A 72,089-nucleotide genomic window follows, 5' to 3' on the forward strand; every position below is an offset into this window, starting at 1 on the left:
GTCGAACGAAAGTAGCCCAGAGGTAATAATCCCTGGCAATCGCTAACTCCTCCTGGGGGAACCCTAGGCACTCCCATGACTAGGAACATTTAATCCCTCCAGCTGTGCCCTGGGACTACCCCCACAGGATAGTGTCCAGAGGGCCTCCTGATCAGATGCTGAACTACCTCAACTGGCCCATTTCAAGATAAAGAAGCATCTTCGCTTCCTGAGGAGCTTTGTATTTGAATGATCTGTGAAACTTTGGGAGCCAAAGAAAAAGGATTTTGCATACGTCTGAGTTGATATGAAAACGTTTAGCAAGGACACTTGAAATAAATACATTTGAAGATGTCACCCAGTGATAATGCATTCTAGATATAGGCTGTGGCCAATAATGTGATTCAAACACAAGACATGGTGAGTGGTGAGTTATGTATGGACACCTCAAAACAGGTCTACATAGAGAATTATAAACAGCATTAAGGGGCCTAAGATTAGAGTAAGCAGCAAAGTTCCACAGTTGTTCAACAACTTACTGTCTGATGAAGGCCTCTCAACATATGGTTGAATGATTGTATTTAAAAATATTCATAATTCAAGTTAATGCACTGCTGGTGATTACAGTTTTTTACGATCGCTATGACACCTTTTTCAATACTTTTAACAACTTTCCTAAACTCTTAACATAGTTAACACAACATCTGTCTGTATAGGCTATACAATTAACACATTTGTTGTTGCTGTGACACAAAATGCATACAGTTAACACAAATTTAAAATGCTTGAACTTCTTTTACACACAAGCTCCACCAAGACCAAAACAATGGATTTTTACTGACCAATTTGTAAATGCTTTCACCCTGTATGTCAGAACAGATAACATCATGTTCTAAACCTAACGTATAGGCTAAAGTCAAAGTGAACAGCTGCTCATATTGCAAATTGAAACACATATATATCCCCTGGATTTTATATAGAAACAGCTGATTGAAGTTATGCAAATAGATCAATTACAGCTGATTCCCTTCTAGGAAACACACTCAGGTGTTGAGGTTCTTTCAATCGCATAACCATATGGTAGTACAGTAAAAGAGGACCTTTGAACAATATACTGTAGATGAACACAGAAAATAAGAAAAATGCCTTCACGAGGGAGAGGAAGAGGAGTACCAGGACAATTCTGTCTCCTTTTTTTCATAAACCGTACATTCTATAAAACAATTCATTAATTTTTTGTATTGAATCTCTGCAGCAAAAGAAACTAAATGGTGGCCGGGTTGGGTCAGTGGGTAGAGCAGGTGCACATATACTTGGAGGTTTATGTTTCGCCGCAGAGGTCAAGGGTTCAAATTTGACTTGTGACGATTTCCTGCATGTCTTCCCCCTATCTCTCCCCTTTCTCAACTAGCTGTCCTGTCAAATGAAGGCGGAAAAGCCCAAAAAATAATCTTTAAAAAAAAAAAAAAATGTGGATGTGTGAGAGGCTTCAAGAGGAACTGCAGTGCAAAACACAATCTATAATCAATACAATATACTATTGTCTGTTGTATAAGGGCAGACCTGACACATATCAAATACTGTAGTTTCTGTAATTCCATGTGATGTTAGTGTTTTGTATGATATTGTTCTATGATTGACTAAATGTTCCTGTTACAATGTGATAGTGTTTTGAAAGAATTATTTGATTTTGAGACATGTTTGCAATGTTTTGGTAGACATAGTGTATTGTATTAGTGTATTATTGTACTTTGAAAATTAGTGTTGGAGTTTAGTTTTCAATGTGTGATTTTGAGCATGAAATTAACTGTTTCGCCAATTGTGTGTTGTAGGTGTGTTGGTGTGTTAAGAGTTTAGGAAAGTTGTTAAAAGTATTGAAAAAATTGTAATAGCGATTGTAAAAAACTGTAATAGGACATGAGGATAAAGTGAACCTGGAGAAATGTGAGGTAAATACAAAGACGCATATTTTCCACGTTCTCCAAATGCATGGAGACAGCGTTTACACAGAAAAGGGATCAAAGTCCTTTTTATTTGGACAATTTAATCATTATGGCTCCTTCCCAGGAGAGGGCTGCGCTCCACACAATGGAGTTCGCACAGCACCTACAGTCACTGAGCTTTGCCATAAACTGGCAAAAGAGCTCACTGGTCCCCTCACAGACAACCACTATGGGAGCCAAACTGTCAGCACCAAGGCTGGACGCACTAAGCTCTCTGTTGTCACACATCACGCCTCACACGACAGTGTCGGCACTGTCTGTGATGCGTCTCCTAGGCATGATGTCTGCGAGTCACGTAGTGGTTCCTCTGGGTCTCCTCCACATGAGAAAGATTCAGAGATGGTCTGGTTGAATGCACCTAGACACAAGGCACAAGCGGCGTATGCTGACCATCCCTCTCTACAGACCTGGCATATTGGGAAAACCCCAGGACCCTGTCATCCGGTTTTCCCCTGGGGAGAGTGACATCACACACATTACAGTGTACACAGTCTCTCACCAGTTGGGGAGGCATGTGCGAATCGCAGGTGGTAGGGGGCAAATGGCCAGTTTCCCCTCTTCCCCACATAAACTGCCTGGAGCTGTCCACGGTGCTGAAAGTGTTGCAACATTTTGCCCAAGTGGTGGCAGAGAGGCATGTAATTGTCAGAACGGACAACATGACTGCGGCAACGTACATAAACCATCAGGGTGGTGTGCGCTCGGCTCAGCTGTTGGAGATAGCCGGGAGCCTTCTACTGTGGGCAAACAGTCCCCTGCTGTCACTCAGAGCAGTGTACATCCTGGGGGTTTTGAACCGCACAGCAGACTTGATGTCAAGGGGGGCCCCCTCTCACAGCGAATGGAAATTGAATCCACTCTCGTGCAGAGGCTATGGAGCAGGTTCAGGACAACGAAGGTGGATCTGTTCACCTCAAGAGAAAATACACAGTGCACACTGGTTTTTCTACAGAGAACACACAGAACAACCCACCTCTCGGGGTCGACGTCTTTTCTCAACGACCATGGCCCAGGGCTCTCCGATACGCTTTTCCCCCGGTCCCTCTGATTCTTCGCCTCCTGGCACGCATCCAGGAGGAGAGCCTATCGGTCATTATGGTGGCACCGGAATGCATGAGCGCATCCTGGTTCCTACTACTGGCGGGGCCACCATGACATCTGCCATGGCAAGGGGACGCACTGTTGCAGATAATTGGTGCGATATTCCACCCCCCGGTGATAAGCCAGTGGCTATAGGCCTGGCCGCTGAGCGAGAGTGCTTGGAGAGGCTATGCTTGCCCCCTGCCATTGTGCACACTATACGGGGCTCTTTCCAGCGCTGGTGTTAATTACCTCCAAACATTGGTGGATAATGATTTGGCTCTGTCTACAGTTAAAGCCTACTTAGCGGCCTTTTCGTCCTGCCAAGAGGGCTATGGAGAAAGGTCAGTTGTTGCGCACCCTTTTTTTTGTTGAAGAGACGGAAACCTGCTGTGCGCTCTCTCACACCTCAATGGGTTTTAGCCCTGGTGCTCCGAGCTTTGGGGAATCCTCCTTTCGAGCCTCTGGCGCAAGACCCTCTCAGGACACTGTCAAGGACAACAGCGCTCCTCATCGGCTTTGATGTCGGCTAAGAAGGGGAGTGATTTATGTGCGCTGCCGGTTTCATCGTCCTGCCTCTCCATTAAAGGGGATGGGAGCGCGGCCACTTTACAGCCAAATCCAGCGTTACACCAAATGTTTTAACAATCCTTTTCGGGCAAGGGAGTTTTTCCCTCCACCTCATAACAGACTTGCCCGGTGCGCACATTATTCCAGTATGTTTTAGGCATGGCAGACATCAGACGAACACAGCAGCTGTTCGCTCACTACAGAGAACGCCCACAGAGTGCGGCTCTTTCATAGCAGCGTCTATAGGTCTATAGCGCGGAGGGAGTGGAACCCCCCCCCCAGAACATTCGGGCACACTCCACGAGAGTGCTGCCAGCGTCCACGGCCTCCTCAGAGGCAGTGGCCGACGTTTGCACAGCAGCTTCCTGGGCATCATCCGTTTTTATCTGCGCGGTGCGTCTGAGTTCTCCATGACTCATGCAGTTTTACGCGCACTTGACGGCAGATGATGCGCTGTCAGGTTTACACTTGTAAATATCTTGTTAAACTCTAAATATAGCACAGTTATTAATGGGCCTGTTGGGTTCACTGCAGTCTTGCATTGCCAGACCTTCCTCAAAAGTGCTGCAGAGGAAGATCTGTCTAGTCCACACAGCTTTCTGGGAAAGGTAAACAACATGCTCTGGTTCTGCATTTGAGAAAATATTTTGGTGGAACATGTTCACTTAGGGAGATGAGTTCTGGAATTAAAATGGCTGTCAAGCGTGTGATGAGAATTTTAGAGAAGAGAAGGGGTGTAGTGTCTGTACATTTACACTCTCCCCCGCCGGTCTAGGCGAATGCGAATAACTATAAGCTTTATCAAAGAGGAGAGTTTTAAGTTTACTCTTAAATGTGGTGACGGTGTCTGCCTCCCGAACCCAGATTTTTGAGCTGTGATATACATTTTTGTTGTTTTGGCCTTTGCCCACCCTGAACTCAATTCTTAGCTCCATCTATTTTAAAGAACATTGTAAATAAAAAACTGTGGCAGCTTGGGACCTGGCAAAGATAGATCTTTTTCATGTTGTGTCTCGGCTACCCCAACTTTATTGCATTAATTATTATCGCTACATTACTGTGTAAGCAGCATGTATTTAAATGTAGCGGGTTAAGGAGGTGCTAATTTATCTTACTTTATTGTAGTGTAATCTATAACAATCAATCATACAGTTTTTCTGTAAAATCATAATCTGCAAAGTAACAATTAGCTATAGCTGTCACATCACGGTAATAGCGTAAAAAGTACAATAGTTGCCTCTGGAATGGTGTGGAGCAGAGGAATAAAGTATCCTTTGACAGTAAGACTCAAGTGAAATACTTTAAATTGTCGAAGAGTACAGTACTTTCGTAACTATAATTGCATTCCACTACTTTCAATAATAAACCTAAAAAACTGTGGGTTGTTTCTAAATGATTACAATAACCTCACTCCACACTGTCGACAATATGAATGTAGTTGAGGGTGGTTGATTTGATTGAAGACAGTTTGTTGGCCTGTGTGTGCTAATGCATTATAACTACAATACAAGTGTGTATCTGTGCATACAGCATCGCTGTGCCTGTGAGAATGAATATGTGCATGTTTACATCTGTGTGATTGAACCCGTCTCGCTCTGATTGGACTTCACTTTCTGACTGAGAGCCTCTCCATGACTCTGTGCAGTCACTCGTGCACCCCACTCTGCCTCTGTGCACTCTGCAGTTAAATCAGCTGTGAGTGCCAGAGTACAAGAGCACAGTAAAACCATCAGCCAAGTGAGGTTCAACATTTCATATCCAACACTCCACTCCAGAGGAGGGCCGCTCATGTCTGCCAGTGTACTGACACCACCCTTATTCCACCATAAAAACCCATTTAATTGAATCACCCGGCAAATTTAATAATCCTCAGAGGATAATCTGCCAGCTCGCTGTTTGGTCGGCGATTTCCTCTTGCTCCATCAGCTTTGATTCTGAATTTAATGGAGTGTTCTTTGAGCTACTCTGCTTTTGTTATTGTCAGACGCTTTGTAGTGACTTATTGCTCTTTGATATGAAATCGAGCGAGCTCTTCATCAATACATTTCTGACTAAACCTCAGTTTGGAAGAAAAGACACTTCTTCACTTTGGCTTTCATCAAAAGCAACAACAAAGATGTGATACTGAGATGTCAAATTACTAGGGGTGTGACGAGACACTCAGCTCATGAGACAATATATGAGATTAGGTTCCCCTAACCCTAACCCTACGGTTCCCAAAATGCTTTGAGTGAAGTAAGAAGTATTGTGTTTCCATGGAGTCACTTAGTTAGCTGTAGGCAAGCCAATCACATTCGTCCAGTATGTGCATCTGCCCCAAGAAAGTTCTTAAAGCTTACTCTGGCCGCTGCACTTTGGCTCACAGAGCACGGAGTCCGTCTTCCTGACTCCCCCAATTCATTAAAATAATTCACTGATACAGCTCTTTAAGACATTTTATTTTTATTGGACTCATTTGCTCACATAATACAAAGAGTTCTTAGTAAGTGGATCTTCAGTAGAAATTGTTATCAAGCAATCCCAATAGGACATATAATATAGTACCATTCATCTTAACAGCAGTTTATTTATTTCTATAATATATACACCAATATATGAAGATTAGTCCAAGAAAGATATGTTTATGGCAAAATACTGGTAGTAGCAAGTGTAATTCTGAGAGCAGAGAGAAGTTAGACTGCTGGAAATACACATACAGGTGCTGGTCATATAATTAGAATATCATGAAAAAGTTGATTTATTTCAGGAATTTCATTCAAAAAGTGAAACACAGACTGATATATTTCAAGTGTTTATTTCTTTTACTTTTGATGATTAGAACTGACAACTAATGAAAACCCCAAATTCAGTATCTCAGAAAATTAGAATATTGTGAAAAGGTTCAATATTGAAGACACCTGGTGCCACACTCTAATCAGCTAATTAACTCAAAACACCTGCAAAGGCCTTTAAATGGTCTCTCAGTCTAGTTCTGTAGGCCACACAATCATGGGGAAGACTACTGACTTGACAGCTGTCCAAAAGACGACCATTGACACCTTGCACAAGGAGGACAAGACACAAAAGGTCATTGCTAAAGAGGCTGGCTGTTCACAGAGCTCTGTGTCCAAGCACATTAATAGAGAGGCGAAGGGAAGGAAAAGATGTGGTAGAAAAAAGTGTACAAGCAATAGGGATAACTGCACCCTGGAGAGGATTGTGAAACAAAACCCATTCAAAAATGTGGGGGAGATTCACAAAGAGTGGACTGCAGCTGGAGTTAGTGCTTCAAGAACCACTACGCACAGACGTATGCAAGACATGGGTTTCAGCTGTCGCATTCCTTGTGTCAAGCCACTCCTGAACAAGACACAGCGTCAGAAGTGTCTCGCCTGGGCTAAAGACAAAAAGGACTGGACTGCTGCTGAGTGGTCCAAAGTTATGTTCTCTAATGAAAGTAAATTTTGCATTTCCTTTGGAAATCAAGGTCCCAGAGTCTGGAGGAAGAGAGGAGAGGCACAGAATCCACGTTGCTTGAAGTCTAGTGTAAAGTTTCCACAATCAGTGATGGTTTGGGGTGCCATGTCATCTGCTGGTGTTGGTCCACTGTGTTTTCTGAGGTCCAAGGTCAACACAGCTGTCTACCAGGAAGTTTTAGAGCACTTCATGCTTCCTGCTGCTGACCAACTTTATGGAGATGCATAGGACTTGGCACCTGCACACAGTGCCAAAGCTACCAGTACCTGGTTTAAGGACCATGGTATCCCTGTTCTTAATGGGCCAGCAAACTCGCCTGACCTTAACCCTATAGAAAATCTATGGGGTATTGTGAAGAAGAAGATGCGATACGCCAGACCCAACAATGCAGAAAAGCTGAAGGCCACTATCAGAGCAACCTGGGGTCTCATAACACCTGAGCAGTGCCACAGACTGATCCACTCCATGCCACGCCGCATTGCTGCAGTAATTCAGGCAAAAGGAGCCCCAACTAAGTATTGAGTGCTGTACATGCTCATACTTTTCATGTTCATACTTTTCAGTTGGCCAACATTTCTAAAAATCCTTTTTTTGTATTGGTCTTAAGTAATATTCAAATTGAGATACTGAATTTGGGGTTTTCATTAGTTGTCAGTTATAATCATCAAAATCAAAAGGAAAAACACTTGAACTATATCAGTCTGTGTGGAATGAATGTATACATTATACAAGTTTCACTTTTTGAATGGAATTACTGAAATAAATCAACGTTTTCATGATATTGTAATTATATGACCAGCACCTGTATACACAGAGACATCACCAGAATTGCCCTCAGGCCCATAATCCAGCAACAGCGCAAACAGAGAAATCCACTAAATCCATCTTGCCATCTTGACTGTCATTTCCGTGAATGAAGTGTTTCCGAGGAGAGAGGAGGCACAGAGACAAAGCTATTTTCTCTCACCGGGTTGCCTGTAAATTTCCTGAGTTATGTTCCCCTCTTTGCCGGAGCTTTCTCCGCTGTAAGACAAAAAGCTAATCAAAGGCTCCTGCCTTCGGGGCAGGTAACCCTGGCATGAACTAAAAGAGAGCAATATCATTCCATCACTCAGTGTGCCACATGCTTGCTCACTCCCCTCTTTCTTTCCCTTGCTCTGAGAAAACATTAGTTCTTGTTATATGGGAATCAGAGGTAAATTTCCTTTTTAATGGCCCATTAACACGCAGTTTCTCTCATTTTTTTTTCTCCCAGCTTGCTAACTTGTACTTTCCGTCAGGATTTAGGTCGAGGAACATATTTGATTTCTTCTTCAGGAGCTCTGCTGTAACGTTTAGTCTTGTGTAAGGTTTGGTCTTTTGTGGTCTCAAAAGCAACACCAGCAAAGAAAACATATAAAGTTGTTATGAAGGTGGTGCTACGGTTCATTAAAACCAGTAGCGTACATCCTCAGGAGAACATGAATGTGCTCAGCAAATTTCATTGATCATGATATGCAGATCTCGTGTATGGTTTTTCAGATTTGGCCTGAGGTTGTCAGCAACATGGCAGTGTCCAAATTGGAATTGTTCATCTGTAAAGTCCTCAAACGTCAAGACAAATGTGTCATTGCATTCCATATTGACCCATATGAGCGTTGCCTGAACATCAGGTCATTGTCTCTCAGTGCTTTCCAAGACCAACACTCTCTTCTTTCTTACATTTATTTTAGGGCTGCCAAAATTCGATTATAATGAGTTTACACACATTTTTGACGCACAGTCTGTGATGTGGGCATCGGGCTGCTCTGTAGTTCGGGAAATCAGGAAGCGATGCAGCAGTAACGTTGTAGGTGGCTAGCAGAAACAAAGCTCCTGGAGCAGGGGTCTTTTAAATGGCAAGTTGAGTTTCAAAGCTTTCCAGATGGTTCTCTTGCCAAATCTAAAGTTATTTGCATGTACTGTCCATGTAAACTGAGTTACCACTGGAGTATGTCCAGTCTCAAATACCACTTGCTGGCCAAGCATACGGCTGATGCTGAAAACCCTCCAACCCGACCCCGCTGGATAGTCTCCGTTGCAAACGTCCGTTTTGGTAAATGTTTTTTGCCTTTGTGGTGTTTCCATGTTCATTTTGTCAGGAAAAAAAGGAAGGAGGTTGGAGTGCTCAGACTCTGCTGAATACAATAGCAGAACAACTGTTTAATCCAGATACATTGAAGTATAAGATAAAGCTTCCACTGCCAATACCAACAGACAACTCAAAATGTTTTAGTCCAATTTTAGTCAAAGTCTTTACATTTTTGTCAACTTTTAATCATTACTTTTACTAAAAATGTTTTCTCTGAATTTTGACAGCTGTTTATTTTTTATACCTCCTCTCAGATTATATTGAACATTTTCAGTTAATCTAGTCCAAATCCAATAATTTCAAACTGTTTTCACTCAAGATTTGATCAGATATAAATAATCATCATCTGAAGACAAACATAGGTGCCTACTGACACTTTACCTCTTCAACTGACTTTGGCTGTTTAGATAACAGACACTTGACTGTCCTGCTGTTATTACAGACAGATGTGAACTAACCACAGACACTCAGATGTGCTGCTGTTATTACAGACGTGAACTAACCACAGACACTCAGATGTGCTGCTGTTATTACAAACGTGAACTAACCACAGACACTCACATGTGGTGCTTTTATACAACAGAACGAGACTGTGACGTATTGTCTACGATCTAACGCTGAGTTGAGGAAGAACAGGGTATAGCGGGGGTTGATTGTGGCTGATGACAAGCAGCTGGACATCTGACTCCCACACACCTGGCTCCACCCCTGCAATTCAGACACAAAGAGAGACAAAGAGAGAGAGAAAACGGAGCACTGCTACTCAGGGGCAACGGGCCTAAGTGGTTTCAGATCCTTCCGGCCCACGCTAAACCCTGGTTGAAGGATTATGAGTGCCGCTTTGCAGTTACTCTGACCGTGCATTCATGGACATCGGAAAAACATTTTTCCGAGTGACAACGTCATCATTCACGCCCCTTCCTGTGGGAAACTCGGACCAGATTTTGCTAACGGAGTTTCCCAGTTGGTGATGCGTTGTTGACAAGTGATGTTTGATGTAGGCGAATTTGGTTCACTGAACATATTTCAATGACAAACGTATTTATTGTGGACAAATGCCTTTGCTGAGAAACATACACAGACATAACATGTTTTAAATTATTCATAAATAGGCCTATGTAAAAAAAAAAAAAAACCTTATCCGTGTCCTTTCCTGTTCGTTGTCCTGCAGATAACACAAACACCTGACAATGTGCTGTTTGTATGCTCGCATAAGAAAACAGCAGCAAATTATTGTGGCCTCCATGTTTTCACACACCTGATGCTCTAGGCTACGGCCAACAGTTGGTGGCAGTCATGCAACAAGTTGTTATGCCAAACGCCAATATAACAGAAGAACAACGTAATCACGGGGGCGGTCCCTGTCATTCCGAGGTGGCATGAACGCGCCATTAGTCCTGAGCGGAGGATGAGGGTGTGGTTGTGCATTCAGCGGCAGGGATGGCTCCTGAGCAGTGCCAGGTGAGGTGATTGACACAGCTGGTGCTCATTGGATAATTATACTCTCCCGTGTGCTGGAACCTTGATGTCTGAAAAACACAAAAGACAGACACAATATAATTTACTATTGATCAGAGAGTACTCGCGGTGGCAGCGAGTCCTGCTATAGTAGTCATTTAAACAGGCGTTCGAAATAGTCACTTGCTGTGACCACCGCTGGTTGTAAAGTTATTTTAAGGTAAAACAGTTACATAATGTTGCTTTGAATCATGGATTGAATTGCACAGGTAACTTTATTTGTGTTATAGGTTTGTATCTGTTGCCAGAAGTTATCTAGTGGAAGGAGTTGAAAGGTTTTACCAAAAGTCTATTTATCACCAGTCTTTCAGATGAGATATCAGACTTTGATTTCATATTTCCTCACATACAGCCTTCCTATTGATTAATGAATGTACACTTGCAGTCCCAAAAAACAATATTTCAAATTCAACACCAGAAAACTTTAGTTTTGGAGTTTTGTGCTCCAGACATCAGACCTTATTTAGTGACACTCTACACCAATTGGATGATGCACAACTGGGCTCATTTGTAGTTTAAATAAATAACACAATTTGTGATCATGCAATCATGAGAATTTCGTACATGGTTAGCCTACTTATGTTTTTTGTCTTTTTTTCTGAAAGCTGTGCTAACTAATCCATTGGAAATGATGTAAATACTGTCACCTCTCACCATGGATTAAAAAAACCTTTTTAAAGCTATTTATTCTCTAAATATAGACTTTAGATTCGGGGTGTTGTGCACATGCCCTGCTCATCACCCTGTTACATCAATCCCCCCTTTCCCTCCTCCTCACATCCCCTCTGTCCCCCTCCTTTCCCCCAATTCACAAATTAAAATCCCGCTGGCTGTTCTACAGCCTTCCCAAATGGGTTGGAGGTGACAAGTAGCCTCCATCAAGCCGACACTCACCCCTCCCCTATCTCCACACACACGTGTGTGTGTGTGTGTGTGTGTGTGTGTGTGTGTGTGTGTGTGTGAAACCTGGTGTTAAACCGACAGTAAGCCCTTCTTCTTTGCTGGTATGCTACCGTCGGCAGCTCAGCCTCAGTGGACCTCACCCCACCACAACCCTGCCTGGGGCTAATCCTGGGAAACACACACACACACACACACACACACACACACACACAGCACACACAATGGCTTCCTCCTTGTCTTTCTCATTTTTTTGTCACCACACCTGCACACACACACACTTGCAGTCACACTCTGTCTCACTTGACACTCATTTTACCTTTGCCTCCCTCCCAACAGACACACACTTAAACACATATACAGATATGTATGTGTGTGTGTGCGCGCGTACACACATACATACACACACAGTCATTTCCACCATCTCAACACACAAACACACACTGAGAATCCTCAGGGAAGGTGTGTGGCATTGATGACAGTGTTAATTCTGTGTGACACTAGCCCAGACTGCTATAATACATTACTGTGTGTGTGTGTGTGTGTGTGTGTGTGTGTGTTTTTGAGGCTCTGCCTTGTGTTTCCACTGTGTTATACAAACCAGAATGTTTTGGATATAAATCATAGAAAAGCTGTCATCATTTTTATGACCAGAGCTGCCGGTCCCGCTCTCTCTGCTCAGATACTGTCAAAAAATGAATTAGAAGACGAGGAAGTGACGACGAAGAAACTGAGGGGCAGAAAATCTGTGAAAATAAGGTGGTGCAGTGTTTTGGGCTACTAGGTGGATGGAAAAGCTTCCTACTGGAAAGGTTACATTATTTTGAAAAAACCAACGGCACCTAGAAGTTAATGGGAAATGTAATGAGCGTATTTCTCAACACTCCCCACGAACAATCGAGAGTTTACACAGACAAACTATTGCAGTATGCCCAGTGCAGCAATGTTGTGACCCAATACTAAAGATTTATTTCTGTACTGAGAATACTTGTAAGTATACTGTTTTACATTGTGGCTCCATGTAAAAAAAAAGTCATCTGAAGATCATGAGGAAATGATCTGATATCTAAAGAGACAGGAGCATATATGCAAGCAACAATATGCTTTATTTTATAGATTTACTTTTTTCTTTCCTTATTTATTATGTGTCTTTTTGTGAAGAGTTGTTATTGAGTGGAGTCTCCTTACAACAACCTGTAAAGCTGCCTCTACAGTTCCTGTCCCTATAGCTATGTAGAAAAAGGGATGTGACTGTATCTCCAACCAGGGAAACAAGTGTCCGACTTTACTAAGTAACAGTCTGAAAATATATCCACGAAGTTCCTCTATTGCTCCGGTGCCGCAGGAAATTCCACCGGATGTCCGCCACCTTCCTCTTTCTTTGTGTTGGCGTTCTAAACTCCAGTGGATTTATGAGGACTATGGTTAGCTGCTCCTAAGATCTCTGCAGGGTAAATCCAGACAGCTAGCTAGACTATCTGTCCAATCTGAGTTTTATACAAGTTCCACCAAAACAAGTTCCTTCCCAAGGCTATGTTGCAGAAGCACTGTGGCTCCGTCCATTGCTTAGCATCGCCCAAGACGATTGTGATTGGTTTAAAGAAATGTCAATAAACCAGAGCATGTTTTTCTCCCATCCAGGAATGCTCTGTGGACTAGCCAGACCTTCCTCCGCAGCGCTGTGGAGGAACGTCTGGCAATGCGAGACACAAAACCATTGTATTGTTTGAAAATGAGAACACTAAGTTGCTTTGTCACTAGACAGTCGTCACAACAAACATTTAGTCAAACACCTTTTTGCAATGCATTTATTTAAGGTGAATGGAAATGGTTCGAGGGGAGAAGACCATAAAAGTCCACAGTTCAAATCCAGCCAGGGACCTTTGTTTCATTCAATGTATCTCAGATGTTTTTTCCACAGTGTAGACACACCCCTGAAAGTGGATGTAGATGGAGACTAATGCCCTCCATTGAAAACCACAGACCTCTGCATCATGCACACAGACAGTTTCCACTCCCTACAGCAGCATCACATGCATTTCCCTAAACCCATAGAGCTCCCACTTCCAATCTCCAAATCTCACTCAAATATATGGCTGCATTTTTTTTTTTTGTGTTTGATCTGCGAAGAGCAGAGGACGTGTATCCTCTTAGGGCCCCTCAGTCATTCCTTTTTATTTCCTTCGTCTTCCTTTTACAAATCAATATGTCACTAATGGTTTTCAAAATCAAATACTAACCTTTTAGCCATGAAAAGGGGCTATTTCTTTTTAGAAAAGGACAGCGAGACAGAGGGGAGACATTCACTCACACACTCTTACAGAGACACACACACGCACGCACGCACACACACACACACACACAATGATCACTGGAGTCACACAGATAAAAGGACAGTGCTTGACTTTTATTAAGATTCAGCCAGTCAGTGTCATTCAACTCTGAAATAATGGATATCATGCATTTGTAGCTGTTTTTTTTTAATCCATGTGCCCTTTTTATATTTATGTTCCATAGCAGCACTCAACCATGCTTTTCATTCACCAACACACCCCTATTATTCCTCGACAACACACTGAGGTAAACAATTACAGATTATGAATACAAAATACTCTATAATTGCAGCCGTGCTTGGTGGATTTTATCAGCCTCATATTGCAGTACAAGTTGAACGGTTTAACCTATTGTTAAAAGTACTTCATTACCTACAAATCATTTAACATAATGTTTGTACAAGCAACCTTTTTCAATCTGGAAGTATAGATTTTGAGGGAAATGCCACTACCACCACTGGGATTTCATTTGTCTTCAATATCTCTGTTCAAAATATGTACCCACCAACGTTGTTCAGTTGGGTGTTCAGTTACTAGACGTCCATGCCAACTAAAGCCAGTACACATTTTTTGATAATGCAATTTATTTTTGATAGGTCCCCTAAAACCCCACACGTGGAAATTACAAATCATTCTGTTCAGTTAAAAGATTTGTAGTAACTGACTGTGTAATTACATTGGGTTTTTTGTCAACTGAGCAATTACATCGTTATTCAAACACACACCAGTAAACAGTCACATCACACACAGCAGAATATTCCACTTGTCTTTAATACTGTGCATATATCATCAAAAGTCAAAATCTGGAAATACAGCCGTTAAGCCCTTGCGCAATTGCTACACTTAATGTCCTCGTTATCGGTCCAAACTTTAATACTGTTCGTGACAAAACCTGCATGAAGAAAAGTGTGTTTGCTTTTTAGACTTTTGTCTTCAAATTGTATCTCGGGGGGATACCACTAGTTGATGCTGTGATTTTGGCTAGGTGTTAACAATCACAAATTGTTGTAAACATATAAATACTGTGCCATGCGTAATGCTGCATGATGGCACTACTGGCCCTGCAGGAGGACTACGCCAATGGAAGAATCAGGAGAGAAAGAGACTTCAGCGACCATGACGATGACTGGCTTCCCTAAAGCTGTGCTCTTGGATCTATGTATTGAATTGGGTCCAGTAGAGAGGGCAACCCACCGGAACCGTGCCATCCCGGTCCAAATACAGGTCCTTGCCACACTGGACAACTAAGTGTTTTATATCAATATTATATATAATCTTAAACTTTATCACTAAGGCTTATTTGGATATAATATATAGTTCTGTCAAATCTTATCATATAGGTCTGGTATTTCGCAACCATCCAGAGTGCGGTAACGCCTGCCGTTATGGACGGTATTATTAATATAGGTAGTCTATAGATCAGGATTCCCTACACTATGCGAGAACAGGCCTAAATTATAATTAAATTTGCAGCAATTCCTGAGCGTCTGAGAAATGTATTGCTTTTTCCCCGCCAGTCGTCATGATTCGGCGTAACGAAAAAACAACTGCCAGGGTCACTAACATACTGATCAGCATTCATGAGGTGCTTTGCGTTGACTATTTATGGTTAAAAATGGGTGTGTACAGGGCGGGATAAGAGGTGTATTCACGTACGCACACTTGTGGGTAATCTGTGATTTATAAAGGGAACATTGCACGGTTTTATAAATCAGATTTTTTTTGGCGTACACCATTTTTGGCTTTTGGGTATATGTACACTTTTAGTAAGGCTCCTATGCACAGTTTTATAAATGAGACCCCTGAGCTTTCATCTTAAAGAAGCACCACCCTGTCACTAATCAACTTCTATAGAAATGGCGTCACCATTCCTGCAGAATCCAGTTAATTTGTGTGGTATAATTGTAAGAGGTGCTCTTCGGAGGGAGAGAGTGTTTGGAGGCAGAGTAGATCCGCTGGCTGTTTTTGACGATGTTCTCCATGAGTGCAACTGACCCCCAGCTGAGGGATATGTTATATACATATGCCAACTTGTTGAGGCATAGTAATGTCTCCCAGCGAAGCCATCGCATTGCGTCCTTTTGTCACAGGAACCTACTTGCATTCAGTTGGTGATACATAAATTCTGGGTAAGAACACTTTTGTTGCTCTCACTGAAGTACTTAATATGTTTCTAGTGTTCTCTAGACATTTACCCACGCTGGCTATAAAGAAGCCTTCTATAAATCATACATTATTGGACACTATATTATTAATCAGTATGAAAGTTGCATATAAAATATGGTGTGATTCCTTCAGGATCCCCTAGGGTGATAGGTGCTATAGATTTCACCCATATACCAATTAGTGGAGCCTTACGAGGGGCAGGAGGGCGAGTGTGTTAACCTTTACAGCATCAATGTTCAGGTTATGTATTTGTACACATTTTTTTGTACAGCACAGTGGGTTCCCTCTAAAAAGCTTTCACTGGTGCCTTTGTTTCAGTGCTTCCATTGTGAAATTAAACTAAAATGCCTTTGCAGACGACTTGTGGCCACCAATTACTTGGCACAAGTTTGGATGCAAGGTGGCCTGGCACTGTTCATGACTCATTCCTGGAGTTATCTCTGAGTCACCGGTTTGAACGAGGTAGGCTTTTGCAAATATACCCAATTAATTATATTACTTGTTTAATTGTGACACTAACAAAGTCATTTCCCTCTCCCTCTATTAACAGGGCAATTCGATGTACTTCTGCTGGGGGACAGGGGATATGACCCCTTATGCTGACCCACAGACCCCGGCACAAAGGCACTTCAATGTGGCCTTCTGGAAATGCTGGGTCAGGATTGAGGTGACATTTGGGGTCATCAAATCCCCATTCAACTGTCTCTGTGGTCTGAGGGTCTCTGCCGAGCGGGCTTGCAACATCACATCCCTGTGTTGCTCCATAACATTGTGAGCATCAGGAAAGAGAGGCCCCTCATGTGCCGCTGGTGGCCCCCGACATCGTAGACCCTTGGTCACCCCACTGGCCCAGCCATCAGACAGGCCATCACAGAACAATATTCCTGTAAAAAAGAAGATTTAACCTAACACGGAATGTATTTCACACGTTTTCTTTGTCTTATTTCTTGCATTGTCATTTTTACATGCATGATTGTCTACATATTTTATGAGCATTATTAGAGATAAGATTGTTATTGCCAATGGCAGCTTCTGTGTAGTTGGTGTGCACATGACAATAAAGAACTTGGAACTTGAAACTCTTATTATATTATGTGCCTTAAGAGATAAGAAAAAGCCATTAGTATACAATGACAATCATGCTTAACCAAAATAAACAAGTGTAATTTACTGCAATACCTTCTTCTCATGCTCCAGTTAGTAACCTCCAGTTTAAGTTTCTTTATCTGTAGTCCCTTTCTAATGATATCAAGCTGAAACAAGTTTGCTTTAATTTTTAAAGAATTATACAAAAGAAAAACTTTTATAGTAATTTTCACCATCTCCCACAATTTCATCGCAACAAAAGTACTAAAGACATTACTTTTAATAACTTTTATCGCAATTTTTTACAAAAGCAGCTGCAAAATCAGGCATTTAGGGCCGCAACTATCCAAAAAACAGTCTCCGAAATCCTGGAGGGACTGACTAGTACATACCACTTTGGATGATGTTTTTATACTTCCTAATTTGCTGCCAATTTTCCCTAACAGTGCTCGTACTGCAGCAAATACAATGCCAATTAGAAAATGAATTAGTCTACAGATAATATTCAGTCAGTAAAATTAATTTCGCTTTGATCTGGCCAAAAACTGAATTGATTCCTACGTCTCCATTACTGGACAGTGTCAGACCAAAACGCAGTTCTTGACTATGTTTCCATTTGCTGTCTCAAGTTTACATTTAAAGAGCTGTAGAATGAGCAGTTGTCACATTAGAAATAAACAGTAGGCATTTAGAGTGGTAAAATAAATAGGCCTGTATTAAGTTACGCATTTACACCATCAGCAACGTTCTGCAGCATTCCTCCCTTGCCTTAGTCACAGCAACAGTGTTGCTTTTTGCCGTAATGATTTTAAAAAAATGTTCATATAAATAGTTCCATAATAACAACCTGATCCTTCTGGCTGAATAAGCAATACGTCTGTGGTAGAGTCAAATGATGCATCAAACGCGCTTTTTATTGGGACGTGCACAGAGCCTTATGGAGTAAACCTGTGTTAACAAACAGTTATTCACCAGCATCGTGGTACTAATTAGCTCTGATTATGCTTTCCAGGTTTGTCAAGCCAACTCAGGCAAAGACAGTCTGACTGTTGAACATGCCACGCCCCTCTGGGATGGAGGAGGGTCCAGCTGCAGCTTGGGCGTTCCTGTCATTACACAAGAACACCCATTGGGCGTTCCTGATAGCATTTCATCGACCAATCGTGAAGAGTTTCGCAAGGCATACTGGGTATGATGTCATTTCCCTTTCCATATTGGCAATTTTACCGGGAGAAGAAGATGAAGAAAATGTAGTCAAGTGGTCACTCAATGAGAGATTATGTCAGTAAGTAGGCTATTGTTTATTTCGACAATATTGATTAGGAAGTATTCTCATTTATATCACTGATATAGCTGTGTCGTCTTAATCTTATACGGTATCCGAATCCGATTTTAATAATCGCGACAAACGCATGGTTCGGTAGCATACTATCTCGTCTTAGCCATAGCTAATTGCCATAGCAGCTAGCCAGAAGACAGCAACGTGTTAGACTGTTTGTGGCTAGAAGCTAGAGTTTGTCAATTATTTTACTGTGTAGTTAACAATGCCACAGTACATTGTTAAGTTGGATGTTAGCGTGGGCGCGTTGCCTCGTTTTGGTGGTAGGTAACTTTGTGTAACAGTCTTCTAGAGGTACAGAATTTATAAATGCACATTGTTTACTAACTTCGTTTTCACGTAGTTAGTTTTTTAACGGAGTTTTAGCTTTCTTACGTGAGGATTCATTGGATTCAACGCAGCAGGTAGTAGCTAGTGCTAGGAGGGGGAAATAAGTAAGTTGAGCTTGACTAATGTTTTCTATCTCTAATCTATAGCTACATCTGTCAATTTTGCCGAGCGGCCACAAGCCCCAGGCCACAAGATGCTTTGAGGAAGGATGTAAATTTCTTCACTGCCCATTTTGCCCACTTTAAAAGGGTAGCTACTCAAAAGTGGAAACCCATTTACAGTCACATCTGAAAACAGTGGTACAGCATGGAGGTATGTTTACTGATTGCTAATTCATTTGTTTCGATTAATAACCTTTGTGTTGATGATATGAAGAGCTATGAAGAGAAGTGAGGACACTAACCGTGGTCAAGAAGGTACTTGTGTTTGGACCAGTTATTAAAGCCTGCTTTGTTTTTTACCTTCCTTTGAGAGTTTGTGATGTATACCTGCAAATGGGGCTGCAGAAAGGAGTCCCAGTACCACTGCTGTGCTTGTATTCTAATGTTTCAAAGAAAAAAACAACTGCTTAGACACCTAAGCATATGCCACCCTCAGCCAGCTGAAGGCCAACCCTACCCTCAGCCAGCTGAAGGCCAACCCCACCCTGAGCCAGCTGAAGGCCAACTCCACCCTGAGCCAGCAGAAGGCCCACTGCACTCTTTTTCACCTCAAGCCTTAGAAGGCCAACTGAACCCTATGGAGGCCTTGGTAGAAGCCCAGCTTCACCCTGTGGAGGCTATGGTAGAGCTTCAGCAACCAAAAAAAGCAGTTGGCCTACGTTCAAGGGTCAGAAAGGTTAAGTGCTCAAAGTGTGAGTTAGTGCTGAATAAAAAAAATGTAAAGCAGCATATGAGACGTCACCACTCAACTGTCAAGGAGGACATTACAGCCGACCGTCATCTGGCATGTCAGCCAATAGAGATTGAAAGGGGAATATTTGCTGTTGTAAAGTCCTTCAGCAGCAATAGTGCACCCATCCATTTACAGAAGCGGACGTCGGGGGCAAGCCATCAAATTCGTTGTGAGCTGGATGCCTGTGTGCGCAACAGTGAGGTGATGCACAGGAGTGGGTTTATATCCTTTGATTGTGCCCATCTGCAGTCCCTGCAATACTGCCCACCACCCCTCAGTCCTCAGACAGGACTAAGGGAGGATGTTCTGAGGGACATTGTCAGTAGCAGGTGGTTCAGTGAGGAGCGGAAAATGGCATGTCTTCTGAAAAAAGCAGCGGCTTACGCTGAAGGGATCCCCTTCAGTGTTGAGGTTGAGGTGGGAAGCTCTTCTTCAAGAAGACATGTTTCAGTTTATGAGGCAAATCTGTCTTACTATAACAGGTTTGGCAGGTTGATGGTCATGTTTGACACAGCAAATAACATGTGGCATTGCCATTGTGTTAAAGCCAAACAGGCCTGTGTCCACAAGGCTATTGCGAAATGGCACTTTTTCCAGACAAGAAAGGAGCTCTTCACTGGAGATGAGCGCGAGGATACTCAAGAGAGTCAGGGCTCTGAAGACAAGGTGGAAACTGTCACCTCAAGCAATTTGCAGTATCCCCCTCGGGATCAGGACTTGGGGAGAATTGTTAGGTACATTCACAACAAGAAAAGGCTTCCTGCAGACTTGCCTGAAAAGATGTATGGGTTGACAAGTGAGACAGAAGTGCTAAAACATCTGATACCCAAAGAATGTGTTTGTCCCAAATGTCCTGGTGATCTTCCCCTTGGTGAACCCCTGATCATCAGTAGATCAGCAAAAATCATCACTGTCAAGGGAATCGAGGGTCTGTGTCACGTTAAAACTAAAATTGACAGTTATTCTTCCTTTTCCAATTTGTATATATCACTAAATGCCAATGATCTACTTATGCATTTCAGGTGTGACAACTTATGGGAAAAAATGCAGTAGATGTGGAATGATGGTGTGATACCAGGAATGGGAGGATGGCTTACATAACTTTAATGACAAAGTCATTCTAATCCTCCATTTTTGCCTGTATCTTCGGAACTGCCTCCAGGTCAAATGCTAAAGAATTTAACACGTGAATTGTTTTTTAAATGTGATCATACTGCATGTTCAATGCGTAACTCTGATATTCCACATCTTTATGCACAGTAGGCCATTAATTAAGCAATTACAACTCAGGTGCAGGATGAGGTTTCTAAGCTGACAGTCATGACATTAGGCCATTAAATACATCATTAGAACTTTCCCTGTTGCACACTTGCATGGAATTACATTTTCTAATTTGTTATTGATGTTCTATTTCAGACTCACACAGCTCTGAGTCAAGCCATCGAGACATGGGAGCTGACGTTGGGACAGCAGTACCCAAACAAAAATAGCCTAATACATGGATACCTACATTTTGAAGCACTGACGGACCATGATTATAACTTCTCCTGTGTCCGCTGTGGACATCCCCCTCTTGTGGTGGTCATGGATCTCCATAAGAGCTGTGTCTTCAGCTTGGCAGGTACAATACAGGTTTTATTTGCATGGTTAACCCCTCCACCCCTCCAGGTGGTCTAACTACAGTATATTGATATTTCTTTTTATTTTAGTCAGTGAACTAGAGGATCCACCAGATGGATTTGATGGGGAGGTGGACATTGATAAGTTCTGTGACTCTCTATGTTTACAGAGGATTGCACATGGGTTTGTTCCAAGTAAGTTACTTTTTATATACAGTGGGGCAAAAAAGTATTTAGTCAGCCACTAATTGTGCAAGTTCTCCCACTTAAAAAGATGAGAGAGGCCTGTAATTTTCATCATAGGTACACTTAAACTATGAGAGACAAAATGAGAAAAAGAAATCCAGAAAATCACATTGTAGAATTTTTAATGAATTTATTTGCAAATTATGGTGGAAAATAAGTATTTGGTCAATAACAAAAGTTCATCTCAATACTTTGTTATATACCCTTTGTTGGCAATGACAGAGGTCAAACGTTTTCTGTAAGTCTTCATAAGGTTTTCACACACTGTTGCTGGTATTTTGGCCCATTCCTCCATGCAGATCTCCTCTAGAGCAGTGATGTTTTCGGGCTGTCGCTGGGCAACATGGACTTTCAACTCCCTCCAAAGATTTTCTATGGGGTTGAGATCTGGAGACCGGCTAGGCCACTCCAGGACCTTGAAATGCTTCTTACGAAGTCACTCCTTCGTTGCCCGATCAGTGTGTTTGGGATCATTGTCGTGCTGAAAGACCCCAGCCATGTTTCATCTTCAATGCCCTTGCTGATGGAAGGAGGTTTTCACTCAAAATCTCACGATACATGGCCCCGTCATTCTTTCCTTTACACGGATCAGTTGTCCTGGTCCCTTTGCAGAAAAACAGCCCCAAAGCATGATATTTCCACCCCCATGCTTCACAGTAGGTATGGTGTTCTTTGGATGCAACTCAGCATTCTTTCCCCTCCAAACACAACGAGTTGAGTTTTTACCAAAAAGTTCTATTTTGGTTTCATCTGACCATATGACATTCTCCTAATCCTCTTCTGGATCATCCAAATGCTCTCTAGCAAACTCCAGACGGGCCTGGGCATGTATTGGCTTAAACAGGGGGACACGTCTGGCACTGCAGGATTTGAGTCCCTGGCGGCGTAGTGTGTTACTGATGGTAGCCTTTGTTACTTTGGTCCCAGCTCTCTGCAGGTCATTCACTAGGTCCTCCGTGTGGTTCTGAGATTTTTGCTCACCGTTCTTGTGATTTTTTTGACCCCACGGGGTGAGATCTTGCGTGGAGCCCCGGATTGAGTGAGATTATTAGTGGTCTTGTATGTCTTCCATTTCCTTATAATTGCTCCCACAGTTGATTTCTTCACACCAAGCTGCTTACCTATTGCAGATTCAGTCTTCCCAGCCTGGTGCAGGTCTACAATTTTGTTTCTGGTGTCTGTTAACAGCTCTTTGGTCTTGGCCATAGTGGAGTTTGGAGTGTGACTGTTGAGGTTGTGGACAGGTGTCTTTTATACTGATAAGTTCAAACAGGTGCCATTAATACAGGTAACGAGTGGAGGAGGAGCCTCTTAAAGAAGAAGTTACAGGTCTGTGAGAGCCAGAAATCTTGCTTGTTTGTAGGTGACCAAATACTTATTTTCCTGAGGAATTTGCAAATAAAACCATTAAAAATCCTACATTGCTAATCTACAATGTGATTTTCTGGATTTTTTTTTCTCATTTTGTCTCTCATAGTTGAAGTGTAACTATGATGAAAATTACAGGCCTCTCTCATCTTTTTAAGTGGGAGAACTTGCACAATTGGTGGCTGACTAAATACTTTTTTGCCCCACTGTATGTTTGTTTCTCATGTTGCCCAGAGACATTTAATTCCTTTGCAACCTTTTTGCCCTGTCTTTCTCACTCCACTTTATAAATACAAAGTTAATTTTGAGCCATCAATGCAGACTATTTTTCTTTCAGGTGATCAACAAAATCCTTTTGCCGTTAAACCTTCGTACCACCACTGGGCCCCATGGATTGGACCTCACACCCGCAAATCCAACAAGGTGCTCAATACGGAGCATAAAAAGGTCCACACATCAAGGCACCAAAAAGAACAGACAGAGATTGACGTAACAGAGGACAGGCTACTGGATGAAGTATCCAATTTGAAGGTAAACGCGTATGTGTTTTTTTGTTGTTTATTCTATAGAATCAGTATAGCTAGTATAAATGTATTAACAGTGTACACCTTTATTTTGGTAATCTATTACAGGTCCATGCCATCTGAAAGTTCTGCAGGGAGTGCGGAATTGATTCACAAGGTTCCAAAATGGAATTGGTTCTACGGCTGAGAGAAGAAATGAAAACCCGAAGCAAATTTGATAAAATCTTTCAAAAGGTTTGGGGAGCATCTGGTAAGTAAAAAAAAAAAAATGTCAACAATGTTGATCTTTTCTCCTTAGATGACTGCTGGTAATTTAGTTTGACTTCCTTGAACACTTGTTCTCTTCAGGTGGCTGGGCTGTTGTTATGTGCCCCTATGGACAGGTTGTCCCGCTGAAATTTAACATTAGGGCAGAAAGTCCAAGGGACTTCACTGATTTATTGTTATCTTGGAAGCACATGACCAACATATGCATATATGACTTTGCCAGAGGTCTGGCGGTGCATGCTAACCTTAGAGAGCCCGAGACAATGCCTTTCAGCCCTCATGAGGGTAGGCTGTTGGACCCCAGCCATGTCACGGTCCGTTGACCGTGACCCTGGCCTTCCCTCATAGTGTGTGTGTGTGTGAATGTACATTTTGTGTTTTTTTTTTCCTTTTGGTGTGTTTTGGTTTGGCCTCCCTCTGTGTTTTTCCTCTCCCTCATGCTCTAGAGGTCACAGGTGGGCGTGGTCATGGGAGCTTCCACTGTAACACCTGAGGCTCATCACACCACTCAGCACTCCTGTTCCTGATCATCTATCAACTCCCGATATAAGCCAGGCCAACCTTCCAGTCTCTGCCGGATCGTTGAATCAACCAGTATCATAACACACCAGCCAACCTAGTAACCTTCACTTTTGAGAATTACCTTTTGCTAACCTGTCTTTGTCCTGTCTCACCTCAGCCAACCACCTCGCCCTGTGCCGGAAACCTGACTAACCTACCTGCACCGCTAGACCCAGACTTCTAGAGCCCGGACCCCATTCCCTCTCTCTTACTCATCCTACCACCTGCCTTCCGGACCACATTCTGCCTTTTCTGTTCAATAAAATCACCTTTTATTGCAACTGCCTCTGGTCTGCGTCTGAGTTCTGGTCACCGGTCCTGACAAGCCATGAAAACTTACAGTACGCATCCAATGGTGGTATGGTCAATTTACCATGGCTTAACACTAGGAAAAATGTGCTGGACCCGGGTGGACATCCAATGACTGGGTCAGCAGACCACTATTGTCTCTATGACACATTCCTTGAGGGAAACACTAAAGACCCTAAAGATATCCTCCGGAGGATAAAGATGGTACCTGAACTGGCAGGGAGAATTAACAGCCAGGTTGCAGAACAACTCTTCTCAACCATGGAAAAGAAACAACTATTACATGAATATGCTCTCGCCATCTGCTCATGTTCATGAGCATGGTCAGGCAGAATTCTGTGCCTCTCAGCCAGCAGAGGTAAGACCAGATCCAGTTGTCGCCTCCCCCTCTCAGCCAGCAGAAATGGAGTTTAGCTCTGAACCAGATCTTTCACCACCCTCTAAACGTAAGGCCATTTTATGCATTGTATTAGTGATTGTGTATATGTATCCAATAACACATTTCCTGTCATTTTTGTCTCATCTCTTCATTTTGAATTAGGCTCAAGGTTAGAGTTGCTCTCCTCAGCTGTTGACCGTACTAATCCCAATTTTACGGTTACTGATTGGAAACGAGAACCAAACACAAAACTTTGTGAATTAGTTAGTTAGGACTATGTACTGGATACTAAGGGGGACCCTAAGGAGAAAATTGTCCATGCCCACAACTAGAGATGTTCCGATACTGCCTAAAACACTGGTATCGGGAAGTACTGGAGTTTATACACTGATCCGATATCACGTAATAAAGCCCTAAAGAAAATATATGTTAAAGTAGTTTATGTTCTTTTTCCGTTATAACTGACTGTCAAACTGCATAATAAAAGAAAGTTCTGTGGCATTCATGTTTCACAAAGAGTTTAACCTGAGCCAGACCGACAACAAAGAGAGAAATAATATCCCATCCATACAGGGATAGTAGTATACAGCTGTTAAAACATAATAAAATATATGACGCACTGGTATCGGATCAGTACTCGGTATCGGCCGATACGCAAGTTCAGGTATCGGTATCGGGAAGCAAAAAATGGTATTGGACCATCTCTACCCACAACTCGATCCTCACAAGGTCTGACTTTTGGACTCTGGGCCTAGAACGAGATGTTGAAGCAATGGTAAATCTAAACCAAGTGTGTTTAACTGTATTTCCTCATGGTATGGGATTATTAATTGTCTAATCATTGTTTCCTTTTAGATTGCAAATTGTTGTTTCAACATTATCATTGAGACTGCAAATGCACATGTAAATTACATTCATTGCATTTTACATAATCTGTGCGTTCATGTTTCCTGACTGTATACTTTTATGTTGCCTACACAAAGTGTGTGTTATGCATCTGTTTTCAAATAAAGGGCATTGCAACCATGGCTGTGGATGCCTATGTGGTGGTCACATGGCTTCCTCCATATGAGGCTTCTCCTGTTGCTAAAATTATTGTGAGTAGTAATGTAACAGAACTTGTACCTCAGCTTTAACCTCAGGTTCAATTTCCTCTTTGAACTCTTTTTGTTTTCCTCAGTGTGACTTTGCATCCAAAGATGTGGGGCTTCTCCCTGCCTGGCTGCCTGGGCACTGGACATTGTGTGTTAGTACCCACTTTGACGTGGCTTTTTTATCTGAAATACTGTGCTGTTATTATTGAACCCTCTTTGTTGGTACATTTTATGCAGTACATCACAACATTTTTGATATGCATAACGATTTCAGGTCCAAGAATCTAACCCAACCTTTCCCGGATCAATTCCAACCTCTCCTTGCCCCCAATTTTGGTTTGTGTGTTGAAGGGTCTAACCATGCACCTCCCAATGTTTTTGGCCATGCTGAACATGAATTTGAATGTTATTTTTGTTTCAGCCTCAAATAATGGGTGAATGAGAGCAATCACTTGTAAAGCACTTTGAATAAAATGATATTCATTATTATATATATATATATATATATATATATATATATATATATATATATATATAAAATATAGCCTTATAAATGCACTATTTACTATAACTGTAATTTTGTTTGAAGTAATATTTGGGACTTTAATCAACCCTTATCTTGCCATTCTATGAAATAAAACTTTTAACAGGTTCTCAAACCAAGACTGAGGATTATGCAATACTTTGATTCAAGACACCCTAGTGGCTTTGGAGATGGCTGATACCTAGAAATCTTCAGGTTTTTCATAGAAAGCTGATTACTGGTTCCCTATGTTCCTATGTTCCTATCTAATTCTGGGTCTTGCAGCAGTAATGGTCTATTTTTTTCTATTCAAAGCAATTTCAGTATTTTTGATTAAAATAAAGTTTTTCATTGGTTCACTAGAAACCTCATCTGCATCTTTACTTTTGAAAAATGTTATTTAGACCACCCAAATACTGCTTTGAGAACCCAAGAACTTAGATATGATCATGTTTGGGGTTTTTTGGAAGTATGGTAGTTATGTTTTGGACTATACTTCCTTTTTGTTTAGTTTTTTTCTTCTTGTTCTGAATTTATTGTTCCACCTGTTCATATGTTCCATACGTTCTATAAGTCTCTACTAGGAATTGCTGCTACTCCCAGGTCACTTTTTAGCACAGGAAGGTGTAGTTCAGCCCCACTTACACGTCTTCCAAACCTTTTCAGTAACCTGGTACATGCTGTGTCCGATGGACCATGGAAGGCATTTTACTTGGCTGACGAGGTAAAACGTGTGGCTGGAGCACGATTCATTGCATTTAGTAGAGTAGCATACACTGGTACATAGGCAGGCTTGATTGTTTGTTGTGATTTGAAGAAGTGATCCTATGTGCTGCTGATGGACCCTGGTTGCTGCTAAATGCAAGTTTAAAGCGCATTGTGTTGCACTTTTTGTATGATTAAAGCTACAAAATGAGGGTGGATATCAGTAGCCATCATATAATAAGAATCATTGATAATAAATCACACTGCCCTTTTACCACTACAGGACGCATCTCACCAGCCTCAGAGCAACAACTGTGGGGTGTTTATGCTGATGGTGAGATGCAATATTTTCAGAAATTATGACTGATGACTAGTTTACAGAACAACTAACACATTTGTATGTTCCTTTCAGTACGCAATGTATGCTATCCTCCAAAAGCCATATGATTTCAGTGAGGTGAGTTTCTTAAAATCTCAATCAGATGTGTAGTGTGAATTATAAGGTTTTTAATAATTTAGTCCAATCTGGAGGCTACAGTTAACATGCATCAATTTTGTCTGAAGGTACTGTACTTACTGGAGGAGATGGCTACATTTGTAAAAATGTACACTGCCATAGTTCCCATCAATGAGTAAACAGTTCTGTAACATGGATTTGTATCAGGCTATGAAGACATTTAAAGCATAAGGTGGACATGCTCGCTATCAGGAGGTGGTGATGTGGGAAGCTGCTGGAGACCTTTACGCTTGACAAGTATTACATACTGCATACATATTTTGGTATTTAATTATATTTGGTGCTCATGAAGATGGAAGCCAATATACTGATCTCTCTCACTCTCTCTAGCCCTGCAGGACTAGCTGGCACACCCATCTCACCCTCTCCATCTCCCCATCTCAGCCACACCTTCCAATCTCTAAGCAGTGAAAGGTATTATATACTGTGTTCATATTTTGCTATTTACTTATAGTTGGTACACATGAAGATGGTAGCCAATATACTTCACTCTCTCTCTCTCTCTAGCCCTGCAGGACTAGCTGACACACCCATCACAACAGAGGACAGGCCATTCTTACCACCTGTAGTCCTTCAGCGTGTTATTGAAGAGACGCTGAGTATGGACATGGCTATGCTTGGCGTGTTCAATAGTTTCGAAAACTTTCCAGGAACTCGCAAAGCCATTCTGCCCCTCCATTTATATTAATGATAGTTTGGCAGGGGACCTCAAACTTAAGAAAGACAGTCTGATTGCACTACGCCTCAAATGCTTTTTTAAAAGAAGGAACTGGCCGAGCGCACGTCTGGTGCTGAGGCATATGGCTTATGGCAGGTATCTGATTGAAGATGTCTGCCTAGCATAGTGTTGTTCTCTGTGTCTGTGTGGCTAGTGTTGTTGACGTTGTTCTCTTCAGTGGTGGAAGAAGTATTCAGATTCTTTACTTTAGTAAGTACTAATACCACACTGTAGAAATACTCTATTACAAGTATAAGTCCTGCAAATGTTACTTAAGTAAAAGTATGTAAGTATCATCAGGAAAATGTACTACAAGTAAAAGTAGTCAATGCAGAAAAATCTAGAAACTGGAAACAATCCAAACAGTTCTGTGTTTAATCGGCTAATCATTTCAACTGTACTTGTAGGCCTATATATTGTTGTGTAGTTAAATTTTCAATAAAACATTGTATTTTATAAGATATATGTTTTGTGTGCAGAAATGTGAAAAGTAACTAAAGTAACTAGTAACTAAGGCTGTCAGATGAATGTAGTGGAGTAAAAAGTACAATATTTCTCTCTGAAATGTAGTGGAGTACAAGTAGAAAGTGGCATGAAAAGTAAATAAAGACTCAAGTGAAGTACCTCAATTTTGTATTTGAGTAAATGTACTTAGTTACATTCTGCCATTGGTTCTCTTTTATTACTCCTTTATTTTGTTTTATTTGTGACATGTTTTTTATTTTGTAATTCCTTTAATTTTAAGTAAATTGTTCAAGAGAAATGACTGTATTTTATGTCTTAATTGAAAACATCCGAAGTGCCAGTGGGGAAAGTAAGTGAATCCTTGGAGTCAAATAGCCTACTGTTTGAGCCTTCATAAAGTGTGTCTGGTATATTAAGCCGCTCAAGTTTGGTGCTAGCTGACGTCTGCCTATGCTTAAAGTTAAGAAGCTTATTAAGATGTAATTGGACTAACGTTCTGTAGCTAGATAGTTAGTTTTATGCTAACTGTACAGACTACTAGATCTTATTTTGAAACCTCTTATCTTATTTTGAAACCTAGATCTTGTTTTGAAACCTAATTTTGAAACCTAGATCTTATTTTGAAACCTCTGTTTCCGGATTTTCCGGATCCGGATGTTGATAGTTAGCAGGGGGCGTTCCAGTCTGCGAAAACGGGAACCCCCACTGCACGAGAACGCCCATTTGGCACCAGATGGCACAATCTCCACCTCAAACCACAGTGTCTCACATTAAAGGTCCTATGACATGCTGCTTTTTGGATGCTTTTATATAGGCCTTAGTGGTCCCCTAATACTGTATCTGAAGTCTTTTATATAGGCCTTAGTGGTCCCCTAATACTGTATCTGAAGTCTCTTTCCCAAAATTCAGCCTTGGTGCAGAATTACAGCCACTAGAGACAGTCCCACAATGAGCTTTCCTTAGGATGTGCCATTTCTGTGTCTGTAGCTTTAAATGCTATTGAGGATGAGAGAGGGGGGGGCAAGGTGGAGGGTGGGGGTGAGGCCTTGATCAACTGCCATGCTTCGCTTGTTTAAAAGCCATGATGTCTCTCTCTTTCTCATGAGCAGGCCAAATTCTCTGGGCGGGCAAAGCAGAGAAAGGGGAGGTAACCTTGCCCCTTATGACGTCATATAGGGAAGATTCCAGATTGGCCCACCTGAGATTTCATTTTCTCAAAGGCGGAGCAGGATACCCAGAGCTTGGTTTACACCTATCACCATTTCTAGCCACTGGGGGACCATAGGCAGGCTAGGGGGGAACTCATATTAATGTTAAAAAACCTCATAAAGTGAAATGTTCATGCCATGGGACCTTTAAAGTGAATGCTCCACACATGTTGTGCTGAGAAATAGAGAGAAACAATGTTTGTCTCTCAGCACTAGCTTTTAACTGAATCTCTGTGGTTTGGAGTTTAGTTTTCATACGTGCCCTTTAACTTGGGATTTGTGAGTTTTCGTTCAGTAAAAAACTAGTTCCTGTGGATTATCCAGAGTAATAATGGCTTTTCCTGGAAAGAGATGTTGCTGTTGAATTTTCTAAATGTCAGGTTTTTGTGATATACCTCAAACTAAATATTATAACTATTTCTATTTTTCTATTTATCCAATGTCTACTTAATGTGTATTTGTGTTATTCTGATGTGTGTACATTTTTTTCTTTTGAGCTGGCTGTAGCACAGGAATTTCCCCAATGTGGGATTAATAAAGGCTATCTTATTTTATCATATCACGTCAAAAGGTGACTCTTGGTCAGGTGCCTTTGGCGTGTGTTACTGACGCAAAAAGTCTCCTTTGGCGTCATATTTAGACGAGCTTGGTCGGGATTCTTGGCGCCACTTTTTGACGCTCTGGGTCTGGACGTACGTTTAACTGACATGCAACACAAGAATAGGACAGTTAGATCGTGGGTGGGGTTACAAAATGTACATTTCAGTGACACACAGGACAAGAATGGGACATGAACCCCGATCTCCTGGGTGAAAGTACTGTGTTGCCGATCAACCTCCTTATGCAGATTTTCGGTCTTTCATACTACCCTCTACCGTTGTCTCTCTTAATACTACATCATCTTACAGCGCCGCGGTTGAGCTGCTGCTCTGCTCTGTGCGTTCCATACAGACGCTAAAGGAGGATTTTTGGGTCGGTATCTGACGCTGAGAGACACTATATGTGCTATACAAATAAAGTTATGACTTGACTCGCCAGCAGAGGGAAATACACACAGGCTCATAAAGTCCAATAATAAAAGAGATAAGGGACCGTTTGGTATTTATGGAATGGACCGCCGGAGGAAAATAGGGGAGGGTCATATCTTTTTATTCTTTGTTGAGGGGAGGGTCACCCAATATTTTTTAGTCTAGGAGGAGGGGGTCACACAACTTTTGTATTCATGAAACAGCAAAATTTCAAAGTGGCTTGTTTGGTGCATATTTTTCCATGTAGCTCTTAATCTCGGCCCTCCTTCGCTACCAGATGGGTCTGACCCATGAGTTTGCTGGGGGGCAGAGGGAGCACTGCTCCCCTGGTGGCTGAAACGGGTAATTGCATTGTTTAAAAAATTAGTGGAATAATTATGTTTGGCATGAGCAGACATTTTATAAATATTTTAAATAACACAAAACAACTAAATGGTGGTAAGTAATACATCTGATTTCATATACTGCTTTAGTAAAAAAATATGACCTGGCTGACGATGGGAGTAGCAGGACGCAAAAAACGAAAATTACTGTTGCGCTAGTCTGGACATCTTGCTGTGCCAATGTTGCAATAAAGGTTTCCTAAATGCCATGTATATAGCCTACATTTGATGTCAGCTTACTAATTGATTGCGGGTTTTGTGTAGATTTGGACTTTTATACGTTTATTCCACTTTGTTTAAACGGCGAAGTGGAGAGGCCTCATATACCTGTTCGGAGCTGGCTGGTGAATGTGACGTGCGTAGGCCTTGCTGGATACACCGTGTCATTTACCTTTTTGTGGATCTACTGATCGCTGTGGATTACCTTTTTTTGTGTCATTGGATTACGGCAAAATACGGATTTTTTTTCTTAACGTGTCTTAACGTTTTATGGTGTGATTGCACTTCGTTTCTGCATTTGGAGAGGCATCTCAACAGACTGTAGGTCGAACACTGATTGTTCACTGTTACATTTTAGTTGAATTTAAGTGTCGGGGCATTCTGCCACCGTCTGTCTATTGCATTCCCAGACAGCCGTGCCGCGATTGGATTTCATGAGGGCGAATTGTTAAATTGTTACAATGTAATTTAAAATCTGCTTTAAAAATAAATATATGTTTTGGATAATGTTCAGCTTCAGCAGCTTTACCTATATAGCTAAAATATACAATGACTGAGGAAGCCTAGTGACGAGTCCATAGCAACCAGTTTGTGTGTTGAATTAATTACCCAGTGTGCTTTGCTGAATGGTCTCAATGTTTTATTGTTTTATTTCAGGTGAATACTAGTTAATTAGAGGAGTAACTTAGTATTTGAACTAATGCAGGAAGTGTGCATTTAGTTTCCATGCTTATTGTGTTTCCACAACAATGTTAGTGAGTAAATTTACTGAAATGGCCACCACACCATAATAGAGGAGTATGATGTATAAAATGAGAAGGCAGAGGTTAAATGATGTAAGTCGTGGCTGTAAAAAATAAAGGCCATGTGCACATTTTTGTGAAGCGCTAAACAGTACAGAAGGCATCCATAAGTTGTTGGGGAGGGTCATGCCTCTTTTCACAATCATTTTGGAGGGTCATATAAAAACTTTTACTGGAGAAGGGAGGGTCAAGTCTAACTTTACTAAATATCCCAAAACTCCTCCGGTGGTACTTTATATAAATAACGAACATACAAGGTCCACACAGCGCAAGCACAGAAAACTCAAACGCAATGAAAAAAACAAATAACAGAAACCCCCCCAAAATATCCTCTAGAGACTCAGAGTAAAGGCAACTAAAGATATATCGTCACACTGACGTCTTTAACTCAGTAGTTAAACATCAAAAGTGTGAAGGACTCTGGCCACAGTGCTCAGGGAGAGAGGAAGTGAGGTCTACAGTCTTTATATTAAGTTTTACAGTATTGTACATTGTTTTATTAATTTATTTTTAATATGTAGGCATGTAGATCTTTTAAAAGACATGTTTATGTTGAAATATATATACCTACATTATACAAGAAGGTAACTCGTATTAGTTTTCCCTCTTATGGACATAATGTGCAAAAAGATATGATATTTGTAAAGTTTGAACCTCTTTAGAAGGAACATTCAAACGTAATTTTGAGCAATTTTGACAGCCCTGTGTGTATTGGATTGATCAGATAAGATGAAGATGAAAAATGAGAAGAGCCTTCTCTGTTTGCCCTCTGGAGTTCAGTCATTTGTTTGCTTTTGTCACTTACGTTTTTCTTCTCCTGCACTAATTCGCGTTAGCTAAATAGCCAATCAGAGTGATTCCTCTCAACGACGGGCAACAAAAAAGCCAACGAGGGTCTTCTAGTGGCGACGGTGCTGGACATACTGCAGAAACTAGTGGGATGGGCGCTCATCGTCAGCCCATCTTTGACCTGTGTGTCCACACAGATTCAAAGTTTCTCTGGATCAAAGTGATAGATAATGTAACGATCACTGTGCTAAGTAGAAAGCGACATTTGCAGTGCATTGGCATTCTGGGGCTGGAGACTCAACATTATTGTGTTTCCCTTTGAGGAATTTGTTCTTCATATGTGGTCCTCCCTTCTTTTCTCTCAAAATATATCCCAAATGTGGTTGAAACGCCACATTTCCTGAAATACACATAATGCGCTGAGGCTGATACATTAGGTAGCCAGCATATTCCCTTTCATCTTCAACTCCCAACCATCCAACAACCGCCCACCGACACACAGATACAGTGGGTGAGAGGTAACCCCCTGTGATTTCAGTACATTATATTCAACTTGGTGCTCATTTGCAAACCAATGATAAATAATAATCATAATTGGCACTTCCTTGCTAAATCCTATCTGTATCAGCTACTGCAGGATTGCATTAGGGAGAAATAATAGTTGCGTCACCCCCTCATCTGCACCATGTCTTTAACAACTAGAACAGTGTAATAATAACACAGAAAAGATAACCCTTTTTAATTTTGCTGTTTTTTTTTTCCATCCATTAAAAAAAACTTTTATTTAAAGTGACTCATGCTCAGACTCATGTGTAAAGCTGCAGATTAGTAAGTAAAATTGGGCTATTAGCAGAGAGGAGAATCCTAACCCCACTGAAATGAAATGCAGCATGAAACATCCTGCTTGTTGAAAGTAATAACAGTTGTTGGAACCATCCAGTAGTAGGTTAAACATTATCTTTTTCAAGCAAAGGGTTTTCAGCCAACATGTGGTCAGAGACAAAGAAGTCAGGGGCCTACATGTACATTCCACAGCCTTGTCACCAAACTCCCACAGGTCACCCCAAAGGAATTCTCCCAAAATGGCGAATTTACCTTCAAACACGAGGAGAAAACGGCAGACTGGTGGAGGGCCTAAGAACTGCAACAATGTGTTTTCACACCTCCTCAGAGATCTCTGAATCCCCATTCGCTTAACGACCCCTGAACACAGCATGGGACCTTAGCCTATAAGACCTTTGGACACATCTTTTTTAATCTGTCTTCCACCACAACCCCGTTGCTGCAGGGAGCACGCCAAGTGCTTGTGCAAAATACTTTGTTTCTCCGTGCCGCTGACGAGCACACGGACTCGTTCTGTTTTTATGTGGAAATCTATGGACAGAAAAAACTAACTGCACACCCAAAGTAAGAGGCTTCGTAGTGTTCTGGGCAGATTAGAACAGGGTGTGTTTTATTAATGAGTAATTTGCTATTGCTGCTATTTTGTGTTACCATTAATGTGATCTGATTAATACAGTGCTATTGCTGCATGTTTTGATTTATTAATCTGATGGTGACCGCTGTGTCCCATTATTTTGCTGTGAATGTATCATTTGATCACGATACTTGTTGATGATGTGTTGATTAGCTTGGGTAAACTGTAAATGTACATTGCTAGCTCCTTCCACGGAGTTTAGGGACTGTACACCGGAGTGGTTATAATGGACACTGATCATTATCGATAACCAAGATGTAAATATATATCTCTTTCTTTCCTCTTTCTCTAATCTCTCTCTCACACCCATATATATATATATGAACACATAGCTACACACACGCGCTAAGGTGAACAGCTGGCCAACAGCTAGTCACGTAGCTACAGAGCGCACACTGCTTAACAACTGCGCTCCTTAGGGGGGGGTCCCTTTGTCTGCAACACAGACCATTTTGTCATCGATGTCTTGTTACCCAATCAGTGTTTCCCTCCTTATTGCAGTTCCCTGCCCACTCCAGATTAGACTTATTATTATACTCTTGATATTAGCTCGCCTATTTTCACCTGTCCTTTGTCCATTTGTTTGTCGTGATTCCTTTTATTGCTGCGTGTCCTAGTTGTCCAGTTTGTATTCCTTGGAGAATAAATAGTTAGATTTTTATTTCCTGTATCCTGCGTGTTGCTTTCCTGCCTGCTTTTGGGTCCAAACCTCCCCACCTGACCACCCTAGCAAGCAAACTGCTGAAAACACTGCCGGCGTACACTTTTACTTTCTCAAATACTTTGGTTTCTGACCAAATACCTGCAAAACTAATGACCATCAGCCTCAGCTGGTCTGGTGTTTATTTCTCACAGAGCTGCTGGCATGGCTGTCTTGGTTCTATCATTAATACAAAACTACTCATAAGTGCTGCTGCATTCAGGCCAAGTCTATATTAGTCAGAACTTTATAGAGTCGTACGTAGTAATACTGAACACTACGATACATTCTGTACAAGCACTTCTCCAATATCCTGAGCTTTTGCATATAATACATAGGAACAAAGGCATGTCCTTGAGCAGGACCCTGAACCCAAAATTGCTCTCGATGTGTGTCGATGTGAGTAAACCAGGTAAGTAGACAAAAGAGTCTAAAACAATGACAAATGCCATATTTATGCAATGGCACTGTAATTCTTTCTATGCACCATGCTGTATGAAAGATATGGTGAAACATTTATATCAGGATTTAATTGTTTTGTTTGAATTTGTTGAATTTTGAAATGTGTAGTTTGCAACAGTGTTATATTCATAGAATGACTGTTATTGTTTGCATTACTGTCGTTCTTGCATTGTCCCAGGACCCAGAGAGGAACATCTGTCGTTGAGCCCAGCAGGCCATCAACATCCACAGCTTTGCCAAAATCATTCCCCTGTCACCGCAGAATAAAAGCAGCCAAGGCAGCATATGATGGCAATACAGAGCATGCAAATACACATGGAGTACTTCACTGTATTCAGATACCAATATATGTAATACACTTCTGCATTAATATAACCATGTGCCTTTTTCTCTCACTCTTTACATGACAAGTGTATTTTCAGTATGAAGAGTCGATCCATTTCTTAAACGTGCATTTTCACATTGAGTCATGCCTATGAAGGGACAGATGCAGCCATTGGGCTGTAACAGCCTTAACTTGGCAGCTCCAGCAGAACTGACAGGCACCTAAACAGGCACCCTGCAGTACTTCATGGAATCACACAGCCTCTGGCTTGCTTTCCTCCCCCTGTCCTTGTGCCCAGTCCTGGGCGCGGTCTGCTGTCCAGTTTGGTGCCAGTTATACACCCCCCACTGCTAACAGTTAAACGGTGTGGCTCTGGTCCATGCCAGGCCCTCTGCCCCTTATGCTCTGTCGTGTGCCAAATCATTTCCCTTAGCTAACAGCTAAATATTTTCTAGGGCATTTTCTTGCCAGGATCTGTTCTCATCAGTTTGTTGGTACACTAACACAAGTAACTGAACTGGACTCAATATAGAAACCTTATGGATCTGGAGAGCACTAAAAGTGATTGTGGTATTGGCTTTCAGGTTAAAATTATTTCCAAATAACAATAACTATACATGTCTCTCTCCTCTATTTGTGGTGTCAAAGTTGGGAGGTTCTATAAAATTACTCGAAAGCTCCATGTCCACAACACAAGGGCACTCCAAGGATTTAGTATTGCACTTCCACACAGTTGGGGGACTCACAAGACAGAGATTTAAAAAGGAATGGTTAACATGGTAGCAGCAAAGGCTGAGATAGTACATATTTCTTCATTCACACATACAGACTAAAGATGTGACAGGATGCCATGCATTGAATTGAACCCCAAGAAACATGCTGCTGCTGCCCACCACCACTCTGGAGTCAATAGTCACCCTGTGGTGAAATGTGTTAAACGTAATGCAGATGTCCTCTGAGTCAAACAATCATGCTCATTTGGATTCCCCTGGGAAACAGAAGCACACTTGTTTCTACACTGCAATTTCCCTATTCTCTACATTACAACTACCAAGACAAGCTACATTGGACTTGAATCTAACTATAAACCGAGGACCCTTCTGTGTCTGTCTTTCAGTCCAGGCGTTCATCCGTTCTAGGTTGAAGGAAAAAAAGCTGCCTTAATGCTGGCTCTTCCGTGTCTACCCTTCACAATAAAAGGCCAGCTTGAATTCGCTCAGACTATTTTGCTTAGAAGAAACTCACTAAAACACTATTTTTTGCCAACACTTGCTGTGAGCTGTAAATTCACCACTTCTAAGCACACAGCAAAAGATAATGTCATCTCAGAGCTGACGGGCAAAGGGAGCTGTCTTCCTCTTTCTTACTCAGACCTTTCGGACTCACCTTGGGTCTGTTTGTGCAAGTGTGCTGCTAACTTATAACACTAATAACGTTAATTGTAGGAACTATTTTCTTTGTACCAAACTACACTTGCCAACCCCATCACTGCACAGAAGGAAGCATACTGATGTAGGAGAGGCTGGTGTTTGTGACAGCCCAATATGTAAATATTAATGGTGTCCTCCTCGGATGAGCTGTAGCATTAGCTAACTCAGCATGCAAATACTCTAGTGCACGATCTGAAACCTTAGGCACGAGTGCCATTGGCAAGCGGTACTCAACAAATGGTATAACAGCAATAGGTGTACAAGACAGTTTTTTGGAAATGGTCCAATCCAAGTGCCAAATGATCACTTTCACAGCCATTGGCAGGAGCACTTTTCCTTATCCACATTTTGAAAGACCCACCCTACTCTTCCTCTGATTGGCTAGTACTTGTTGCCTTCTTCACAGAATGTGGCGCAAAAGGAAAAAAATGACAGCCTGAGTGGGCTTAATGCTTAATGCTGGTATGGCACACTGAACATGAACAAGAACATTTTAAAATGGCACACATGTTAAAAAGGTTGTCAACCCCTGATCTAGTATGTATGCAATTGTTTGGCTCAGACATCTCTACGGCCAATATCTCCAACACTGGGCAACTCACACCAAAACTATCTAGACTGATAAATAGCACTACATGTAAGAGGACAATAGGTATTTTTTGATTTTGGGGTGAACTGTCCCTTTAATGTTGACAAATGTTCATTCCATGTCTTTATATGGTTGTTATTGCTTACCAGGCCCGAAGCTAAAAACTTGTGTTCCCAAAGTCTTGCTTGTTTCTTTCCGTTGTTGACAATTCTCCGAATTGTTACCCCTCAACAGTAACAGTCCCCCCTTCTCTCCACAGGTGGTACAGATGGCGTGACGGGAACAAACACCGTGCAGGGCCTGATGGGACTGCAGACGGTACACTCGGGCCAGGCATCACCACGCCAAGCACATAGCATATGGCAGAGACACTCTGGTGAGTGTTGTCTGAATTACCACTGTACTGCTCCCAACTACCAGCTAACCGAAGCTGCACCTCAACCTCCCTGAGGGCCTGGGGAGCCAGATTGGTGGTGATGGCAGTGGAAAGGATGGTGCTGGTGGGTAAATTGCATGTGTGTGTGTGTGTGTGTGTGTGTGTGTGTGTGTGTGTGTGTGTGTGTGTGTGTGATGGTCTGAGGCAATGATGCTGGTCAGTTTCTCTAATAGCACTGACAGATGGAGCAGATTTGGTCTAAAAGTGCTCCTAATCTCTCCCTCTCTGGGGTGAAATGGGACAAAGTGGATGAGACAACCTCCAGCCATTGGCTGGAAAGCTGCTGGAAAGAAAGAGCTCCGAGCTTTTTGATTTGTTTTTCACACTCTGAAATTTATCAAGTAGAATGAAGTCTGCTGACTCTGGTTTATCTTTGTTCTGTGTGAACAAATTGACTGCTTGAGAGAGTTTACAGGAAGTCAGAGAAGAAGAACAAGAAGTCCAGTAAAAGACAGCTGAATTGCACTGGCAGTCAGATGGAACATGACATGGCAATGAGCCAGCACTTTGTTCTTTTGCTGCGTCATATCTGTTAGCTAAAGTTTGTCGATTATGCAGAATTCCTTTGTCAGCGCCAAGACTTCTGTGAGGATGTTTGGTCCAGACAATCAGGAACTATGTCGACACTCACACAAAGCTCTGTGGAAGCACAGCACTGTTGTAACTGAGAGAGGAGACCAACAAAAATAATACATACATCCAGTTATAAAAGATAATGTATCTATGAAATAGAAATAAATAGTTTAATGGAAATTAATGTTGTACACTCACAGTAGTAGCTGTTACTGCATCTCAACTTCATCATGCAGTGTGACATCATGAGGTCACAGTCCCATCAGCTGGCACTGGAACTGTAAAGCAGTGTTGACTCTTAGCTGCATTAATCAATATTTTTTAACAACGTGAAATGTGCTGCCCATAGTTCTGAATCCTCAGAAAATAATCACTTAGACAGTTTTGCTGATACTATTCTAGGTGCTTGTGTGTTGACTCATGTAGTCATTTCGAGAAAGTATTGTAAGATGAAATTTCTGATATATTTTGTCCACCTCACAGCTTTACAAATACACACACCTCCAAGTACCTAACTAAAAACCTAAAAATCCCTATCCTTACCAGAGTCAATATAGTGTTTAGTAACTCCTAAATACTTTTGATTACTCACTTAATTAGTAAAGTTAATGAGACAGCGTTTGCAGCACCTTGCAGCAGTTCCACTGTGGCTGCTTTCGCCGTGTCATACAGGCTGTGTGTGGGGCTGCTGTCCCCCTCGACGGCAATGAGATGGGTCAGAACATGCCAACCGTAGTATGTCTTTAAGACCCGAGTCCTCTACGATGCTGACAGATCTGCAGTTAGTTGCCACCCGTTTCGCAAGAGCTGTAGTAATTTTTTGGGATTTGGTTTCATCCGCAGGTCGGCAAGTAGCACTCTCCAAAATACTGCTTTGCCTGAGTGGGTAGCATGCTAGCTGGTAGCATCACGTTAACTGAACTATATGCTTAGCTCAGTAGGTGGTAGCTCAAACTTGACGTGCTTCGGTGATATTTTAATTCGGCTTTACACAATGTGCAAATGGCTTTCGACTTGTCTACGAGCCGTCTGGGAGTTTTGGAAAATAAAAAGCTCCATTCAGAGTTATTGCTGCTGTCTTTTTTCCATCATGTCTGCAGCCTGCAGCAGCAGGATGTGTTACGAGGAAGTGGCAGCTTAACGGTGCTGCAAAGGGTCAAAATAGTAGCTTATAGTAATAGTTACTAAATAGTTAGGCACGACGCAAAGCCGAGTGAAATGTAAAATAAATGAATAAATGCCGGCATGCGTTTAATGCGATTAAAAAAAATTAACGCGTTAATGCTGGCAGCCCTAAGAAAAACTGATCAAAGTAATGGCCCGAGGTCCAGAAGGAAGATGCGATAAATAGTTGTTTAAGTTGTGGTCATGGTAAGGCCAGAGATAGGAATCCTTTGTAGATGGTTTCCCCTCATCAGCTGTGTGTGAGAGGACACAGCTTGTGTCCATGCTTCTGGCGTCTCCTGCTCCGCCTGCTATATCAGCAATGATCACCTACAGAGTCTGTGCTAAGTAGTGGCAGGAAGCATAACCCATGAACAAACCTGTGACCACGTGTTCACACTGAGGTGGTCCTCATCAGCACCTCATGCCTGATTTGGGCCAGTTGACTCTGTGTGGGCCAGATGTACGTACATTTGCGAACGTAGCGTTATCAGCGTCATGGCCAACCCGCAGAAAGCGCACGCTGTGATACTTCAGCTTACGTCGTATTTACCAAACCTGCAGTTCATCAGGCAATAAGCGCCTTTCTCCACCCACTATACAGTATATTGCACGCATTTAAACGCACAATTGAATGGGCCTCCTTCTCTCTTTCTATCATGGATCAGCCACCAAGTCAGTCAAAATAGCGAAAACAAAGATTTAGCGATAACGAAGTTGATCTGCTTGTTTATGAGGTAACAGCTTGATGCGTGTTATTTCGGCATTAGTGGTGGGGAAATGTATGTAATGACTAGTGTGCTGTAGCAAAGCGTTATGTACTGGTGCTATGATACGGCTGAGTGCAGACTGCGATATATATGTTTGAAATGATCCTGATGCCAATATTTGTAATGTAGCGAGGAGTTTAACAAATGCTGGAATGGAATGTGAACGCTGAGTCAGAGATTCTATGTCATCTTTGATTTCTTCCAGTAACTGTAATATTGCATGGCTGCTTAATCTGTAACGCTGTAACTGAAAAAGTGTGATCCTTGTGGCAAAGTGTCTTTGTCTTGCTCGGATTACTGCTGCCATTTCACCAGGAGGCATATGTGAAGAAACCCGCTTGCGGCTGGTTTACACCTGCTTTTAGGAGGCGGAGAATTTTCACCGCAAAATAGAGGCGCGCTTTCAGGGGTGGTTTTTGTACATACCACGGAATACATAATTAGGCGCACTTTACGCTTGCTTCCCCTCCCATCTCCTTATGGGAAACTCCCACTTTCCTCTTGACCCTCCCAGGAAAAGTGCAATTTGCCATTTTCAGTCCCCGCAACAGGCAGTCTGCGCTTTTACCTCAGTGCGGCCTGTTTGTACATACCTCGCCATGCTTTTACTCGCACCTTGCGAAACAAATACGCCTGAAGTGGGCGCAAAAGCGTTAGTACATCGGGCCCTGTACGTCAAGCACATCAGTGTGGTAATTCCAGACATTAGACAGGATGAATACCATCTGGGAAGATGGACAGGCTGAGTGGTTCAAATCTGAAAACCTCCCAGCCAGGAGCAGAAAATATACGGGTATTTTTTAGTTTACTGAAACCTTTCCTGGATTTCACTTGTCTCTGTCTGTTTGACGGATGTGGCAGCAACTGAAACAAAGCACATGCGGTTGCCATGGGTTATTGACGTGCAGCAGTAAAAGAGGCACTTTATGAGTCTTGTATAAAAAAGGCAAAGCCATCGACTGTTCAGTCGATGACAAGAACAAAGTGACCTCAAAGCTCAGAAAAAAAAAAACTCACATCATAGCTACTTTTCTGGGACTTTGTGTCTGTCAGGGTTTCATCAGTCCCAGTTACTTGTTCTGTCATTACAGGAAATTATATCAAGTTCATGATTGATAACGCAGCATTTACCATTCCAGATGGGAAATCAAACTGTGCAGTGGTAAACAATTCCCACAGTCAAAACCACTAACACAAACTCCATTTCCCTTGAGACTCTTTCTATAAGGAGAAGCAGAGGCAGTCTCCAGGCTGGCCAGCCCCAACAACAAAAATATCACCGTCCTCCTGCTTTTGATACAGCAGTGTCAATAATTCATAGACACGCTCCATTCTTTTCCTCAACATAACTCTCCTCCCCAGTTCACAATAGGAGCAGGGCTACCGCAGCTCCGATACATTCTTAATGCTATTTATGAGTTTTCTGTGACAGCGGTGTTGGTGTGAAGCCGGCAGACTGGGGTTGGCCACCAGGTCCTGGAGAAACTCACCGCTCTTCTTTTTAGTCCCTCAGCTTGCCTCTCTTTTCTTGTTCTTCGAGCAGGGAGACCGAGGACATTAAATATTAATAAAAGCCCTATTTGCACGGGATTAGTATCATCTGAGGATCCCACATCTGAGTTTCGTGTGGCGCATTCCCACGGGATAAGTAAAGCCTGCTTTTACTCGAATTTACTATCTGTATCCCGAGAGTTGGGTACCTGAACGCAGGCGGAGGACGGCCAGGGCCGCCGCATCGCACTAGGGTCGGGGTTCCGTATCTTTGTGGTCCAGGCACGGTAGAGGTTACCAGAGGCGCATCCCCTATCATCCCCGCCGCCACGGTACCCACACAGCATTGCCGTCAGACGCAGGGAGGGCTTCGACTCAGGGACAGAGGTCTCTGGTTTGACAGTTAGTCCCCCGCCATCCCATATCTGTCTTCGCAAGAGGGATAAAAAGGGGCACAGAAAACAAAAAACATGAAAACATTATATATGACCCAAATCAAAGACATGTCGATTTGCATGGGACTAATATTATCACAGGACCTCAGGAATTTTTACTTGACAAATTACAGACATGGCAGATTCGCTCGGGATTACCTCCTTAACTATTACAAATTAATTGAGGTCACCAGGTAATACTAATCCTACGCCAACAGGGCTGAAGAAGCTATTACAGCAGTACTTTATGTAAGCATTATATTGTTAATTTTGCAGCAGAGCCACCCATGTGACAAACACCACTTGCAGGAACACTCAGGTGGACAGCCTGGGGGCTGGACAGGGGCGGATCAGTAACCCTCAGGTGGACGGCCTGGGGACTGGACAGGGGCGGAGCAGGAACCCAGGATGTAGAGCAGGAACCCTCACGTAGACATCCTGGGGACTGGACAGGGGCGGAGCAGGAACCCTCAGGTAGACATCCTGGGGACTGGACAGGGACGGAGCAGGAACCCTCAGGTGGTGGCCTGGGGACTGGACAGGCCCTCTCTGAAAGGCAACCAGACGACAGAGCCGATGGGCAAAGCATGTCTGGAGGGTGACGAGGGTGGTGGAATCCCTTTCCAAGGTTATAATCGTTAACGAAAACGAACAAAATAACGAAAACTAGGTGGGAAAAAACATTGTCGTTAACTGAAATAAAAATAAAAACGAGGCATTACAAAAAAACGTTAACTAAACTAAAACTGTAATGTCTGTTTGCAAAACTAAAATAAAATTTTAAATATATAAAAATAAAATAAAATTTTCGAGTAAATGTCCTTAGTTTTTATCTTTGTCAAAGATAAAAACGCCCAGAGCAACAACGCCTCTGCTAAATAGCCTCGGGAAGGAACTTGTTTTGGTGGAACATGTGTACTTTCAAAGGTTGTTTTAGTCGTGCAACAGAAAACTCAGATTCTACAGATAGTTTAGCTAGCTGTCTTGATATACCCTGCAGAGATCTGAGGAGCAGAGAACCGTAGTCGTCATAAATCGCCCGGAGTTTAGAATGCCAACACAAAGTGCGCCCAAGGCAACAGACATCCGGCCTAAATGAGGGACATCAGGTGGAATTTCTGGCAGCACCAGAGCAATCCCGGAAGTGGAACGTTGTGTATATAGACTAGGCCGTAATAGATAAAGGCTGCATCCCTGACTTGGTTTTGGCTGTTGCTGGGATCCTCCAATAAACCAGCAGCAGACGTTGCCAGAGTTGGTCCAAGCCCCAACGTGTTAATGCCACACACACACACACACACACACACACACACACACACACACACACACACACACACACACACACACACAACCCGCAGCTCTCCATACATGTATTTACCAGTTTTTTTACCAAAGCCAAAAAGACACAAATGTCGAGCTGTGTGTTTTAAAGCAGGTTGTATAAAGTCTGACATTTCAGCAGAGAGAACGGGCTTCCTTTGACAGCTACATTTTGAATGTTCTGCCTCACAATGTTTTCCTTTCCTTTAGCTTAGTCACCTTAAAGCCAGTGAGTCAGACCGATCGGACTGTGGATCAGTCCAGCTGGAGATGCTTCATGCATAGAGTTTGCAAAATATAGATGTTGTGGAGCCAGCTAAGGCAAAGAAACCATGGCTCTGTCAGTGTCGTTTCGTGGTATACTCCTTAGGTCCCAGTCAAGTCTCAAATTTTGGATCAAGCTTTTCTGAGGGGTGTACCACTAAGCAAGTTCAACAGAGCCAGGGTTTCTTTGCCTTAGCTGACTCGACAAAGCCTGAAGCCACAAACTCCTCACACAGTTGACAGCTGGCCCTCCGGCGTCTTATTTAAAACAGCGCAGGTGGCATAAAAATAGGTTATATCTAATAATAAATACAATAGACAACTGAAAACATATCAAGTCTATTAAAAATATTTAACAAAAATGAAAAGGAGCTATTTTAATAACTAGAAGCAGGAACTAGCAAATTTTTTTTTTTGGTACAGTGAGGAAAATAGGTGATATGCTGAATATGAAGATGGGAAACTATTGAGCTACTCATTTATGTGTATAGACTAATTAATCTGATAATGAAAGGCTAATTTCTCTAATCTGAATTTAGAGTTTTCTCTGTTTCATTCAGGTCCCTGCAGCTGCAACTGAAAGTGAGCATTAGGTTATGAAGACTCATGTTATTAATTATTTATGACAGTTTGGCAGGGCTCCAAAAAGCAAAATGACACACACTATTGCATTTTCCAATATTAATGGGTCAACAATTCAAGTCTCTTCAGCTTTTTGCTTTAAATCACATTGAGTCTTTAGACATAAAGGTAAATCAAGTCTTGTAACTCGATGGAGTCCAAGACTCTAGTCTACAGTTCTGCTTCTTTGTTGGTTTGGGACTGTAAATGAAATTGTAAAGTTATAAAAACTCTTCCTCTGTGAAGTACAATGTGGCCTCTACAGAGTGTAAATACTGAAATATTCTTTACAGAGGTCAGTGTATTTATGTCAGTGTGTTTTGTGTCGCTTTTAGTCTTGCAGCTATTCAGGATCACAACAGCTTTAAACAAGCTATACCCAAAGCAGTTTACAGCAATTTCAACAGGAATTGTAGAATGTAGCAAAATGAAAATGTGGCTAAAGACATGATGGGCTTGTTTAAACTTTATAGCTGCAGGAGCTCCACAGACACAAGCAGAGCCTCTCACACCAGCACAATCGATTGAGTCTTGGACTGAAAATGGTGCCTGCATTTGCATTTTGATGTGTCTGCCTGAAGGAGGCCCTCAAAACTCTTATTACTGTTCATCTCCTGCATACAGCTGCAACACACAAACATATTCAGCACTTCATAAGCCATTAAGGCACATATACTGTATACACTCACAAATACACCAGGAGAAACATACAAATGCTTTGGCAGAACTTACACAACATGCAAATCACATAAGTGTTCATCAGTGCAACAATGCATTACAGCATGGTGACACACACACACACACACACACACACACACACACACACACACACACACACATATTCACTATTCAGTAAATGTTGTCATTCATTAAAAAAAATGGTTCCAACCTGACAGTAAGCACAGCAACCATATATAAAGAATAAAGTGTCTCATAAAGCCTTTAGTGTGTTCGCTTCATATTAGTAGTTGTGTGTGTGTGCGACATAGACGTAGTCTCCGTGACGTAGTCTCCGTGACGTAGTCTCCGTGACATCATCCATAGGTTTCTAAAAAGCCAAAATTAAGCTCAAAGTGGGCGGATCCCGGTGACTCCAGCCATCGCCCGCTTGGCAGTGCCTGATGCCGCCGACTCCCGGCTTTGATGGAGCTGAGGTGGCTAAATGAAGCTTGCAGTCCATACTTGCCTCCTGTGACGGCAGCCACCTGTCACTCAAAGGGGCACACCCCTTTATCATGCGTGCGGGTGAGTTAACCCCCCCCAATTGTCATGAAGGGGGAAATTAGCAGTAAACGATCGCATAGGTGAAATCAGGTGCAATCAGCATATAACGCACTATAATTACGTTTCTTGTTAGGTCGAGACATCTCGTGGCTGTAGTAATTTTGCACAATCAAACAAGGAAGTGAGGTGACAAAGTATAAGAGCAATTCTGCATAAGGAGGTACAAAACAGATCTTTCACTTAGGAAACCGGGGTACGAGTCCTGTGTGAAACTAAATGCCAACTGTGATTTTGAAATTAACTGCGACCCTAGTCCGAGACGTCACGTTATGTCCTCATTTAAGTAGTTTTACGTGACTTATTTTAAGACAATCCCTGATGTTTTACTAACCCTAACTAAGGGCGTTTGTTGCGTAAACTTAACTAGTTCCATTTCATAATGCTAACTACGTATTTAAAACTGCACCTGTTACGTTAAATAGATTGGTCACATGATTAAAACTGCCACCGTGGTCACGTGTTACGGTCATATGTTTAAAATGTCCACCGTGCGGCCTTGATTGTTCTCAAGCTAATTACTGGAGACGGTCCTCTATCTATCTATCTATCTATCTATCTATCTATCTATCTATCTATCTATCTATCTATCTATCTATCTATCTATCACAGCCACGAGAGGTCGCCACCTGACAAGAAAGCTAATTATACATGTTGTTTACGTGTGTACACCCATTAACATGGGGGTCTGTGGGGATTGACTAGCTATGAAGCTAGCGGGTTGTAGAACAACATTGTTACCTGAGTTTGTCCTGAAGGCAGCGCTTCTCCCCAGGCTGGGGTGCTTTGTTGTTTTTGGAAGGATGCTCAGCCTTAAAGAGCTCATATTATGCTCATTTTCAGGTTCATAATTGTATTTAGAGGTTTTATCAGAATAGGTTTACATGGTTTCATTTTCAGAAAACACCATATTTTTGTTGTACTGCACTTTGCTGCAGCTCCTCTGTTCACACTGTGTTGAGCTCTCTGTTTTAGCTACAGAGTGAGGCATCACACTTCTGTTCCATCTTTGTTGGGAGTCGCACATGCACATTAGCTAGGTAAGGACTACTAGCCAGTTAGAAGCAGAGTATGAGGGCGTGCCACGTTAGCAGCTAGGCGAGAATTGTAACGTTTTATAAAGTGATGCACGTTTGTTCCGGAAGTAAAGGCTGGACTACAATAGAGCAGTTTGGAGCAGTTTGTGAACAGTGTTTTCTGTTGGAGATGGTAAGTGCCTTCGGGTGGACTTTGGGCTTTTTCACTTTGTAAACCATCCACAAAAAAGATATATAACACAATAAAGGAAAGGGAAAAAGCCAAAAAGTATAATATGAGCACTTTAAAAGATAAAGTCAGAGAACAACAGTCTCTGGTGCACAGTAATGTCATATAGATCACATGGAAGACTGTAACAGAAGATAGCCTGCAGCTGTACTCTGCAAGATGCTCACTGCTATGTATCTGTGGCTGGTTTTTTTATCTCTGCCACCTCTGCTAAAAACGTATTGGGCAAAACTAATTTGTAGAAATAAATGTAATTTCTGCCCATTCTCTGAACTTTTGTTTTCTCCTCACTTACTACATGACATATGAAAAACAGCCATGCTTTAGCTGTATGTGTGTTTGGCTGAATAAATTGTTGGGCTGGAAAATGCTTTCAACTTTGAACTTGTTTGAAAGTGTAGAAAAGGTTTTTGCCTGAAAGCAATGCTTCATACAGTCTTTCTTTGGTTTCTTCATTCTGCCTTTCAGTACATGCCTTCACAGTCTGTACATTGTATTCTATGTGTGTTAGAGCCAAAGTTCCAACGGTGCTTATTTGTTTCACAGAAATGAAAACAGCTTTGCAGTGGATGGCACAATTACACTCAGTCTGTTATACAAGATATGATTGCAGCTGCTGTCAGAAAGCATTTTTATGTCCTCGTACTGTGATGCTGAAGAAAGAAGCAGAGCTGTCATCTTCTCTGGATCAAGAAGTCACAAAGTCAGAAGCTGTGTGTTTGAAGACATTGTTAGAAGTTGAAAACCATTTTGGACATGACAATATGGGAAACACAGCATTGGGCTTATTATCATTTTCACAGGCATTGTGCAATGTGAAATGTTTACTGTGTATGTCAGGAAGGGGGAAAGCCAGTCTTCTTCTATGTGATAAATGAAAGAGTAGAGGAAGGAACAGTACTCTTTTCCCCCCTAACGTGCTCTGCTCACACCACAGCACTGAGACGGCTCTTGTTAAAGTCTTTAATGACATCCACTTAAACACAGATAGTGGCAAAACTTCAGTCTTAGTATTACTTGATCTCAGTGCTGCATTTGACACTGTCGACCATGACATATTATTAGACTGATTGGAAAACTGGGTTGGCCTTTCTGGCTCAGTACTAAACTGGTTTGAATCCTACTTAAAGAATAGGGATTACTTTGTATCTATAGGTTATTATGCATCTGAGCATACAAATATGACGTGCAAAATTCCCCAAGGCTCCGTTCTGGGGCCTCTTCTGTTTAACATCTACATGCTTCCACTGGCTCAGATTATGGAAAACAAGAAAATAAGTTACCATAGTTATGTGGACGACACACAAATTTACATAACCTTATCGCCAGGGGACTATAGTCCAATACAAAAACTGACTAAGTCCATTGAACAAATTAACTTTCTTAAATTAAATGGAGGTGGTTGTTTTTGGAGCAAAAGAGGAACGATTAAAAGTCTCAGCTTCAAACGACAATGTTAAAAACAACAGCCAAAACCAGAAATCTTGGTGTAGTTATGGACTCAGACCTGAATTTCTACAGCCACATTAAGACAATTACAAAGTCAGCCTATTATCACCTTAAGAATACTGTATATCAAGGGTTAAACGGGTGATAGAATGCAAAACCGATTTTACCTTGTCATAGTTGAATAACGACAGTTCGGTGGGTAAATAGGACATACATAGAAGCTCAAAATCCCATTGATACCCCTCTACTATGCAAATCTCACATTTTGAAACTGCCGCTGAAAACGGGCGACTCTGAACAAAGCTAAAAGTTGACGTAAGAATCTCAACTCCTAGTTTTTGTCACACCCCAACATTTGCATAGGCTACACCACTGACCTCAGCTTAGTCTTCTGAATCTAGCTAGGTCATGCAGATCTCCAGAGGTCCGCTATTTAATTACTAAATTCACTTCTGAGACTTTTTTATGCAAGAAATCAACTATGTAGAGGGCAAATATGGACGAAAATTGATGGCTAATTGCAAATTTTGTCTGACTGTGTGTCGCAGTTCAGCAGGAGCTCAGCAAGCTACGTGAAAGCGGCCGGTGCTGCCTCGGCGTGTCCTACTTCATAGACTCCGGCTCGCTGTGAGCTAGCTGGATATCTGAAGGGAAGCCCGCGGCGCTCCATACCCGCGCAAAGTCACCATTTCTGGGTTACTGGACTACAAAATGCCGAGGCCCTGATGGAGCTCCAGGGCCTGCAGCTAGCTGCGATCTTTACCCACAGGATTGAAGAGACAGTAGCAGCTAACGAAATCCCTAATCTTCACAAAAATGCATTAAATTGAAATCAGACACTATTGTTAGCTTTATAAGACTTTGGGGTATATGTTATATAAGTGGCGTTCAAAATTCAAACTGTAAATATACTCTAATTATGCCAGCAGCTGGCTCCGCGGAGCTGGCTGGTTACTGGAGTAGTCTAGTAACCGAGAAACGGTGACTTTCACTGGGTATGGAGATTGCCGTTTTCTCGTCAGACTGTGTGGAGCTCCTAAAGTCTGACACGTCTTACCAAATTTGCAATTAGCCATCAATTTTCGTAAAACGGCCCATATTTGAGCTTTATATAGTTGATTTCTCGCATAAAAAAGTCTCAGAAGTGAATTTAATAACGAAATAGCAGACAAACAATGTATAACTTTGCAGTGTCTGAAATATGAGACCTGCTGTCTAGTCTCCAATGGATGTGTATGTGCTTCGCTCAAACCAATCAGTGCGCAGCTCGTCTAAATATTCATGAGCATACTATATTTGGAAGAAAAGCTCTTGTTACAAATAGGACCATATTCACAGGGTAGTTAAGGACCCATAAAATAGCATTCGAGCAATTTTCAGCCCAACCAATGTTACATACCCTATTAGGAGACCTTAAGGAACAGTGTGAAATACCCTATATAATCATTCTATCACCCCTTTAAAGCACTTATGTCTCAGCAGGATTTGGAAAAACTTGTCCATGCTTTTATCTTCAGTAGACTTGACTACTGTAACGCTCAATGGTGTTTTAAGCCCCTAACGTCTCCTTCCAGGCAGCGCTGCGACCGTTGACTTCAAGGCACCTAACCCTAACCCTAAGGCTTCGTTTTAACCATAACCATTTCCTAATCCTAGTGCCTTCCAGGCAGCGCTGCCTGGAAGGAGACATTGGGGGCTTAAAACACAGATAAACTGCTGTAATGGTGTCTTTACAGGTCTCCCTAAAAAATCAATCAGACAGCTACAGCTGATTCAGAGCGCTGCTGCTCGAGTCCTCACTAAGACCAAGAAAGTGGATCACATCACTCCAGTTCTGAAGTCTCCAGTGCCTCAAAGAATTGATATATTTCAATATTGAAATATATTTCTACTACAATATGAACCACCCAGACCTCTCAGGTCGTCTGGGACAGGTCTGCTTGCTGTCCCCAGAGTCAGAACTAAACAGGGGGAAGCAGCATTCAGTTTTTATGCTCCACGTATCTGGAACATACTCCCAGAAAACTGCAGGTCCACCGCAACACTCAGTTATTTTAAATCAAGGTTGAAGACCTTTCTTTTTGATGTTGCCTTTTGTTAAACAATTGTTAATTTCTTATACTGCACTGTAACTTTTTAATTTTTTAATTGTTTTTAACTGCTCTTTAATGTTTTATGTAAAGCACTTTGAATTGTCCTGTTGCTGAAATGTGCTGTACAAATAAAGCTGCCTTGCCTTGCCTTGCTCTCTCTACCAACAACACCATCCTAAGAAATGTGTGTGGGGCTACAGGATGCTGTCATAAACCCTATTCACACGGGATTACTATCATCTGAGGACCTCGTGTGATTTAGAAATTACCCCCCACATCTGAGTTTTGTATGGCACATTCGCACGTGATAAGCGACACCTCACTACATGAAAAGGGGGATTTTCGTCCCCGTAAACGCCCATAAATCTCCCTAATTTTCGGCAGTTAACGACAATTTACAGGCTGTGAACGTCACGTTCGTCTGTGCCACATATTGTTGGAAATTAACCATGACGTATGTGGAGAGCTCCCACGGAGGTGCAAATGGCTCTAATAAGCATATGAATACCAGGGAAACCTCTCCTCCTAATTAGCGTGTGAATAGCAGTGACACCGCACCTGTCCAGAGAATGTCTGGCCTGGCTTGAATTTCCTCACTCAGTATTGGCTGAAGCCACTACTTTTAAACAAGAAAAATCACTCCTGATTGGTTGTGTGTGTGTGTGTGTGTGTGTGTATATATATATATGCTATTATGTTGTATATTCATGTCATTGTTATGCTATGGACTACGCTATATTACCATCAAGGACATGAATTTATTGAGGAAAGGAAAATTTGCCAGGAACGTGATGTTTATTCAAAAAAAGAGCTTTATTAGCACACAACAAATGGTAAACTGGTAAAAAAGGTAACTGGCGGCATTCTGTCTTAATTCGGTCCGTTTTGCAGACGTCTGTGGTGCGTTGCCCTGTACTTCTGCTGGCTGCAAAAAGGACGAACAATCCATCCAGCACACTCTGTCTCACTTCCAGCAGCTGTAAAAACTGTCAATAAAGACAATCAGTACTGCGCAATGCACTGCGTATGGACACAACACATCTATTAATTAATTAAAAATAGTCATATTGACCAAAACGGATCTAATCTTACCATCTTTCTTCTCGCTGGACTCTGAGCTGAACTTTTCACAGCTTCCGCCTGCGATGCAAGATCTGGTTGTTTCTATCTGAAGCTCTTGCTTACTGTCTCGTAATTACAGGCAGCTGGAAAACAATTAACTGAGAGTGGTATCAATAAAAAAAACATAAGTCACAGTAAAATTAAACAAGGAATGAGAAAACAGGAAAAGTTGTGCCATCATTGTCAGCATCATGTAAATCTGGACTTGCTCCGAGCAAATATAGGTCACGGCCTCATTAGGAGGCGAGGTTATTCTGTGAAAACAAAATGTACGGTTAAGATCGGTCTATTAACGTATCTATTTCCTTATACAGCAGAATGAAAGCATATTCTCTAAATCTTACCCTTGCTCCGGTTCTTAGCGCCTACAATTTGTCTCCGAGTTGTGAAGATGGCGTACTGTTTCCTGTAAATTACAAGACCAAGAAAATACACTTTCATAAAGCAACTTACACTGGTCCCGCTTATTAGCTCTGTCTAGTAATGAATCACACTGAAAGCAGGCAGGCACACAGCTGTGCTGCTCACGTTTAAACTTGAGTGCATGGTGGGGTTTAAAACACAAGTCTAAGTAGCCTGTTTAACATCAAAAGACAGTCATTGTACTAGTTAATAAACAGTACAGACTAGCTCGCCGTTTCATTAATAATCATATACTTACGTTGTCTTTTCCTTTTCTGTGGGCGCATCTTTACGGAGCCCCGGAGGTGACATGGAGGGAAGAAAAAAAATACGCTCCGTACATCTTGAACAACTCCTGTGTGTTTCCTTTTTAGGTGCATGGTTGTAGGATACTCCCGTGATAAGCAAGTGAAGTTTGACAGAGTGTACAGACAACTCTTTTACCAGTTGGCCTGAAATACTCCCATACTTTGGAAGCTTTTGCTCTAACTCTCAGAGGACTCGTCTCCCTCCACAATTTTTCAAATCAAAGCAGTGAAGGCGGGGGGAGGGGGAAGAAACATAGGGAAGAAAGAGGATAGGAGATTAACCAGCAGGGCGCGAATAGCGCACAGACTGGCGTGGAGGTGAATTACAGTGAGTTTTAATTGAATACTGGGAAAGTTTAATAACAATAGGACAATTGAAGTCCAGATTATGAGGCAATTTCAGCAGAGCCAACAGCTTCATATGCCATGGACATGTGAATATGGTGCTGAATTTGCCAGTGTTTTGGTGTCAGCAGAAAGACTTATCTTAGAAAACTGTACAGTGGTGCCTCTGTCTCTATTCCACCAGACAATCTTGGATGAGCAAGACCAAAGAGAGACCACTGTAGTCATGCCACTGTGCACAGTGGATGAGCTCTAGGAGACTGTAATGTTGTTTGCATGGAATGCATATTTTACCCTTATGGCAAAGCCTGACAAAAACTAATTGTTGAAATAAATGTTTTGTGTTTCTTTTTTACATAACATTGGCCATTGCTAATGACATACACAGTAATTAATCTAGCATACTTTCATTAAATAAATCAATTCAAGCTAAAATTTAAGAGTCTACAATTAGGCCTGAAGTTTCTTAAAATGAAGTTAATACCTTTTAAAAAAATGTCAACTGGGGTAAAACTCCCCCTGCTGCTACCCTGATTTGCATTTGTATAGCTCACAGCATTTTCATTTACATGTTAAAGCCTACCCTAGAATTAGGGGGAGGGGGGGTCATGGGGGGACAAGTGCCAAGCAAGGCCCACGTCGTTTTCCGACAATTCACAACAGTTTTCGGTGTTGCCTGTAAATTGCCGTGTACAGTCGTAAACCTGAATTTCCACGACAATCTACAGTGCCGCTTACTGACGAAAATCCCACTTTTCATGCAGTGCCTGCTGTTACTCTTATTTACTAACTTGTTTGTTTCAAAATGTCTTTATTAGGATAAACCCCTTGAGATGTATCATCTTGTTTTCGAGGGGGTCCCAAAATTGTCTGCACCCTGAGAGTTCAGTACCATCATCCCCACTGCAGCGGCACCCACACAGCCTCTCTGGCAGCCCTCAGATGATCACGGGAAGCGTGGACTTGGAGAGGGAGGACTCTGGTCAGGCAGTGTTCCAGACTAGGTTGACCATGAAAGGCGGCGTCCACAGCCCCCCGACCATCCCATACCCATCTTCGCGAGACGGATACAAAGGCGCACAGGAAACAAAAACCTTGAAAAAATGATATACGACCCAAGGCAAATCTCTGACATGTCGATTCACACAGAACTAATATTATCACAGAACCATGTATTTATTCCGAAATAAATGCAGACTGCTTTACGTTTCTGCTTTAGGCACATTAACTTGTTTTTGATACCAATAAACACTTCTTCTGTATTCAATCAGAATAGTTTATTTACATGTTAAGCATTATACCATTATTTCTATTCCTCTTGTTGGAAGTATAACCTGCAGCAGTTTGACGCTGCGCCAGAAACAGATGTCTTTTTTCATTTTCTAAGACATATTTTCGACCAGAATAACAACAATTCTGTTTGCGCCGCCTCATTTGAATGAGCCTGCATCATATAAATCACCTCAAAGGTGGAAAACACCTATCTGATTTAAAATAAAGGCTTGATATATAATGTCTGATGGTAAAAAAAAGAAAATGGGGATGGAATATTTTCCTCTTTTCTGACTCCAGCTGTGTTTTTTCTCCCTCTCTCCCCTCTCATTTCCCAACATGGCCTCCTCCCTGTCAGTGAGTGCAGTTTTAAATCCCTTAGGCTCTGCCCTTAGAGGCCCTGGAGAGTATCTCGGCCCTCCAGCCTCTTTGGAAACATAATAGTTGTTCCTGTGCTTGGTCCATGTCTCAAAGTGCTTTTCAGATAAATAAGAAAATCAGCAGAATGCAGTGTGTCATGTCAAAGGCATCTAAACTACTAAGACTCCGGCTTCAGGAATTTACCTCAAAGGAGAATTCTGTATTTCTCAAACTGGACCCTATTTTCCCATGCATTTGTGTCTGAGTAATGTGAACAAAAATCTTTGAAATTGGTCCAGTATTGAGCGAGAACACTGTAACTGGCTGGTTAGCTTAGCTTAGCATACAGACTGGAAAGAGGGGCAAACAGCTGGTGGCTCTGTCCAAAGTTAAGCAAGACTAGTAAATGCCTGAACTGTGTGTGTTCAATGTGCTAAATTGTGGCCAAATGAGACAATAAGAACCTTTTGTATTAAATAAAGTTTAAAAAGAAATTCCATGACCTTTTAAATAAATATAGTACTGACAAAGACTGCAAACATTGTTTTAAAACTTGAAACTCACCATTTAAAGTTTAGTACAACCAAAGCTTGAACGTTGCGTGAAATGGATTTTGCTATGGCGGCCCGTTACCAACAGAAACACTATCCCCTAATTATTTTGAAAGAGTAACAGCCAATGGGGATCTCCAACGCTCACTCAGTAACTCAGGGACAAACTTTTGGTTTTACAGGACAGCAATACAAACACCTACACAAACCAAAATGAAAGCTCACTGAAAAACACATTGTTGTATCTCGCTTGTTGAATGAGTTACATGTTCAAACTATTTTTTGGATAACAACAGCTGGACACAGATGTTTCCTGGAGTCTTGTCACTGTCAAACTGCCATAAAATAACTCCCTAAAACCACAACTTGTGGTTTTTAAATTTCTGATAAACGTTATAATAGCTGAGCTTTAGAGGTATTTAGTAGATCTAGCTCTGTCTTAACACACAGACATGACATTGATTTCCATCTGAACATCTCACTCTTGGAACAAAAGTCAATGAGCCTATTCCCAAAATATCCTGTTCTTTTAACATTCTGATTTTTTATTTGAAAATACAGGGCAAATACAAAACCAGTTACCTCCCCTATTTATACAGTATATTACAATTAATCTTGCTTATTGTACCCGTAAAGTAACTTCCTACATAAGGTGTGTGAGAATCATCCTGACTTACAGTAAGTACTTATTAAGATTTGATGTTAAACAAAACTTTTTAATTAACTTTGACTGGTTCCAGTGACAATGTCATGTGACTGAAAAAAAAACCTTCTTTCTTTGTCACTAAGGATTGTTTTTCATCAGTGCATGCTATTTTCAGGCTCCTTGCGTAATCACCTGTGATACAATATATATATATATATATATATATATATATATATATATATATATATATATATATATATATATATATATATATATATATGTAATACAAGCATTTGTTTTCAATTAAGATAGAAATGTCACCAAAGACAGTTGTAGCCAAGAAGTCACAAGGATAAATTACTTTTTCTGGCTCTGCTGTTTCTAAGGTAACTGGCTCCTGATGACACTTGAAGGCTTTTACAGTATGCCTCCCACCTCACTCTGGCTCTGTGAGAAAAGTTTCTCTCAGACTTTGTTCAATTCAGCCTCTCCCACTCTTTCAAGTTCAATAGTTAAGGCTTGACTTGTTCTTCCTCAGAGTCACTGTTTACATGTAGTCACATAACTGGATGTATCCCAGCACTGTGTTCCAACATGACTTCTGGAAGATTATTTAAAAGGGAAAAATTTTCCGTTATTTAAGAGATTGTGTATCTAGGGTTAGGGTTAGGGAAATCTCAACCTCAAAGATCTGGCAGGGAAAGTGGCAGCATTCGACACTGAGGGGAAAATATGATCACTGCTGCTGTGTATCATTGTATGCCACAAGTTCAACTTAAATGAACTTTGAATACTGCCATTGGTCAAAAGCAGCCATGACAATGCTGACTTTGGAGTTGAGAAGCCAGAGAGTCCAAAATAGAGGAAGCTATTGTAGCTTGTTAGCTGTGTTACACCCTTCACTTTTATGTAACCTCCTCTGTCGGTGTAAAAACTGTTCCCTAAAAGAGGAATGGTTGTCATACAGTTAGAGGAGGCAATGGTAGAAATGTTTTTTTTTACTGAACTGTAGCTTGTTTTCTCGTTAGTGACCAAGTTAAGCTAACAAGCTAATGACTTTCTTAGCTGATTGTTAGAAATTGATAATCTCATTACATTGAAGAACTTTATTTTTACCCTTAAATAACTATCATTGAATGAAATTTGTACAAAATGCCATAGGGGAGGAAACAGAGCAGTAGAGAGACTAACTAGCACTAACCTGGCTGATTAGTGAGTTAGCACTTAGCTCAGCAGCTACAGCAGTTTACCAACTAGCCATGCGAGTATCGTCACCAAACTTCTAAAACCAAATATTTCTCAAAGACGTGCAGATTGATTTCAATGGGACACTTTCTGGTGGGACTTTCTCATGTCAATGCAGTTTACTGCCGCAGCTCTCTCCACCACCCCAACTTCCTCCCATACCATTGTGGCCCGACCCCTTATCCGAGGCTGGGTCTTGGTGGCAGCAGATTAAGCAAGGTAGTCCAGCTGCCCTCCCCTCCAGCTCTTCCTGGGGGTCCAGAGGCATTCCCAGGTCAGTTGTGATATATAATCCATCCAGTGAGTTCTGGGACTACCTCAGGGTCTCCTACTGTGCCCGGAAAACCACTAAAGGAAGGTGCCCAGGAGGCATCCTGATCAGATGCTTGGACCACCTCAACTGGCTGCTTTTGATGAGCTCCCTCTGTATGTCTGATGGTGAGCCCTTAGATTTCAACAGCTGCCTATGAAGATTACGTTAAACTAAGTGCGCTGGCGAGGCAAAAAAAAAACGTGTCTCTATTGGAGTCATTTTGGCTTGTTACGTTTGTACACATCTGGACAACGGTCTCCAACAACATCATGACAACTTTAAAGAGGAAAATGCAATCAATTAATCATTTCATTTTCAAGCAAAAAAAACTGTTCTGCATTTGAAATCTCCTATGTTGGTGAACTAGATAGCTTTTGTGTTTTAGACTGTTGGTGCGACATTGGGCTTTTAAAAATTCTTTCCTGTTTTGTTTTTATTTATATATTTTTTTACAATTTATAGACCTATGGAAATAATAGCTTGTTTCAATCCTAGTCCCAGCCCTCCAGTAGAGGTTGTTGTGCCAACAAGCACTAAAGGTGTTCTGTGTAACACCGTCCTAACACACTGCATGTTAAGTGTTCCTGTAAAGTTCTATCACTGAACAAGCTTTTACATAACACAAATAATGATCTGAATTTACTCCTCCCAGTGATTTCATGTGTTCATGCAAACACAGTCAATGATCCAGGAGCTGATTGTAAGTGCTGTGTTCAAATATCCCGACAGGCTTCACAGAGTGAAGAAGGAAGAAAACTATTTACACTGTCCCACTATATCACACAGCAACGACAAACACTGTAGCAGTATAAATCAATGAGGGGAGTCGATAAAGAAAGGCAGCTCTCTTTGTGTGTGTGGTGGGGGAGGTTTCAGGGTAACACACTCTGGCTATTCATTTTCAAAACAGTCCAAAATATTCTTAGGCATCGCCGGTTGCCCATATTTTATTTTCCACGCTCATCCTCCAGGAACACCTTTTAGCCATGCATTGACTAGTGCAGCCCACATACTGATGCACTACAGCTCTGTAGCATCTTCAACAGGTTGCTACACACTTTAGCATATTGGTGTGCTCCACTGTCTGTGCGCACGTGTGTCTGCAGCACTATAGGTACAAGCTCAGGTGCATTAGTATATGGTGTATATACACTCACCTAAAGGATTATTATGAACACCTGTAAGATTTCTCGTTAATGCAATTATCTAATCACATGGCAGCTGCTTCAATGCATTCAGGGTTGTCGTCCAGGTCTAGACAATCTCCTGAACTCCAAACTGAATGTCACAATGGGAACGAAAGGTGATCTAAGCAACTTTGAGCGTGGCATGGTTGTTGGTGGCAGACAGGCTGGTTTAAGTATTTCACAATCTGCTCAGTTACTGGGATTTTCACGCACAACCATTTTTAGGGTTTACAAAGAATGGTCTGAAAAAGGAAAAACATCCAGTATGCGGCTGTCCTCTGGGCGAAAATGCCTTGCTGATGCTAGAGGTCAGAGGAGAATGGGCCGACTGATTCCGGCCGATAGAAGATCAACTGTGACTCAAATAACCACTCGTTACAACTGAGGTGTGCAGCAAAGCATTTGCGAAGCCACAACACAAACAACATTGAGGCAGATGGGTTACACCAGCAGAAGACCCCACCGGGTACCACTCATCTCCACTAAAAATAGGAAAATGAGGCTACAATTTGCACGAGCACACCAAAATTGGACAGTTGAAGACTGTAAAAATGTTGCCTGGTCTGATGAGTCTCGATTTCTGTTGAGACATTCAGATGGTAGAGTCAGAATTTGGTGTAAACAGAATGAGAACATGGATTCGTCATGCCTTGTTACCACTGAGCAGGCTGGTGGTGGTGGTGGTGTACTGGTGTGGGGAATGTTTTCTTGGCACACTTTAGGCCCCTTAATACCAATTGGGCATCATTTAAATGCCACAGCCTACCTGAGCATTGTTTCTGACCATGTCCATCCTTTTATGACCACCATGTACCCATCCTCTGATGGCTACTTCCAGCAGGATAATGCACCATGTCACAAGGCTTGAATCATTTCAAATTGGTTTCTTGAACATGTCAATGAGTTCACTGTACTAAAATGGCCCCCACAGTCACCAGATCTCAACCCAATACAACATCTTTGGGATGTGGTGGAGCGGGAGCTTTGTGCCCTGGATGTGCATCCTACAAAACTCCATCAACTGCAAGATGCTATCCTATCAATATGGGCCAACATTTCTAAAGAATGCTTCCAGCACCTTGTTGAATCAATGCCATGAAGAATTAAGGCAGTTCTGAAGGCGAAAGGGGGTAAAACATGGTATTAATAGGGTGTTCCTAATAATCCTTTAGGTGAGTGTGAGGTGTTGCATATGTGTGCTGCTGCTGTAAAATGCATAGGCAGAGACACTTATGTCACCCCCAGCTGACTCCTTGTATACTGTGAGGACAGACAATGCTACACACAGAGACAGAGGAGACCTGCTGCTGCAGCTGGTCACATCCATTCACTACTTTCTGAATGGCTGCAGGCTCTGGCTCTGTCTTAAGGCTGAGGACAATTTACTTTCTCTTGGTTCCAGTATCAAGAGAGGTGACTATGTGATACTCTTCCCTAATGATGAAATTAGGTGTTCTTTTTTATAATTATCGTTTAGATTTCTCACTGGGAGCAAGCCTCACTGCGACCCTCAGAAGCACTTATCTGATTACGCCAACCAATCATTGAGCCACATCAGCTTGCTCGGGATGGAGACCAAATGTAAAGATCCATATCAGGCCTGTTCGAGCTGCTTCGGGCTGGAACATGCCCGACAGACGATCTATGTTCCTGGCTCATGTCGACACTGCGCGGTGTTCACTCTTAAAAGTCTTTGCAGATGCCTAGCACCCCTAGCTAGCCTGTCTGGATATGACCCTTGGCTCCCATGACCAAGCTGTCAAGCCTTTAGAGAAGAAGGAAGATGTGGTGGACAAGACACCAGAGCCTAACAGTGGCTGGGGCACAGGCAGAATACAGAGAAGGAGATCCAGAAGAAAGTGCTGCGGCACAGGCTGGAGACACAGAAGGAGATACAGAGGAAGATGGTGAGGCACAGACAACAAAAACGAGCTCGCCCCACAAGGAAGATGTCCTTGAATTGGACTATGGGGGAGACGAAGATGAAGATGAAGATGAATCCTCAGGTATCTTCATATCAGATGATGACAATGTTTTTATCACTCTCTGGGCTACAAAGCCCGGATCCTTTACCCCTCCTGGGGATGGAGATGAGAGGAGCACACCAGCTTCTCCTCTCCCCACTGACCTGCTGGACTTATGCAAACGTAGTAGGATATCCCCTGGCCTGCTGTCATAACAGAGACCACCAGGTCTACACTGACAGATAGCAGCTGGTACAGACTTTACTGAAATGTACTGTACTGTTTATATCCTACTCTTTCCTTCAATCTAAAATGTAATCTTTCTTCTCCAACCCTTAAAAATATTCTCCATCCCCCCACTCCTCCTCGTCTCGACTTTGTTAACTACTTTGTAAAATAAGATAGAGATGTACGCTCCTCATTCCCCCACCCACCTGCTGACACCACCTGTCCTATACCCACCTCTTCATCTCTCACCCACATTAAACCCTTATGATGTTAAGACGTATAGACCTGTCTCTCTTTTCCAGTGGTGGCCTAAAGGTTAGAAAAGCGAGCTGGTGTCCGTCAGGTCGTCGGTTTAAAAATTGAGTGCGTAACTTTTTTATAATAATGAACGTCTGTTACATTCAAGCCATTGCCAAATAAGTTGCTAGACTATCAGCTCCACACAACTCTCTCTGTATTTCTCAGTGTGACTATGTTCAGAAAATGGTGTAGTCTGGCGACTTACCTCTTCTGAAGAGTCCATCATGTTTTTTTAATCCTCCGTGTCCTCCTCGGCTACAAGGAACTGTGTTGCAATGTTAATTTCGTTGACGAAGACTATGACGAAAAATACTCGTTATAAATAAAATAAACGAACCTTTCAAATAAAAATGAGACGAAAATGTTAGGGAGGGACGAATGGAGAAGAGATCCAATCAGAATCACTCTTTTTTGTGGGACAAGTTGGGAAGAAATCCAATCAGAGCGAATCTTTGAGGGTAGGTTGATTTATGCGGAAACAGCAGAGCCATTTTAAAAAGCTGCGGCAAATGCAGGCGCAACAGCTAAACAAACACAGCAGCAGTTACACAGGAGGACGAGTTTGCAGAACTTTGTTTGCAGAACTTTGCAGAACACAGTTTCGAGGACGTTTTTACAACAGTGAGGTTGTTTACATTATACTTAGTTGTGTTTAGTTGCACAGTCTTAGTTACACAGCTTTGGCTGATTTCAGTTGACTTCGCTCGTTAGCAACACGCTAACGTTTTGCAGTGCACCCGGTCCGAGGGCAATGACATGTCTCATGAACAACAGAAATGTCAGAGCTAGGTCTAGGACGAACCGTTAAATCTGTGTCTGTATTGCATATTCAAACCTTAATACCATTCCATAACAGACTGATGGATACTTCCAATGACCGGAAATTCTGGAGAAACATTTAGTCAACTAAGTCCACTGTAGATTTAGTCGACTAAAATCTGCTGATATTTGGTCTACTAAAACTAGACTAAGACTAAAAGACTTAAGACTAGACTAAGACTAAAGCTCTTATGATATTTAGTCAACTAAAACTAGACTAAGACTAAAAGATTTCAGATGACTAAAAGAAGACTAAAACTAAATGGTGTGTTATTCAAAAGACTAAGACTAAGACTAAGTCAGAATTTGCTGTCAAAATTAACACTGCTTGAGGAGGGGTGGGGGTGGGACGCGATCACGGAAGGCTTGTATCATGTGGATGCACTGACAGTCATTATTTAGAATTCCTCATGGGGGTGACAGAAACTGCACACTATAGCTTTAATCCCAAAGTGGGGAAAGTGAAAGATCAGCACTTACCCCTCCCTCAATACCACCACTGAGGTGCCCTTGAGCAAGACCCCAACCGCTCCAGTGGAGCTGCTCAGTGGCCAGCAGATCAGACTGTGGTTGTACTGGGTAGCTCACTGCTCTTGCCAGAGATCTGCTGTCAGTCAAACAGCTTGGACTGCAGACAGAGATGCTCTCACTGTCACGTTGACCATCTGCTTTAGTTTATTTTCTGGCTTGTGCTCTGATTCACTGTTTGGTCCAATGATAATTCACTGCATGTTCATTTTGTTATAATCTCACAATGTGAGACGATGGAGGATAAACAACAAGAAAAACTAAAATAAAAACTCTGACCAAATAGTGCAGCAATTTTTACCTGTTAAACATATAGATACATTTCTCTATTTTTCCTATGAATGATTTTGTTACAAATTAAAGAGGCAGCAGGCAGTTTGCCTGTGAATGACTCCGCTCTGCTCTCAGGAGCTAATGGCAGTCTATCAATGATATCTGCTGCAATTCAATGCTAGCTTTTTATCCCTGAGTGGCTGCTGTAAGAAGAGAACACACCAAATCCTCCTGTCCTCTTCAAGCTCCTGGTGTGTGTGTGTGTGTGTGTGTGTGTGTGTGTGTGTGTGTGTGTGTGTGTGTGTGTGTGTGTGTGTGTGTGTGTGTGAGAGAGCAGAATTATTCAACAGAAGGGCTGCTGGCTCTACGTGCATCGGCTTTTGAAGGAGAAACTGGACTTTCACTCACTCACTCACACAAACACACACACACACACACACACACATATTAATATCAAAACACTGTCAAAACAACTCAATGATGAAACCCCAAACATTGATTATGTGTGCAACTCTCTCTCGCTCAGTGTGATGTTACATACAGTACACTTTATCGTCTGGTCGCCATCTAATTAACTCTTAGCTATTAGCGGTGAAAGAGGCTAAACAACGGTACTCTGAGAAACTCCAACACCAGTTCTCAGCGAACGACTCTGCTTCTGTCTGGAGAGGACTCAAACTGATCACCAGCTTCAAGCCCAAAGTCTCCCACTCCACCAACGACCGACGCCTAGCCAACGACCTTAACGAGTTCTACTGTCGCTTTGATGGACAATGGGTCAGTACTGTAACCATCCCCCTCAACACTTCCCAACAAAGGGTCTTCCCTGATACCATCCCCCGCGACACCACCCAACAGCTCCAGCTACAGTGCATCACCTCCACCTCCCCCACCTTAAAGGTCCCCCCCTCCACCTCCCCACCCACCTCAGTGACGACTCTCTCCATCAATGAGGAAGACGTCAACAGACTGTTCAGGAGACAGAACCCCAGGAAAGCTGCTGGACCGGATGCTGTCTCCACATCCAGCTTGAAGCACTGCGCTGACCAGCTGTCTCCAGTGTTCACAGACATTTTTAACACCTCACTGGAGACATGTCACTTGCCAGCCTGTTTCAATACCTCAACAATCATCCCTGTTCCCAAGAAGCCAAGGACCACAGGACTTAATGACTTCAGACCCGTCGCCATGACCTCTGTGGTTATGAAGTCCTTTGAGCGCCTTGTGCTTTCTCACCTCAAAGTCATCACCGACCCCCTCCTGGACCCCCTGCAGTTTGCCTACAGAGCCAATAGGTCTGTAGACGATGCAGTCAACCTGGCCCTACACTACATCCTCCGGCACCTGGACTCCGCAGGAATCTACGCCAGGATCCTGTTTGTGGACTTCAGCTCTGCCTTTAACACCATCATCCCCGCTCTGCTTTAGGAGAAACTCTCCCAGCTTGGTGTGCCTGACTCCACCTGCAGGTGCATCACTGACTTCCTGTCTGACAGGAAGCAACATGTGAAGCTGGGGAAAGACTTCTCTGACTCACAGACCATCAGCACCAGATCCCCTCAGGGCTGCATTCTTTCTCCTCTGCTCTTCTCCCTGTACACCAACAGTTGCACCTCCAGTAACCAGTCTGTCAAGCTTCTGAAGTTTGCGGACGACACCTCCCTCATCGGACTCATCTCTGATGGAGACGAGTCCGCCTACAGGTCGGAGGCTGACCACCTGGTGAAGTGGTGCAAGCAAAACAACCTAGAGCTCAATGCTCTAAAGACAGGGGAGATGGTTGTGGACTTCAGGAGGAACTCAGCCCCACCTGCCCCCATTACCCTCTGTGGCTCCACAATTGTGGAGTCTTTCTGCTTCCTGGGAACTATAATCTCCCAGGACCTCAAGTGGGAGCTGAACATCAGCTCCCTCATCAAGAAAGCACAACAGAGGATGTACTTCCTGCGGCAGCTGAAGAAATTCAATCTGCCAAAGACAATGATGGTGCACTTCTACACAGCCATCATTGAGTCCATCCTCACATCCTCCATCACCATCTGGTATGCTGCTAGCACAGCCAAGGACAAGGGCAGACTGCAGCGTGTCATTCGGTCAGCTGAGAAGGTGATTGGCTGCAATCTGCCGCCGCTCCAGGACCTTTACGCCACCAGGACTCTGAAGCGTGCTGAAAAGATTGTGGCTGACCCCTCCCACCCTGGCAACAAACTCTTTGAGACACTCCCCTCTGGCAGGAGGCTGAGGTCCATCAGGACCAAAACCTCACGTCACAAGGACAGTTTTTTTCCGCTCTGCCACTAGCCTTTTCAACAAGGCCCGGAATCCACCCTGACTCTCTCCACACCCCACCTCTGGCTCTACATGCCACTGTACTTAATCTGCTCTTTTTATCTTAATTCTTACTCTCTTATTTTTAATACATTCTGTGTGTGTATATATATATACATATATTTATACTTGTATTGTTTGTTCTGTTTAACCTGTTTGTTTAACTTATTTTAGAGAATGTGTGACATGCACCAACAACACCAAAACAAATTCCTTGTATGTGTAAAAAAACGTACTTGGCAATAAAGCTTTTCTGATTCTGATTCTGATTTTATGCAAGATCGGTTTACTAGTCCTACTTAGCCTGTAAAAACAGTTTTATAATAATATATCTTCTGTGTTAAAATTCCCTGGATTATGTCATAGCGATGTTGTCACAGTTATACAAGTTTGGGCTTCTAATTACAATATGTCACTCAACACTCCAAGTTTTTTTACAAAGTTGGGGTGAGAAGTTTAAAGGAAGGATCTGAGGAAACACGCTATTGAGTTGCATTATGGGAAATTTAGGATCCAGCATTTTTGGAGCTTGACCCCTAAAAGGGAGTTAAAGTTGTATATCTCACCTTCTGCTGCTTCGTTATTTTCTTTTAAATTTCATCTTAAAGAAATGTGATCTGTCTCTTGCAAGTTCCCCTGCTTTCTTCTAAACCACTGGAGAGTAAAAGAACTCTGAATATTGCCTTTGCACTTTGTTTTTACTGTATGAAATTGATGCGGCCACATGTGTGAGAGGATTGAACCTTTTTTGATCCAGCACTCATCCTATTGGGCGTGTCTTTTTATCATTCCTCACTTGTGTGATATTTCTTTCAGAAGCCTACCCCTAAAAAATGAGATCCACTTATATGAATGGTATGAAAAGTGTTTAAAACTAAATGAATACATTAGATAAAGAAATAAGTAATTCTGAGTAAATAGACATAATGTATGTAACTGTGAAATATTCCAATACACTTTTTAAAACTCATCTCTTTTTACCAGAAAAAATGTCTTAATGCGAGATTATCACAAAATCTCTGTCAATCAAACAAAAGGGGCAGATGTGATTGGCTGTTGCCAAAATAACCTTCACTAAAGCAGTATAGCAGTCTGTGCTACGTGTGTGTGTCACAGTGTCAGGGTGAGAGAGTGTGCCGGCCGGCTCTTTGTGATGTGAAGGACATGCGACACGGCGTGAAACATTGAACACAGCATCCATGTTGTCAGCCTGCAGCAATGCATCATGCCTCACTGTAAATAGCAGGCACACAGAAACAGGTGTTAGGACCTGGACAGGTGGTGCACCGGTGTGTGTTGGTGCGTGGATGTGTGTATTCAAGCATACCTAACTCAATCAAAAGCTCCAATAGCTCTTCAGACCAAGCTGCTATTGTCGAAATAACTGATTTACTGGAGCGATTAAATTCTTCAACCACCACCGGGGGGACGGGTGGGGGGGGTGTAAGGGGGATTCGTTCATCCATCCGTCACCTGCAACAACACACCCACCACTGACTGCATTTGACAAAATTTGGAGGAAATGAAGCATTTTCGTTCTGCGTTCCTGTTTCTTTCAGAATGACTTCATTTGACCTCAGGGCTTTGAGGAAGTAAGACTGAACTGATGCAAAAGGCGAACATCCTGTGTTTGTAAAGAAATTTAAAAAAAAATCCCATTTAAAGCCAGTGCGGTAATGATCACATCTGTGTGCTTCACACTGTTTCTCATTTAAAAGAACAGTCCAACATTTTGGGACACGTCTGTGCTACAGATTTAGATGATAAGATTGATATCAGTTTCTTTCTTTGTGTCCAGAGGCTCCGGGGTGGGGTGGTGGTTGTAGAGAAAGCAGCAAATCAGCAGCGGCTGCAGTCCTCCTTCTTTGTCCATTGTACACACTGTCAATGTAGTTACATCTATAAGATGGAAGGAAATACACAGACCACTAAAAATATGCTTCAGGTCACAGTTGTATCTGGCAGCGCTGGGAAAGGGGGCTAACCCTAACCCTAACCCTTTGGTTTCCCATTAACTATCAGGTAGTTGGACGAAGTGGGTGAAGCCATCAAAACTTTTCTTTTAACGAACGCTAACCTCCAAATTCTGCGGTAGGGATGTGCCTCTCCGGTCTGAAGCTGATGTGATACGTATGTCGCTGCATTGCCAACAATCTGATACATTAAAAATGCATATGCAGCGACTACCAATCCGATATGATCCGATTTACCCCCTATTGCGATTCAACACAATTTGATTCAACACAATGCGATGAAGCCAAAAACCTGTGCTTCCAGTGTCGGAGCTAAATCCTATAATGTCAGACTGTTTCTTCAAATATGCATGGACACATGTATGTGTGAGTTAGAGTGTATTGTGTGCTCCCTCCTCAGGCCCTGTGGATTAGGAGGCTGGAGGTGAAGGAGATCTGTGCTTTGTGAATGGCTGCAGTACTCCAGACTGGGTCCCTCCTGATAAAGCTGTCTCTGACAAGGAGAGAGGCAGGACAAGAGGAAGTCAAAAGTGGGATACGGAGAGATAGAGAGAGTCACCATAGGGAGAAGAGACAGGAAAGGAAAGATGAGTGCATTGGAGCTGAGAGAGGATTAAGATGGAGAACTGAGACCAAGGAGAGAGAATGTGATGTCAGAGGAGAGGAGACAGCAGGAGATATGAAAGAGGAAGAGATAAACATGTGAATAGGGCTGAGCAAGATGGAGACAGAGATGTGAAAAAGTGAAAGCAAATACAGATCAAAGAATGTGCAAAGCATTGTAGTGACTGACGTGGAAGAGGTGGATTAGAGCAGTGCTGGGGTCTGACTGATAGATCGGCCTTTCATATCGTGTCTCTAGAGCTCTCTTTCTTTTTCTCGTTCTTCTAATTTGTCAGTAGAGTGAGTGAAAGGTGTTGATGGTGGTGAACCATTACAAACAGGATGAATGGCAGTAGTATTGAAGTGTAGAGCGTGATGGAGAAATCAGCGGCTTTTTCTGGAGCTCTGATTTTTACTAACCATAACCCTAACCCCACACCCAACAAATCTGCCCGCTCATGTTTTATTTGCTCTGGCTGATCCGTCTGGCCCCCCTCACATTCAGATTTCCAGCTTGCCAGAAGCTAGACGGACCAATCACACCCATTTATCTCACAAGGGGCGTCCCAGTCGGGAGGGTTAACTTCACCGCTGATGAGAACAGCTCTCTAGCCAAAGTCAGGTCACCCCAGTGAGTGGAGGAACTAATGCTGTATTTGCACTGTAGCTGTTGGCTCTGTTAGTGATCCCAGTTCCCTCAACAGAAATAGCAGACCGCAAAATCAAGTATTCAACCAGCCGTGTAATAAATTGTGTAAGTACTACCAAGTAATGTGCCATTCAGGTCAATGTGCCCCTGAGTTTGCCATATTATGCTTTCAGCATATTTTTGGAGCATACAGTAACTTTGAGGTTATTCTGGAGAATATTCCAGACAGTATTAATCATTGTTTTGGATTGTTGCAATAATAAACATTTGCATATTTGTCTGTCTCCATGTTGATGAGCATTAAAAACTTAAATATCCCGTTTAAATTTTATAACATCGATTAATCACAAGTTAAATATGGACAATTGTGATTAATCACAATTTAATATTTTAATGGCTGACAGCCCTAGTAGTTAATAATTAGTCTCGCGATGCCAGGCTAGCAGGCTAATGGACAACAAAAGCAGTGCAGCTTGTCTTCCGGTTAAACATACGGTGAGATAAAATTTCATGATTACCAATGGTACACAATGTTATTGACTCTGAATCTTGTTAGCACAACGTTAGCTTTCTGGCTCCTAGCTGAGCCAAAGGGTTCAATGAGCTGAGTGGACTAGCAATATCTCTCATTGCCATTTCGTATCTAAGGTCCGTCCTATTTACTGGAGCAGTGAATGTTTGCATTGCATAAGAACCTTTTGGCTTGCAAATGCATTAAAATATCAATGAATGGTCTTAAATAATATTGTTTAGTAATTGACCATGGTATGAGCAGGTTAATGCCCAAGGAGGGTTAATGCTTCGTGTCGGATGGTTCTGGCCTCCCTGTCGTCCATTAATTGCTGATAATGGACACCTCGTTGTGCAATAGCAGTTACCTAAACCATAGTTTTCCTTTAACAGAAGTTTTTTACACGTTTCTGATTCCCTGGCTTCTGCCACATAGGAGTAAAATCAGCGTGAGAGAAACAGAGAGAGAGAAAGAGATGTGTATGGTGTCTCCTTTGCTAAATGCTCAGCTGAAATATGTGGAGAAACCTCCATGTTGACACACTATTCATCTCCCCTGTATTTGATTCACATTATTTAAGCCTGGCCAAGGAGGAAATTATCTCTTTTTCAAAAACACACACACACACACACACACACACACACACACACACACACACACACACTGCAATCTTTCTTTTCTTCCTTCCTTCCACCTCTCTTCCCTCTCTCTCTGTCTCTGTCTACCTGCATGTTGTTTGGCCGTAAAGGATGTTAGTTAGATATCAGGAAACTAAATGAGTGCCGACAGTGTCTGACTGTGATCAATGAAGGCAGAGCCTGGCAGCCTGGGCAGGTTACATCTAATGTGATCAACTGCTCCACACACACACACACACACACACACACACACACACACACACACACACACACACACACACATGCACACACACACACACACACACACACACACACACACACACACACACACACACACACACACACACACACACACACACACACACACACACACACACACACACACACACACACACACACATACACTGGTTAAATGTAATGTGATGAAGTAGTCTGGCTGGCTGTGCAGTGATGCTTTGAGGCAAAGAGATAGAGACTGCAGCTTAAAGTCAGAGCTACACTACAGTCATGGAGGGAGTGTTGTAATATTCCCTGGACTGAGGGGTGATACAGCTCATTCAGAATGCACAGGCTGGACTGCTGCAAAAGATAACACTCATCACTGTAGCAGGGGTTCCCAAACGTTTCCATACCAAGGACCCCCAAAATAGCATTAGCTTATGGCCGGGCCCCCCAACCCATTCACAATACTTTGCGCAAATGTAAAAAGAAAATAACTACTTCTGAATATATTCCCATCCTTTATTGCTTTTATGGTGCTATAGTAATAGCAGTTGTATTCAGAGATGTATAGTAACAAAGTATAACTACTTTATTACTTAAGTACATTACTGTACTTAAGTACTAAAAGGCTATATCTGTACTCTACTGGAGTATTATTTTTTTCTCCTACTTCCACTTTTACTACATATTTTCGATGAGTTTAATGCTTTTACTCCGATAAATTTTTTATGTGCTGCATCGTTACTCGTTACAATTATAAAAATGTTACGCATCATTCCAAACCCACATTATTACTGCCAGAGCAGTAGATGGCTCTGTCACCAGGTTTGATAAAGCTGGCTCATCATTGAGCGAATCAAGCATATAAGTCTTATAAGAAGACTGTGCGTGCTCCCGTTCTGCCTTTCGCTCTGCTGCCTTCCCACACCGAGAACTGCCTGTTCGCCTCAAGATGGAAGAACCAGAAACACCACCCCCAACCACGACCACCCAGAGCCCATGTCCCCCAAAAGACCGCGAAATAATGGCCCCCAAAATTCACCGTTGAATCCGAAGAAACACACAAAGGAAAGTTACAAATATTATACACTAATAGCACACCAGCTTGAGCTATCAGTAAGTGCTAGCTAACTAGCTACCCGCGGTTCATGACATGCTGCAATGTTGTACATTCCTGTCCCTGCACTGCTGCCACAGCCAAAGGAACCTTGAGTGTCCTCCAGGCCAAATACCCGAAACAACACAAACAATATGACATTCAAACTTTTGACTGCTTTTTTTAACTACATAACACAATAGTTGTACTTTTACTTTCAGTACTTGAGTAGTACATTTTAAAATAAACTACTTGCAATACTTGCTCTGCTGCAGACATAACCCTGCAGTCCTACTCAAAAGACACTGTGCTGGCTTGGTTTCCAGTGCCATGATAATAAGCTGAAGTGGTTAAAAAAGTCAAGGATTTAGACATGCATATTTGCCCTCCAAAAACTTAACCTTTCTTGCTCTGGCAATGTGTTCATAGGAATTATATTAAACTGCTCTAAAGCGGCAGTTTAGCCGTTTCCCTTCTTTTAGCACCACCCATGGATGTGTACAAGTCAAGACTGGTGTTACACCTCATTGTGGGGTTATTTTTCCGCTTCACCTTGAAGCGCTCTTTTTGGA

The 72,089-nt window shown here is 42.2% G+C and overlaps 1 pseudogene; it reads left to right on the forward strand.

Moving 5' to 3' along the window:
• The first annotated feature begins 19,761 nt into the window (after positions 1-19,761).
• Positions 19,762-38,922, forward strand: LOC144537491 (uncharacterized; annotated as a pseudogene).
• Positions 38,923-72,089: the final 33,167 nt, after the last annotated feature.

Source organism: Sander vitreus, chromosome 22 (genome assembly GCF_031162955.1).
Source record: "Sander vitreus isolate 19-12246 chromosome 22, sanVit1, whole genome shotgun sequence".
In the NCBI taxonomy this organism is placed as follows: Eukaryota; Metazoa; Chordata; class Actinopteri; order Perciformes; family Percidae; genus Sander; species Sander vitreus.